This window comes from Nicotiana tabacum, chromosome 3, assembly GCF_000715075.1.
Source record: "Nicotiana tabacum cultivar K326 chromosome 3, ASM71507v2, whole genome shotgun sequence".
In the NCBI taxonomy this organism is placed as follows: Eukaryota; Viridiplantae; Streptophyta; class Magnoliopsida; order Solanales; family Solanaceae; genus Nicotiana; species Nicotiana tabacum.
The window spans coordinates 66,988,144-67,060,232 of NC_134082.1; the positions used below are offsets into that span (position 1 = coordinate 66,988,144).

A 72,089-nucleotide genomic window follows, 5' to 3' on the forward strand; every position below is an offset into this window, starting at 1 on the left:
ATTTCAAAACATGTATGTGGGTGTAAATAATAAATTTGGATGATTAAGTCATCATAAATAATTTAAGATATAATTAATAAATATTCAAGTAATTTAAATGCAAGAAAATTAATTTTAAAGCTCTGAAAATTATGAAAAATTAGAGAAAATTCTCATATGATGCAAAAATGATATATTGAAAGTATATATACTATTTGAAAAAATATGAGAGCAAAATTGGGTATCAACAACTGCCCCTCTTTACCCGTGAATGATGAAAGAGTTGTCGGGTAAAGAAAATGATGACCAATTTTGGCAGAATTGAGTGGGGAATGATGTAATTTTAAAAAAATGGAGGTCAAACCCTGGTTCTTGAGTTTCCTATATATCCCCGGTGTTATGGGAATCAGGCCGTGTGTTGTTCTGGATCCACCGGCGAACAAAACCGACGGAGTTGTTCTAAGACTTGTCGTATGTTCTGAAGAGATTTCTTTTGGTAGGGTAGTGTTGTAAGCAATGGACAATTTATATGGGTTCATAAATGTGACTTTTGGACATTACGGGTGTATGAGGCAAATGTTCGAATAATCGTAGAGAAAGTAATCCATTACGGATCATCATTTACATTTGAAGTGGTCAAAGGATGTGAACGATGTGAATGGAAACCGGAGCGAAGACTGCTCCCGTTTGTCGAACAGTTACTCCCGAGTTACCTACAAAACTTAAAATACGATGCATACGAATATATATAGGTTATTGCAAAATTTTAAACATGATGCAAATTCCCTTTGGATCATGAAGGTTGTCTTTAGATGATGAGGATAATGTCCCTAGACCATGACGTCCTGGGCCATAAAGCATATGATAAGGGATTCGGAGGCCATTAAATGGTGTCCTCGTGCTAGAGGATGGTGTCTCTAGACTTTCATGCATGATGTGCAGTTTCGAGAGATCCTCAAGCCATGGAATGGTGTCTTCTAGCTATGAGGATAATACTTTCGGACTACGACATCTTCAGGAAAAAATGGCGATATTTTAGCCTATGAAATTCAAATATAGGATGCTTAGTCATATGCGAGGATGAGACAAGACAAGGCTTAGTCTTGTATGAGATAAGGGCGGTGCTTAACCCTATGCGAATAAAAGGGGGATAGTGTTTGGCCTTATGTAGTGTAGTGGAGATAGTATTTAGTCTTATGCAAAGAAAAGGCAATGTTTATCCTTATACAATAACGGAGGCAATGCTTAGCCTTACGCAAAGAAATGGAGACAATGCTTAGTCTTATGCAATTACGGAGGCAATGCTTAGTCTCATGCAAAGAAAGGCCATACTTAGCCTTGTGCAATTACGGAGGCAATGCTTAGCCTCATGCAAGGAAAGGCAATGCTTAGCCTTATTAAAGGAAGAGAGACAGTGCTCAGTCTCATGCAAAGAAGGGAGACAGTGCTTAGTCTCATGCAAGGAAAGGTAGTGCTTAGCCTTATGCAATTACAGAGGCAATGCTTAGCCTCATGCAAGAAGAGGAGATAGTGCTTAGTCTCATGCAAAGGAAGGAGACAAAGCTTAGTCTCATGCAAAGGAAAGGCAATACTTGGCCTTATGCAAGGAAGAAAGATAATGCTCAGTCTTATGCAAAGAAGAGAGACAGTGTTTGGTCTTATGCAAGGAAAGGCAATGCTTAGCCTTATGCAAGGGAGAGAGACAGTGCTCAGTCTCATGCAAAGAAGGGAGACAGTGCTTAGTCTTATGCAAGAAAAGGCAATGCTTAGCCTTATGCAAGGAAGAGAGATAGTTCTTAGTCCCATACAAAGGATAGTAGACAAGGCTTGGTCTCATGCAAAGGAAAGGTAGTACTTAGCCTTATGTAAGAAAAGCGATGAGTGTCAGTGAGAGAGTGAAGTATTTCTTAGCTGGTTGTGTTTGCATTTGGTAACCTGTCGCCATGAAGGTAGTGATTTGATATGTTTATGTATTTGCGAATATTGTTATCTTATCGCGCCTGCATTCAAAGAAAAATTGTGAGTTTTGAGGGGGGAAGGTTGGCTTGTGCTATTGATTCCTTGCTTTGCCTTTACTCCTGTCTTGAGGTACTTCTTGAGTCACTCAGGGTAACATCTGGCAGTCATAGAAACAAAGTTTTCGAAAAACATGCATGCATTTGACAAATTATTTGTAGAAATGTAGTTGTTTGAAATATGTGATAATGCATGAGATCAAATGATTTAGATGAACTGGTGACTGTGACACATTTAGAGACATTGCAACCTCCTTGCTTTAGAATTTTGAGGAGGACCCTCAAAATTTTGCCCCATTTAAGTGCGTACTTCTGGCAGCACATCCATTGGTTGTCCCAAATATGATGAAATCGGGCGAACTCGAGATCTTGCCCCAGATTTTAGTCATGGGAAAATGAAGATTTTATTAAGATGTGTCGTGGGAAATGGTTGTCATAGCTCTCATGTAAGTGGCTCCAGCATTCTTTAGGCCAAACGGCATCATTTTAAGTAGTATATCCCCCATGGTATGATAAAGGCTATCTTTTCGGCATCCTCTTCATCCATCCAGATCTAATGATATCATGCGAAGCAATCCACAAAGGACTAAAGTTCATGCTTGGCATAGTTGTCGATAAGTATGTGTATATTAGGTAATGGGAAATCATCTTTGGGACTTGCTCTGTTCAGATCTCTGTAATCAACACATACTCTAACTTTCCCATCTTTCTTCAGAACTGGCACAATGTTGGCCAACCAAGTCGGATATTCGACCATTCGGAAAACCTTGGCTTTGATTTGCTTGGTGACCTCCTCTTTTATCTTCAAACTTATATCCTGCTTGAACTTTCTGAGCTTCTATTATACCAGTGGACACACATGGGATAGGAGGGTAGCTTGTGAGCCACTATAAATGTGCTGAAACCAGTCATATCGTTATACGATCATGCAAAGATATCTTCATACTCTTTTAGGAATCTGATATACTCTTCCTTCTCTGACGGTGATAGGTGAATGTTTATACGTGCTTCCTTGACCGCTTCAGAATCCCCTAAGTTAATTGCCTCAGTTTCGTCCAAATTAGACTTTGGTTTGTTTTCAAAGTTTTCCAGTTCTCTAACAATTTCCTTAGGTATTATATCATCTTCCAGATCCTCTGAATCACTATCCTCATGTTGCGTTGTCTCATTACATGTCACGGTTTTAGGTTAATCGGGATAAGTAATAGTAATGATGTATAAAAAAATGTAAAGAATAATAATAAATATGAAAAGTAGTAATACATTAATAAAATCTTAAAAACGTCAACAAGTGTGGCTCGATGACTCGATCAATTATTTCAAAACAAAATACTGAAAATGTCTCAAATGCTAAAAACCATTTTTAAAATAATTGATGTTAATTTGCCAGGCTACCTATGAACTCGACGGGCCCGGGATGGTGCATCAATCTTTTTCTTGAGAATAGCTCCTTTCTCCACGGTTTGAATGGTAAGGTCTTCCTCCTCCTCCTCCTCAATTATCACACTGCAATCCATATCTTCTTCATCCAGAAATAGTTTCCTCATGCCAGCTAAGACTTCATCTTCCTCATATCCCCACAATATGTCTGCTTGTTGGAATGTCTGATGCAGGGATGGTATCGGTTGTTCCAGTGGATAATAAGGACCACGCTATGGTGGCGACCAATCTTGGTACTCTTTCCAAGTATATCCATACCCAAGCCAAAAGTTGTACCATGATGCTTTGGTTGTACTAGTTTGGTGATCCCTTGGAGGTTTTTGTCGAGACCCTTGCCAGGTCCATACCATGTCCATAGCAGTATGCTTTCTATCTTGTTTCTCCACCATCGGTCCTTTTCAATTTCGTTAATGCACTCAATGCGATGGTATGTTTATCCACCCAGCTTCTTTATGTTCTCGATGACGGGAACGGTCTGATTGATGTAGATGGGATTACTTCCATCTCCATGATTAATTACTTCCTGGTAAATCCATTCAAACTTCACAGCCTGATGCAGATTTGAAGCCACTGCCTCAGCGGCATGTATCCAGGGTCGTCCCAACAATAGGTTATAGGTAGCAGATATGTCCAGCACTTGGAACTCAACATCAAACCAGGTAGGGCCCATCTGAAGGCTGAGGTTGAATTCTCTGATGGTGGCTCTTTGAGATCCATCAAATGCCTTTACATTCATGCTTTCCATCTATATCTCATGCAGGCCTTTACCTAATCTCTTCAGAGTAGTCAGTGGGCATATGTTGAGACTTGAACCCCCATCTATCAGGACCCTGGTGATAAACTTATCCTCAAATTTCACAGTGATGTGTAGTGCCCTGTTGTGACTTAGTCCTTCTGGTGGTAACTCATCCTCATGAAAGGTGATTTTGTGGCTTTCCAATACCTTCCCAACCATATTATCCATCTCCACACTAGTGATATTGGTGGGTACATAAGCTTCGCTCAACACTTTAATCAGGGCATTCCTATGTTTGTCGGAGATTTACAACAGCGACAAGATTGAAATCTGAGCGGGAGTTTTGTTCAAATGGTCGACAACATAGTATTCTCTTGCTTGTACCTTTCTCCAAAGGTTATAAATGCCAGTCTCAACAACAGGCAGCTTAGATGCAGCTTCTTTGCTTGTTCCTCCCAGGTGCTTAGGTTTGTAGACTCTGCTGGTTCTAGTCATGCCTTGTGTTGCACCTGTTTCCTCTATTTTTTCTTTTCCTTTTCTCCTTGCTTCCACAACATAATCCCATGGGATAGAATCAGACTTGTAAGATGGTGTGGGAGCTACCATAATAATGAAGGGTGTAGTTACATCAACTTCAAACGGTGTTGGGTTTGTACCACAACGGGTGTGAGGGTGACCGGAGATGTTTTAGGATCATCTCCCTCTCGAATGATTTTGATTGACCCCTCCGGATCCCATTCCTTATCAGTCTCTATCACGCTCACTCCCTCACCTCTGTGGTCCAGGAGAGGATTGTTATGAATATTTGGTGTAGCTTCTTTTGTCTGTATGACCTTAGTGCGATTAATGTCTGAATTTTGTCTTTCAGTGTGCGACACTCATCAATGGTATGACCCTTCATGCCTGAATGATAGGCACATGTTTTGCTGGGGTTAATCCGCTGAGAAGAATTCCCCATAGCAACGGCAGGAATGGGAGTGACATAACTAGCAGCCTTCAGTCTCTCGTATAGTTGGTCTATGGGTTAAGCAATTAGGGTGTATTGTCTAGGTGGTCTGCGGTCGAAGTTTGGTCATGGTTTTTGGTAATTTTGGCAGGTGGATGGTGGTAAGTGATAATATACGGGTTGGGTGTTATAAGCGTGGTAGGTGGTAGCAGGTTGTTGGTATCTGGGGGTGAAGGCTGTGTCACGACCCAAATCCCGGTCGTGATGGCGCCCAACACACTACCAGGCAAGCCCGACCATTATTCAACACTTAACCCAATTTATCAAAAATAGCGGAAAGAAATATCAATTAAGCAAGATTAAAGTACTGAAGAATTTAACAAAATACACAATATAATCTCACTAGGACCCGGTGTCACGAATTTGAGCCTCTAGAATACAGAATATCATCCTAATACATGGTATATACAAAGTCTGATAATGCGGAAATAAAGAGATAGGATAGGAGGGAGAAGATCAATGGCGGCGAACGCCGTGCAGCTACCTCGATACTCCCAGAAGCTGGATCTACTGATCAACTGGATCTACTGAGCCTGAGACTGCCTTGGATCTGCACACAAGGTGCAGGGAGTAAAGTGAGTACTCCAACTCAGTGAGTAATAAAAGTAACTACAGTCCGAAGATAAGAAAATCCAGTAAATACACAAAGTAAGCTAAAATCCAAATATACAGCAACATATGGAACTGAGCAGCTAAACAACAGTATAAATAGAAATCCATGAATGCAATGCAATGCATATGATGGTACATTCCAGTACCTACTACGGCGTGCAGCCCGAGCCATCCATATTTATTTATGGTCGACAGCGCTCACTGGGGGTGTGTACAGACTCCGGAGGGGCTCCTACAGCCCAAGCGCAATATCTTGGTCAGTCATTGTTACCTGACCGGTCAGCCATTGTTACCTGACCAATTTATATCATACAGTGCCATTGTTGCCACTGTTCAAGTATATCATCCAGTGTCATTGTTACCACTATTTCAAGTATATCACACAGTGTCATTGTTACCACCGTTTCAAGTATATCACACAGTGTCATTGTTACCACTGTTTCAAGTATATCACACAGTGTTATTGTTACCACTATTTCAAGTATATCACACAGTGTCATTGTTACCACTGTTTCAAGTCACTTTATAATCAGTCCAGAAAATAATATAATAAGCCCCATGGGCATTTACAAAACAGAAGTTCCCAGCCCGGAATACATTTAAAAATATCATTTAAGTTTTCAACACTTAGAATTATGGCTGAGTTTGCAAAATAGCATTTAAAACCTTGGACTGAAATTAAATGATATGCAAATCATGCTAAGCAGTAATATCAATCCTCGAAGGATTTTACAAATCAGCACAAGGCCCCAAACATGGCATCAAGCCCCGTAATATCAATGAAGTATGTGTATAAATCACTAGTATAGTATAAACATCACACGGGATGGAGCAAGTCACAATCCCCAATAGTATCCGACCCCGCACTCGCCATGGAGTGCGTGTCACGCCTCAATATAGCGTTATGATGTGAAAGTCCGGGGTTTCAAACCCTCAGAACAGCATTTACATCTATTACTCACTTCTAACCGGCCGTAGACTAGTCCGCAATGCCCTTTCCTCTTGAATCGACCTCTTCGCGCGTCGAATCTACTCAAAACCACAACGAATACGTCACAATAGGCTAAGGGAATATAACCCAATCGAAAAGACTCGAAAAATGTCGAAAATCCCAAAATTAGCAAAACCCGAGCCCCGGGCCCACTTCTCGAAAAATTACGAAAGTCACATCACCGGATGTCTCGTGTCGCCACGAGTCCGTACATATAAAATTTACCAAAATCGGAGTTCATTTGACCCCTCAAATCACCAAATCTTATTTTCAAATCCCTAGGCCTAAATCCTCATTTTTTCTACAATTTTCATGCTCAAATCCATACATAATTGATGTACTTAACTCAAAATAGGTAGGGATAACTTACCTTCACATTGATTATGAAAATCTTCTCTTGAAGCTCCCCAAAAATCGTCCATACTTTGAAGAAATGAAGAAAAGTGAGCTAAATCAGTGTATAAAAGAATCTGCATGTGCTTCGCGAGTTGTACCTTGCACTTGTGCTATACAAGTTGTACATCCTATTAAAATTGTTCCTTGTCGGATACCTTCTGTTTAAACACACATAACGTCTTGTATAAATATCCAAATGACAAACGGTTTGAAGATTTAGAAACTAGACTCAAAGATCTTTAATTCGATAGGTTGTACACCACATAACTCTTTATATATCCCGAGATATGAGCTTCTAAAGTGCATCGTAAATTCTGCCGAAATTGCTCCAGCAGCCCTTTTCGATCCATCGTAACTTTCTGAGATGATATCTAAATCGCGAATGGTTTAAGTTTCCGAAAACTAGAATATATGGGGTACAACTTTTGTGTTTTGCACTTTTTCAGATTTCTTATAAATTACAAGATATGAGCTTCCAAACTGGACTACTCGCAGCAGAATTTCTGCAATTTTCTGCAATTTTTCCCAAGTCCGAAATCACTCCGAGACACCTCCAAAACACTCCCGAGCCCTCGGGGCTCCTAACCAAATATGAACACTGACTCTAAAACATCACACAAACTTTCTCGAGCGATCAAATCGCCAAAATAACATCAAAATCAATGATTTGAGCCTTAAATCCAAGAATTCTTTCAAATTTCATTAACTTTCAAATTTTCTAATTTAAGGCCGAAACCCGTCAAACAACGTCCGTTTGTAACCAAACTTTACAGGAAGCTCTTAACCAACATATATGACCTGTACCGGGCGTCGGAACCAAAATACGAGCCCGATACCATTACTTTCTGATCAAATTTCATTTTCATTTTCCTTAAACATTTTCAGAAAATAATTTCACGAAAAAATTCATTTCTCGGGCCTGGGACCTCGGAATTCGATTCCGGAAACACGTTCAACTCCCATATTTTTCTATGGACCTTTCAAGACAGAAAATTCACAGGTCCGGGTCCGTTTACCATAAATGTTGACCAAAGTCAACTTTAACAATATTAAATATCAAAATTCTTCAAATTTTTCACATAATTCATATATTTCAACACAAAAATATTCCGGACACACTCCTAAGTCCCAAATAACTTAATGAAGCTATCCAAACCATAAAATTCGCATTTCGAATCCGATATCAAAATTTCCACTTCCGGCCAAATTTTCTCAAAACCCTTCAATTTTCCCTCTTTAGCCGAACGGCTCCAAAATGACCTACAGACCTCCGAATTCACTTCTGATCGCGCTCCCAAATCCAGAGTCACCATACGAAGCTACTCCCAGTCTCGGAATCCCAAACGGACATCAATAACACTTAAATGCATTTTAAACCAAACTGATGCAATTTCTTCTAAAATGCTATCTTCCACAATATACGCCAAAATGCTCCCGCGTTATCCAAAACCCGATCCGGGCATACACCCAAGTCCGAAATCATCATACGAACCTGCTGGAACCTTCGGATCCCAATTCCGAGGTCGTTTACTCAAAATTCCAATCCTAGTTCATTTCTTCAATTTTAAGCTTTCAAAATGAGAATTTCCATTTAGATTTGACTCCAAACTTCCTGAATTTTAATTCTGACCATACACACAATTCAATATACCTAAGATGAAGCCGCTCATGACCTCAAACTGCTGAATGACGCGCCGGAGCTCAAAACGACCGGTCAGGTCGTTACAATCTCCCCCACTTAAACATACGTTCGTCCTCGAACGTGCTGAGAACTACACTGAAGTAGTCTGAAATAACTTGTTTAACATATCATGCACCTTCCCATGCTACCATTACTCCGTTGAGCACATTAGCTCGATAATTCTGTAGATATACTTATTTATTCAAGCAAATAAGCCATTAGGCCCAATTCCAACATCCTGAATTTCCCTCCTAAGCCGGTTTCCATCATACGACCACCATATCAATCTCCACACGTTGTACCCAAACATGACTGCATAACTTTGCTGAATTCACACTTTGCATCACTTTACTCATATAACCACAATAACATTCTTTAAACATAATAGTCGGAATTCCATGAATCTGATGCTCCCATTGCATCTCATGATCTACACAGGTCTTGCTCTAGTTTATTTTATTATTATTTTTTTTACACCGATACGACTGAAGAGATGTGTCGAAATTCACAACCAACTACTGAATCAACAATTCATTTGATCTACACTACTGACAAGTTCCATTACCTTGTCCCAAACCAAAGAATGATCTTTGCTCTATAATATACTTCATATAATCAGTTTGCACTGACCCCAAATCTAGTAACCTCGTCTCATCCAGTACGAACTGATCAGGCAATAAGCTACCTCAGACATAATCAAAAATCCCACAAGACGCCACAATGTGCCAGTATGCTATCAATTCGAACGCGATACAAAAGGAAGGCGAACTCTAGAAGGAACTACTCAACTCGCACACTAACATAGACTTCCTCAGAAAATAGGGAAACAGAACACACAAAAGCAAATATGGGCACTGAACTGAACATCGCATTGTTGCGGCGTGCAACCCGATCCAAACAACATACCCATGGCGGTGTGCCACCCGATCCACATATAGAACTCACATAAGGAGATATATGTTGAGCTGAAAAGCTCATCACATCAAAACACCGGATATCGGTCATAAACACACTAAGGTGCATAATACCATTCCCAAGGAAACATATAGCTCTATAGGCTACAAACTCAAGCACAACTGAGGTGTGATACATAATCTAAGTCTCAAGAGCCATCTTGCTCATATAATATCACCGTTGAGCGGAACCTCAACACAAAAGGAATTTATCAAGTCGTCTTACAACTCATACGGCGCAATATATCTTTACATAAATTAGCTGACCACGAAATAAGACTGTGACTATCCTTTCATAAAGAGCGCATTGCTGAAATAAACACAACTGGCCTGACGTAAGGCTCACTTTCACATTTAAATCTATCCACCGACCTCAAGTCGATCCTGATCATGCCAAGCTAAGCCAATAATCTTTCACAGGTCCATAACCCAATAAATAGAGTGCCCTCCAGGCATAAATTCTCAAATGGATGATATTACCAAAATCCTCATACTTGGTTTAAATTTCTAATTAATCAAGTGACTACATGTCACACTTATACAATATTCCTGTGGGACAAGCTCCCGCCATCTTCCGAAATAATTAACGGGTCTGCACATCCAAACCACCAGCTGCACTAACGCTGAAAAGCGATCAAGAATCACTAACCAGGATGCAAAGCCTTTCTCACAGAACACCAACCTCAGGTGATACTGACGTCAATACCCATCTTACTCGAAACACTAAAACTCATATACTGCTCATCCGAGATCGTGACATTACAGTCATTGACCAAACTGCAACCTTGGTCCTTACTTCAAATTCCATACCACTTACTGCACCTCACGTGCAATTATACGATAGACATGATTTCCATCACAACTCTTGAACCGCCGATAGGCTAATACTTTATCACATAAGACCTTCCATTTAACTCACTTCAGGAGAACTATAGCAACATACAGGCGAATTCTCATAACCGTCGAATATGCCAATCTCTAAGTAGTGGTCCAAGCCGCCATAACCCTTTCCGGGATCCGCCTACTCATAACAGGCCCTAACAGAAGAATGATTCAGAATAACATCAATCACTACGGCCGACAAGCCTCACACGCACCGCCACAAATCACATGCACAACTCGATCACACTGAACGAACCGATCACTGACACCAATATGCCAACTCAACTATGGCTAATCAATCTACTTCCTTCCAGTTTATCCTTGATTGCCTTAGAAATAATAATATCTCCCTTCAACACCTAACTTATTCCAACGCACTCACCCCGAGTGACCTTAAATCATGAGACCATGCTGTCTCAAAAACCATGACCATTTCATGTCTCTCAATGCTACACCGCAAGTCAAAACATCATAGAACATTATGTGTCTTTCTTCATAAGCTGCTTCAAAAGCTTGACTCTTAACTGTACTTATAGACTCAGAATCATCAGGCACCACACTTTGCCTCTCGAATTCACTAGGACCGCTATTGAGAGCCACCCAGCTCTGACTTGGCCCCTAATGCAACCAACTCTACTGAATTTTATAACATATGAATACCATCTCGATAAAGCACCCAATGAAATCACTTTCCTCGAAGCCTGCACCTATACGAGGCATAAATCATGAATCTTCCCTCAAGTATAAATATGAGCCAATAAGGCTAACCATAGCATGCATCCAACAATTCATTTACTCAAATTACCACTCATGGTCTTTTTTCGTAGCTGCAATAACCCACCAATACGCCAATAACTAGAATTCACGCAGGTAATAAACCGTGCAATCAGCTAATCAACAGCAAGCTCCCCAACTTGGCTCGAAGCCATAGATCACAACACATATACTCTATTGCTGTCGTAATATCATGGTGAGATTAAACTCACTCCATCATAAGCTCGTGGAAACACGAATCATCTGGAATTTTAACTCTTCTGCAATTCTTGCATTTACTCACACAACAGTTAAGCCCACTCTCTAGGCGACCAATTTTTTTTATTTTTTTTTACTAAGTCCTAAATTTTTCAAAAATTTCGGCAGAGCCTCCTTTGTAATTGGTCCTATCCACCTGCCAGAGAATCACCAAAACCATTCTAACAACACATCCACAACTTGACAAAGCATCACAATGCATATCAATTACATAAATCTAAATTGATACATGGACATGCGTTGCACCTATTTGAATCATAACACATAGAAAATACCCTTTAACCCTCCATTATTAGGCTATTCAACCAAGTATGAACATATTCTTTCTTTAATATTTTCAACCTTCAAGGTGGTCTCCTTGACTCAACGATTTCGTCATAATACATTTACGGAAGCGATCTCAACTCCCAGACTTATCTAACTAGGAGACACGAAAAAAAATTCTTCACGCGCCCATAACTCGGGCTACTCAACAGATCACAATAAGAAACGAATCACTTAACAGTTCATCTACTATCCAGTAGGCTTCTTCGCCACTACCAAGTCATACAAATACACCTCGCAACACTAACATACTCATCACGTGGATATCCAACCGCCATTCCGACTAACAAGGACAATAATGAACATATGACTTTAAAACACTTGCTCACAAAATTAGCACCTCGGTGCTCAAGCCATTGGCAAAGATTTGGCCTCAAGTCCTCTAGACTGGTCTAACTTCAAACTCACAGAGATTACACCTCGCCCCTCGATCGGGGAATCAAAGCTATCGAGACACATCTGATACTGAGCGCCCGTTGGTGCATACGATCACGCGGAAGGAATTTCAAAAGTTTCTTTTCAAGCTGAATCAAGGACGCACGATAAGAATTCAAGAATGTGAAGTTTTCCTAAAGGTTCGGCAGCCTCTCGAGGATAAGTACAGACGTCTCCGTACCGATCCGCGAGACTCTACTAAACCGGCTCATGACTCGCGAGACCAAGTAACCTAGGCTCTGATACCAACTTGTCACGACCCAAATCCCGGTCGTGATGGCGCCCAACACACTACTAGGCAAGCCCGACCATTATTCAACACTTAACCCAATTTATCAAAAATAGCGGAAAGAAATATCAATTAAGCAAGATCAAAGTACTGAAGAATTTAACAAAATACACAATATAATCTCACTAGGACCCGGTGTCACGAATTTGAGCCTCTAGAATACAGAATATCATCCTAATACATGGTATATCCAAAGTCTGATAATGCAGAAATAAAGAGATAGGATAGGAGGGAGAAGATCAATGGTTGCGAACGCCGTGCAGCTACCTCGATACTCCCAGAAGCTGGATCTGCTAATCAACTGGATCTACTGAGCCTGAGACTGCCTTGGATCTGCACACAAGGTGCAGGGAGTAAAGTGAGTACTCCGACCCAGTGAGTAATAAAAGTAACTACAGTCCGAAGATAAGAAAATCTAGTAAATACACAAAGTAATCTAAAATCCAAATATACAGCAACATATGGAACTGAGTAGCTAAACAACAGTATAAATAGAAATCCATGAATGCAATGCAATGCATATGATGGTACATTCAAGTACCCACTGCGGCGTGCAGCCCGAGCCATCCATATTTATTTATCGTCGACGGCGCTCACTGGGGGTGTGTACAGACTCCGGAGGGGCTCCTACAGCCCAAGCGCAATATCTTGGTCAGTCATTGTTACCTGACCGGTCAGCCATTGTTACCTGACCAATTTATATCATACAGTGCCATTGTTGCCACTGTTCAAGTATATCATCCAGTGTCATTGTTACCACTATTTCAAGTATATCACACAGTGTCATTGTTACCACTGTTTCAAGTATATCACACAGTGTCATTGTTACCACTTATTTCAAGTATATCACACAGTGTCATTGTTACCACTATTTCAAGTATATCACACAGTGTCATTGTTACCACTATTTCAAGTATATCACACAGTGTCATTGTTACCACTGTTTCAAGTCACTTTATAATCAGTCCAGAAAATAATATAATAAGCCCCTTGGGCATTTACAAAACAGAAGTTCCCAGCCCGGAATACTTTTAAAAATATCATTTAAGTTTTCAACACTTAGAATTATGGCTGACTTTGCAAAACAGCATTTAAAACCTTGGACTGAAATTAAATGATATGCAAATCATGCTAAGCAGTAATATCAATCCTCGAAGGATTTTACAAATCGGCACAAGGCCCCAAACATGGCATCAAGCCCCGTAATATCAATGAAGTATGTGTATAAATCACCAGTATAGTATAAACATCACACGGGATGGACCAAGTCGCAATCTCCAATAGTATCTGACCCCGCACTCGCCATGAAGTGTGTGTCACGCCTCAATATAGCGTTACGATGTGAAAGTCTGGGGTTTCAAGCCCTCAGAACAGCATTTACATCTATTACTCACCTCTAACCGGCCGTAGACTAGTCCGCAATGCCCTTTCCTCTTAAATCGACCTCTTCGCACGTCGAATCTAGTCAAAACCACAACGAATACGTCACAATAGGCTAAGGGAATATAACCCAATCGAAAAGACTCGAAAAATATCGAAAATCCCGAAATTAGCAAAACCCGAGCCCCGGGCCCACTTCTCAAAAAATTACGAAAGTCACATCACCGGATTCCTCGTCTCGCCACGAGTCCGTACATATAAAATTTACCAAAATCGGAGTTCATTTGACCCCTCAAATCACCAAATCTTATTTTCAAATCCCTAGGCCTAAATCCTCAATTTTTCTACAATTTTCATGCTCAAATCCATACATAATTGATGTATTTAACTCAAAATAGGTGGGGATAACTTACCTTCACATTGATGATGAAAATCCCCTCTTGAAGCTCCCCAAAAATCGTCCATACTTTGAAGAAATGAAGAAAAGTGAGCTAAATCCGTGTATAAAAAAAACTGTCTGTGCTTCGTCGAGTTGTACCTTGCACTTGTGCTCTACAAGTTGTACATCCTATTAAAATTGTTCCTTGTCGGATACCTTCTGTTTAAACACCCATAACGTCTTGTATAAATATCCAAATGACAAACGGTTTGAATATTTAGAAACTAGACTCAAAGATCTTTAATTCGATAGTTTGTACACCACATAACACTTTATATATCCCGAGATATGAGCTTCTAAAGTACATCGTAAATTCTGCCGAAATTGCTCCAGCAGCCCTTTTCGATCCATCGTAACTTTCTGAGATGATATCCAAATCACGAATGGTTTAACTTTCCAAAAACTAGAATATATGAACTATAACTTTTGTGTTTTGCACTTTTTCTGATTTCTTATATATTACACGATATGAGCTTCTAAACTGGACTACTCGCAGGAGAATTTCTGCAATTTTCTGCAATTTTCTGCAATTTTTCCCAAGTCCGAAATCACTCCGAGACACCTCCGAAACACTCCCGATCCCTCGTGGCTCCAAACCAAATATGAACACTGACTCTAAAACATCACACAAACTTGCTCGAGCGATCAAATCGCCAAAATAACATCAAAATCAATGATTTGAGCCTTAAATCCAAGAATTCTTTCAAATTTCATTAACTTTCAAATTTTCCAATTTAAGGCCGAAACCCGTCAAACAACGTCCGTTTGTAACCAAACTTTATAGGAAGCGCTTAACCAACATATATGACCTGTACCGGGCGTCGGAACCATAATACGAGCCCGATACCATTACTTTCTGATCAAATTTCATTTTCATTTTCCTTAAACATTTTCAGAAAACAATTTCACAAAAAAAATCATTTCTCGGGCGTGGGACCTCGGAATTCGATTCCGGAAATACGTTCAACTCCCATATTTTTCTATGGACCTTTCAAGATCGAAAATACACGGGCCCGGGTCCTTTTACCAAAAATGTTGACCAAAGTCAACTTTAACAATATTAAATATCAAAATTCTTCAAATATTTCACATAATTCATATATTTCAACACAAAAATATTCCGGACACACTCCTAAGTCTCAAATAACCTAACGAAGCTATCCAAACCATAAAATTCGCATTTCGAATCCGATATCAAAATTTCCACTTCCGACCAAATTTTCTCAAAAACCTTCAATTTTCCCTCTTTAGCCGAACGGCTCCAAAATGACCTACGGACCTCCGAATTCACTTCCGATCATGCTCCCAAATCCAGAGTCACCATACGGATCTACTCCCAATCTCGGAATCCCAAACGGACATCAATAACACTGAAATGCATTTTAAACCAAACTGATGCAATTTCTTCTAAAATGCTATCTTCCACAATAGGCGCCAAAATGCTCCCGGGTTATCCAAAATCCGATCCGGGCATACGCCCAAGTCCGAAATCATCATACGAACCTGCTGGAACCTTCGGATCCCAATTTCGATGTCGTTTACTCAAAATTCCAATCCTAGTTCATTTCCTTAATTTTAAGCTTTCAAAATGAGAATTTCCATTTAGATTTGACTCCAAACTTCCTGAATTTTAATTCTGACCATACACACAAGTCAACATACCTGAAATGAAGCCGATCATGGCCTCAAACTGCTGAATGACGCACCGGAGCTCAAAACGACCGGTCGGGTCGTTACAGGCTGGTATGTGGGTGAAGGTGTTTGGTATATGAGAGGAGACTCAGGACCCTGGGCTACCATCACAACACCTACTTCTTTCTTCTTCGAGGTACTTCCCAATTGCAAGGCTTTATTTATGTCCTGTAGTGCCTCAAAATTTGTCACCATTCCACTCTTAATCCCTTCTTCTATTCTATCTCACAGCTTGATGATGTCGGAGAATTTGTGGTTTATAATAACCATCAGCCTTTCATAGTACAACGGGTCTTGAGCTCTGATTAAGAACTTATTCATTTGTTCTTCTTCAAGTGTTGGCCTTACTTTCACAGCTTCAGATCTCTACCGAGTAGCATACTCACAGAAGATTTCTATTGGTTTCTTCTTGAAATTTTGAATATAGAAAACATTTGGTGCATTTTCTATGATGAACCTGAATCTGTCCATGAAGTTTGACGCCATGCTTACCCAACTAACCCACTTCTTTGGATCTTGACTGATATACCAAGACAACGCATCTCCTGTGAGGCTTCACATGAATAGTTTCATGCGGATTCGTTCATCTTTGCCCAATCCTACAAGTTTGTCACAATATGTCCTTGGATATACTTTCAGATCACCAGTTCCATCGAACATTTCAAACTTGGGAGGTTTGTAACCATTCGGTAGTTCCATATATGGCTGACTGCACAAGTCCTTACAGTTCAAACCTTCAATGCCTTTACCACCTTCGACACTCTAAACTCTACCAGTGAGCTTCTTGAGTTCTTCCGCCATGTTCTTAATAAGCAGGCATTTCTCGGTTGATTAAGGTATATATAGGTTTTGTTGCAGGGTGTGGGGTAGATTTTCAACATATATGGAATTTCTTTGATAAACTCCGGGAATCTGGGCATAAGGGTGGTCATTCGTTGAGTTTTGGGGATCAGGGGTAGGTGTGCATTCTGGAGAGTATGATAAGTGGTGGTTTGTGAGTATTGAGTTGGATTATGGTGGTGTTATTGAGGAGTAGGTATTGGTGGAGTGTTAAGGTTCTAGGAGGTGCGGGGTACTGGTGTAGTACAGGAGGATTCGGCGGTGGAACTTGGTTTTGTGTGTTTTGGGGTGGTGCTTGGTTTTGGGTAGTTGGATTTTGTTGGTTAATATCAGGGACATTGAGGGTGAGAGAAAGGGTTTTCAAGTTTCGGACATGCTCAAGTTCTCCTTGTAGCTCTAGGATTTTCTATTCCAAACGTAAGACCAGTTCATTCTGTACCGGAGTGCTTCGGCCATCTGAAGTTTTAACGTTCTCCGCCATAGTAGCGTTGTCCTTCCTGATACCACTAAAATCATCATTTTTCCCTTTCCCTTTGATTTTTCCTTTAGGATCGCTTGGTGAAGGAGGAGGAGGAGGACCTCTGGATCTAGTGTGATATGCTGACGATGCCAGTATGCATGAACCAACCTTGGGGAATAGGAATAATCAAAAGAAAGAAAAAGCAAAAAGGTAACCAAGTTAGTAAGAGATATTGAAATAATGCTTGCGGTATTAAACATGTTTCGCAAAGTCATGCAATAAATTCGCATCCTAATTTGGGGGACCTTGTTGTGCCCGAGGTAGGCCTAAGTGATAATAGACTTGGAGAAAATTGATGCCAATAATTGCATTATTTCATTAATGCAAAAATGATTCAAACCCTTACTAAATCGACAATAATGATAAAGTTACTAATGGCATTTGGTCTTATTACAATCAAAATCTAAAACGAAGCTAGAAAACAGTAAAGAACATCATTTCCTAATCTATTTGGTCCCAGAAGGACCTTCTCCGTGCTTGGCTCTCTTGACTCCATCAATCAGGTTCCCTAGATCGCGCATATCTAATAATAAGTAAGCCTTCGCTAGATGCCCTCCTTCATTGCCATCCGTGTTTTGACAATCCGAAAGCCTCTTTCTCATCTTCCCTTCAAACTCCATCAATCCTTGTTCTAGATATTCCAATCTCTTTGTTGACTTAGTGGCAATTTCCTTCAATTCGTCTATTGCATTCATGTCCACTTTGTGTTTTTCCAGATGCCTAGCTTCAGACTCGAAAACCCTTTTGTGTAGCCTCTTATACTTGACCTGTGCCTCAGTAGCATCATCTATGATCTTGTTTTTTAGATTGACTCCCGGCTTGACGTCTCCTGCTATATCATCTACCAACCATGATGAGTAGAAGCACACATTACCGGCATGATACCTGTCTGACTCAATTGTTTATTTTTCCACAATGATCTTCTGGTTCCACGTATGTTGTGCTTCGAACTTGAATGGAATGACGTCCCCTTTAAAATATGCTTTATATTGGACCATATTGGAAAACAGAGGTATGAATTGTTTTCTTCCTTCTTGTCTCATTACACTTATAGGAGCATAAGGATAGATTCCCCCCAACCTGATCAATACCAGATGAGTAGTCTCTCTTGATCTGATGATGAAAACGCTACTAGGGAACCATTCAAACATCCAATGTACCTTCTCATCCGTCAGATTGCTGAAGAAACGCACCCAACTTATTGCATTTCCAGGCTGTGCAAACCTGTCTAGGATAAATGTCATTTTCTTTGGATGATGGCAAGCTATGTAGCTATTCAACGGTTATCGCAGAAGTTCTTGACGATATTCTCCCTTTTGAAAATGTTCTAACAGCCAAACTTGCAGCAACAAATTACAACCTTTGAAGTGTATGTATCCCTACTTGAACCGATCTAAGCAATGTAGCTATTCAACGGTTATCGCAGAAGCTCTTGACGATATTCTCCCTTTTGAAAATGTTCTAACATTTTACTTGAACCGGTACATTTTAGCTAAGGTCATAGGGATGATAGTATAATTTTGTCCTTTGATTCCCTCCATCAAAGTCCTGGCAACCATGGCTAAACGGGTATGAATCTTTCCCCCTTTCATTGGAAATATTAACAACCCCAAGAAGTAGACGATGAACACATAAACCCGGCGGTGCATCCAATCCAAAGAAGTAATGGCGAGTTCCTCATGATGAAGACGATATGACTTACTATGCCCATAACGCTCATAAAGAAATTCAAATGGGACGTATAATTTCTTTAAACAAAGCAACTCATCATTTTTCTTAAAACCTAGCATCTTTAGAAAACCGCGAGGGGTGCGATTCTCTGGCACTAGTAATCCTGGACTATCCCACAACAACTTAGCAAAGCCTCCTATTTCTTCTAGGAGAGGAGTCATTACTATGTCACCAAAGCGGAAGACAGCCCTTTTCTAGTCCCAAAACATGGTAGCAGACTCATTCAATGCCCTATTTGGTCGGATGTTAAGAAAATTTGGCAAGTCACCAAGCACCCTTCTCACATGATTCTTGTCGCAAGGTGCAAGGTCTTTCCACCAATCAAGTAGCAGAGGTAGGATGTTTTGGACCATTCTGAACCTGGGGACTTCGAGCTTTATGTTCTACAAACAAATAAAGTTAGTCATTTCCCCCTCCAGATTAAACCACTTACACAAGAATGATCAACATATTGGCACATTTTCTCCAAGTAATGCACATAACATGGTGGTGTCCATTGGGATTATGGAAATCCTGTCGGACTTTGGACAAGGCTTATCTTAGCGAGCTATTACATTAACGTTCTAATTCGTACTAGGTTTAACATAATGCATTTACATTTGATATTGGAGTAAGGTTTCTATAATGGCCTAGACTAGTACTCCCAAGTGGACAACTTGAGAGGGAAAGGCATGGGACCATCGATTGCACCGCTGATCGACTAGTCTACCGCAAATAAGCCTTTCTGATTTTAAAAGGGTAATTTTGGAAGAGCGTGGATACTCATCAAGCGCTGCTATGTTGATAATTGGTATGAGTGGAGTATCATGTGGAGCGTGCTTTATGTAGATATAATAACACGTTGCCAAGTATTTGCATGATAAATATGTAAAAGCAGTAAATGCAATAGTAAGGTAAAAACATAGATAAGAAAGACAAAAGGAAGAAGTCAGTTTAGTTCATGAAATATATGCAAGAATGTAATAAAGTAGGTAAGGGAGTAGGGATGGGTGAGGCATGATATGGCAGTTTTAGACATGATGAAAAGAAATAAGGAGTGATCATAGCAAATAAAGGTGAACGGGGAAGGGATGTGCATGTCATAACAAATTTTAAATAAATAAAGGTGAAGAGGGGAAGGGATGTGCATGTAATAGCAGATTTAAACAAATAAAGGTGAAGAAAGAAAGTAATCCACAAAAGTCAAGTTCATTATGGTAAGAGCCTAAGAGTAAATCCCCAGCAGAGTTTCCATGTTGCCACGCCTCGTTTTTCTTGTGATAGCGGGCTTCGATGTGTGACAACTCTTTTAAATGGATATTAAAAGAGAAGACTCGCCACCTAACGATTCTTAAGGTGTGTTAGAGCACCTATTTGCGAATAACTCTATTTGACTAGTCAACGCCACCAAAGATCGGGTAAGGGCTCAAATTACCTCAAAGAGAAGGTGTTAGGCACTCTTCGAGGTCCACAATTGTAGGTTCCGGCCGAACTTAAAAACATGTAGATTAAGCTAGGTGATCAAATGAATGCAAAAATATAAAATCGAAGAGTTTTATTATAGCACATTGGTACAAATCTTAATGACTATACGTTAATCTATAATAAGCAACTAAGGGTAGATAACAAGTGCGTAAGGGGTCCTAAGTTTTTTAGCCTAAAAGAACACTCCGTTCAACATAAATAATACTTTGTAACTCCCTTAAGGTATGGGTTACTCATATTATTCAGCGGGCACAGACTATCATCTCCTGCTACCCGATTATTGTGTTAAAGTTGTTTACTTAAAGGCGCTCTAATTCTATTCTAAATCGTACCATATGTGTGTACTACCCGTCCCATGCCTATGGTCCAAGAGGCTTTGAACCTCTATTTGGGATAGTTCTAGATTTTCTTAGGCTGCTCAAAAAATGATAAAACTAGGCGACATTCAAAACAAAAAGGACTTCATATAATGACGGTTAAAGGCCCAAGTTAACCTCCACATATAAGCAACAAATGCATGCGGGCAGATTCTTACATTAGGTAGTAGGTAATTTTAGAATTAAGACGAATTAGAGTCATTAAGCTCTATAGACATGGCTTCTATGTGATTTTGATTCCGAGCGTACAGGAAGTGCTGTTGTTTTAGAACAACGAATTTGCAGCTTATAGGTATTATAAATCCTATTGGCATGATTTCTCAATTATTTGCGCAATGAGGCAATAAAACCGTTTGAAAGCTTAAAAATTATCCGCGTTTGATTTTACACTACAATAAAAATGGGCTTTAGCGGCAATAAAAAATAGCATTGGCGGCAATAACAATTGCCGCTATATCATTTACCGGCGATTGGTCTTTAGCCGCTGAAGCCGGGGTCGGTAAAGCCTTTAGCGGTGTTTCTGACAAAAGCTAGTAAAAGGTATGACTTATTGCCGCTAAAACTCATTTGCTTTAACGGCAATATTTTGCGGCAATTGTTATGGTTGCTAAACCCATTCTAAATTGGCTAATAATGCCCCTTTACCATCCATTTTTATAGCTGCTAAATACAAAACATTTGTCGCTAAAAGTCCATACCTTTAGCAGTAATTGTTTTGTGGCAATTAGAATAGCAATAATATCTCTTCTAAAAATATATTAGTATGCCCATTTAGCGTCCATTTTAATGGCTAGTAAAGTCAACTAAATTGCCGCAAAAGTCATCTTTAATAGCAATATAATGGCTACAATATCCCTATATAAACGTCTTAATTTATCCTTTTAGTATTAAGCCGGTATATCTTGTAAAATTAGCGCTAAAAGTCACAAGTTGTAACGGTAAGTTTAACCACCATTAACAATAGCTACTACATTCGACCAAAAAATAATGCAAATAAATATTAATATTAATTCATAAAATCATTGTATATCTCGTTAAATCTTAACAAACAAAAGGAAGTACTAATCCAAAATATTAATATCACAGTACCTAAAAAATAAACTTATATTGTTTGAAGTAAATAGCTAATGTCATTATATAACTAATCTTGACGAATAACAATCTTCAAATAATTTCTCCAACTCTTCGTCATATTGAAATCTTGCACCCACTAAAGTATCGAACATCAGACTATATGACCTAAAATTATAAAATAATTATGTCAATAGATAAAATATAATAATCTTTAATTCTAGGCTAGTTAAAGCTTGCTTGAAATTATGACCAGATAAGTCAGTTGTTCCATATATTAATAGTGAAGCATGTCACTTTAATATGCTCATAATACTAAAAAATTAGATAAAGAAAGTGTCAGTAAGTTAATATGTGCTTGAAGTAATATGAGCATATGGATCACAGAACACTAGGGAAAGAAAGGAAAAGAGTGTACAAAGACGTTTACAAAATACTATTTTCATCTTTCCAAAGACATTGTCTAACTCGCACATCACATATTGCACTCTTACCGCTAGAACAAAGCCCTAGGGTTGAAAGCTTTGAATTTGAAAGGTTTGACCAAGAGTTGACTTATTTGTATATGAGCTCGGAACGGAATTTTTATGATTTCATTAGCTTCGTTGGGTGATTTATGACTTAGGAGCGAGATCGGAATTGGTTTTGGAGGTCCGGTGTAGAATTTGGCTTGAATTGGCGAAGTTAGTATTTTGGCAATTTCCGGTTGGTAGGTGAGATTTCGATCCGAGGGTTGGAACGGATTTCTGAAAGTTGCAATAGCTTTGTTATGTCATTTGGGATGTGTGTGCAAAATTTCAGGTCATTCGGAGGTGGTTTGGTTGGGTTTTTGATCGAAAGCGTATTTCGGAAGATTTTTCAAAAACATTAGGCTTGAATCAGATGTGTTTTGAGTAATTTGATGTTGTTTGAGGTGTTTTGATGATTGGAACAAGTTTGAATAAGGTATTGGGTTATGTTGTGCTTTTGGTTGAGGTCTTAGGGGCCTCGGGGTGATTCCGGATGGCTAACAGAGAGGTTGGAACCTTGTTGCAGCAGCTAATATTGCTGCTTCTGGTATCTCTGCACCTGCAGATTGGGGACCGTAGGTGCGGTGCCGCACATGCGGAAGGGGAGCCGTAGATGCGAGAGTGGGCGTGGTGAGCAGTTTCCGCAGAAGCGGTCAAGGTGGTCGCAGATGCGAAGCCACAGATGCGAAATTTTCCATCGCAGATGCGATTTAGGCAAGTAAGTGAGTGATCGCAGAACGGTTGTTTGGGCTGTATATGCGGTTCCGTAGAAGCGGGCTTTTGTTCGCAAATGCGAAAAACCCTGGGCAGAATGTTTTAATTAGTTTCATCCGCGATTTGAAGCTCATTTACTCCATAGTTGGCCTTTTTGAAAGCTTTTTGAAGGAAATCGAAGAGGGGTTCAAGGAGAAACGTTTAGAGGTAAGATTTTCGAACCTGAAACTCGATTATATTGTGAAATCCACCTAGAAATTCATGGAAAAAACTAAGCCTAAAACTTAAGAACTAGGGCTTGAGAAATTGGACTTTTGAATTGTGATTTGAAGGACCATTTGAGGTCGGAATTGAGAACTTTTGGTATGTATGAACTCGTGGGGTGATAAGGAATCTAATGATGTGAAAATTTCTGAGTTTCGAGAAGTGGGCCTGGGGCTCGGGTTTTGCCAATTTCGAGATTTTGGATATTTTTCGATTGTTTGCGATTGGGTATTATTCCCTTAGCCTATTTTGACGTATTCATTGTGGTTTTGGTCAGATTCGACGAGCGAGAAGGCTGATTTGAGAGGCAAGGGCATAGCGAGCTAGAGTTTTAGCTGGCTTGAGGTGAGTAATGATTGTAAATGATGTCTTGAGTGTTTGAAACCCCAGATTACACATCGTAGTGCTATATTGAGGTGAGACACGCGCTGGATGATGAGCATGGGGCCTTTTACTACTGGGGATTGTGACTTGGTCCGTCCCGATTGATGATTTTACCGCGTATTTGCCTGAAACTTATTTGTTATCATCCTGATTTAGGTTGATTGCCATATTTGGGTTTCGTGCCAATTATTTGAATCTTTCGTGGATTTTTATCACTATTTCCTCACTGTTTTGACTCATTACTTGAACTCAGTCCTGTTGATATCTACTGTTTTACAAACTCAGCCATTTTTAATCAGTTTTGAGACTTAAATGATATTTTAAATGATGTTTTGGGCTGAGAACTACTGTTTTACTAATGCCCTAGGGGCTTGTGATGATTTTCGGACTGAGTGAGGCCAAGGGCCATATATGAAGATATACTGAGTGATATGAGGCCGAGGGCCTGAGATACTTGATTACGCCACGAGGTGGCTTGAGTGATGTGAGGCCGAGTGCCGAGTGATGTGAGGCCGAGTGCCGAGTGATGATGCCACGAGGTGGCTTGATATAGCGCTTGGGCCGTAAGGGGCCCCTCTAGAGTCTGCACACCCACAGTGAGTGCGGGTACGCATTAATCTGAGAATGAGACTGAGGGGCTGATTCTATTCTAAGAGTGAGCCCGAGAGGCTGATACGAGTAATTGTGAGGTATCCCGAGGGGCTGCTACTATTCTGAGATATTGCCCAAGGGGCGAACTTTTATGTGTTCCTCTTTCATATTTACTTGTCATTTTACCTGTTATACTGTGGTATTTGTGCCCGAGGGGCGAATTTTCTGTGCTTATCGGCACTAACTGTTTTGCAATCATTGCGTAATTATTGAAAAAGTTATTTTCAAAAGAGGTTTAAACTGAGCTAAGATATTTCTAAAGATTTCACAGCTTCACTACTTTTCTCAAAGGGTTTTACACTGCTTCTTTACAGCATGTTGGTTGCTTTACGTGATTACTTACTGCTCAGTTGTTATTTACCTTTATTACTCACTAAGTTGGAGTACTCACTTTACTTCCTGCACCTCGTGTGCAGATGCAGGTATTTATTCCCCCGGCAACGGGTTTTGTGCTGATCGGAGGTTGAGTTATCGGAGTTTAGCAAGGTGGCTGCCAACGTTCGCAGCACCGCTTTTCTCCCTTTTCGTTCATCAGTCCTGTTTTGTACATTTCAGACCTTGTAGTTGTATTTATACTCTAATAGATGCTCGTGACTTGTGACACCCCGGTATCGGACTGTGTTTGGGCTGTATTCCGCACTTTATAAAGAAATATTTTGCTTAGTTTGTGGTTATCTAATCATACTAAAATTGTTTATTAATATTAATTATTCTGAAAAGGCAAAATGGGTTAGTTGGCTTTCCTTGTCTTCACGAGAGGCGCCATCACAACCAGATCAGGGTTTGGGTCGTGACAAGTTGGTATCAGAGCCTAGGATACATAGGTCTCACAAGTCATGAGCAGGTTTAGTAGAGTCTCGCGGATCGGTATGGAGACGTCTGTATTTATCCTCGAGAGGTTGCAGAACCTTTAGGAAAATTTTCACATTCTTGAATTCTTATCGTGCGTCCTTGATCCAGCTTGAAAAGTAACTCCTGAAATTCCTTCCACGTGTTCGCATGCACGTATGAGCGCTCAGTATCAGACGTGCCTTGATGGCTTGTGATTCCCTGATCGAGGGGCGAGATGTGATCTCTGTGAGTTTAATGTTGGGCCAGTCTAGAGAACTTGAGGATGGATCTTTTCCTATGGCTTGAGCACCGAGGTGCTGATTGTGTGAGCAAGCGTGTTGCACTTATATATTCAGTATTGCCCCTATTAGTGGAAATGACAGCTGGATAACAATGTGGTGTGTATGTTAGTACAGCGAGATGTATCTATGCGACTTGGAAGTAACGAGGAAGGCCGGCTGGAGGATAGAAGAACTATTAGGTGCTTGAATTCCATCTTAATTCGAAATATAGCTCTAAGTTATGGGCGCGTGAAGGATCTTTTCATGTTTTCCAATTGAGAGTGAAGTAAATTTTATGTTGCGGTATGAGTTCAGACTCAGGAAGACCAAGTGACTGTGTAAGGTGTATGACGGTGGAAGGTATACAGAAATGTTAGATTGAGGCGAAGCAGGTGGGTTATCTCCTGCGGAGTGTTCTGAAGTGGTGTGATCCTTATGTGTATGTTAGAAGATCTCATGTGTAAGTGAAAAGTGCATGTTGAAATTTGAAATTTCGGGTCGCTTAAGAGAGTGGGCTTAACTGTTGCGGGGATGAATACGAGATTTGCAGAAGATTTAAAATACTAGATGATCTTTGTTTTCACAAGCTTACAATAGGGTTTGAGCTTAATCCCACTAGGGTATTGTGGCATCAATAGAGTATAACTGTTATGAGTTATCGAGTGTATTTTGATCTATGGCTTTGAGCCAAGTGGGGGAGTCTGCTGTTGATTAGTTAATTGCTCGGCTAGGTGCTATGTTGGTTCTAGTTTGAGGCATTCGGGTGAATCAGTTATGGCCTATGGGAATTAAGACCGAGGATGGCTCGAGTAAAGGGGAAAAAAATTCTTAACAAGGTACATAGTATGCTTCATAAGTGTGTAAGAATCACGGAATGTCTTGAGTTGTTAGTGGATGACTTGCGAGAATGGTTCTAATGTGTTCAAGAGTCTGCCTATATCAATTTAGTATTCCAAAATCGCATATGCGGTTAGAAACTAAGTTTCATTGGAAGATGTCAAGACTTGTGGTGTTTTCTATATTAATTGTGGGATTCTATGTATCAGTATCAGGAGGTAACGGATTTAGATTTGCAGGAAGTTCTTCAGAGCAAAGTATTTCGAATGTGGTGCTTTTGGGAATATTTAAGAGAGTATTCAGCGGCTTATAAGTCTTAGACAGTGTGGTTTTATGCTTAGGTCTCGTGTGGTAATCCTAGTATGAGAAATTTTGGTGCTACAGTAAGAGAGAATATCAAGTTGAAGATGAATCAGAAGGAAAGTTAGATAGATGGAGTAGCTTGATAGTATACCGAATCAGTATAGTATGGATATGATTAATTTCTAGTGCGTGTTCGAGGTAATAAGTTCTTTCAGGTATTTTGCGGCGATGCTCTTAGGTTTTGATGGCTTTCTTAGCTTGATCGAGTTAGAAGGATTCAGTCCTGACATGTTTGATTTGTGCAAAGGGAAATCGGAGAGTTCTTGATGGTTTTTACCACGGTTTGGAGATGTATATTTTCTATGGGCATGCGGAGCATGGGATGTATAGTGATTTTCCTTCTAGATTGGGACCAATGGAAAAAACTTGACCAATTGAGTACGTAGTTGTTTGTGGCTAGAAAGGAAGAGGAAGTTCTCATGTTATCCTGAGATGGTATGGTATATGCGGTAGGTTGTGGAGGATTGACAATTGCGTGTGGAAGGTTACGGTTTAGTTCTGAATGGAAAGTCATGAATTCTTAGGCAGCACAAGTAGTTTCAGATGATTAAGGAAGTGGTAGTGCTAATTGGGGTGATTTGACGAAGGTATATGATTCAAAAAAGACAATGTGATTAAGTTAATGGTACTTCGGTAGTATTGCAAAAATTGGGATCGGATATGGTAATTCATGGGCCGTGTGGATTTGGAGATGGAAGTTCTCATATTCAGGTTATGTTGTGGTTGTGGATCATGTGTATCGGCACTGTTTAGCGACTATCGGGATTTGGAGGCTTGAGTGGATCTTTCTTTGTTGGTATGTTAGATGTTGGATGTGATGTTGGAGTTTAGATTGGTTGTATCAGTGTTGGGTTATCCTGGACTATTACGCTATGGTCTATGCCGGAAATGCCATGGGTTGAGTGGCGAGGTGCAGCGAATTATGTTCTAGTAGAGTGGGTTATATTTCAAAGACCCAGCGAACGGCTAGGAAGGATTGCCTTTCTTAATTGAGCCTTCGTGATGGATGTCAGTGTAGAGGATTCTACCACTGATTCAGTTCCGGTGTTGAGGGACTCTCCGGATGTGTTTCTTGTAGCCGAGCATGTCGCCGGGCAGGGTTGTCGATTTCGGTATTGATTTGGTGCCGGGAACCGTATCCTATGGCACTGGCAGAGTTAAGGAGTTGAAAGAAATAGGTTCAGGTTTTCCCTTGATAAAGAGTTCGCTGGTAGGCCAATGTGAATGCGTGTTCTAACTTGAGTCGGCTTGGTTGGCTCTGAATTGCATTGTTGAGGGATGTGTCGATTTGACTATTGTTGAGTCTACTGGTGATCCGGGGAGATCTATGAGTTGCCTTTCTATGTTGCGAGACATTATGATTTATTGGTTATGGGCACATATGGTGCGGTTCTATTGGGGTTCATAGTGGAAGTCGAGCGGGAAAAGTAATTGGGTGTTACCCGGTGGATGGCGTATCGGCCACGTCCTATCGAGTCTGCGTGGTATATGTTCCTTGTTTCGCCGTGGGTGTAGTGAATTGTTTTTGTTCCAGGTGTCATATTATGCGCGGTTGTCAATTTCGAGCATAGTGACTTGAGGTGTTTCATGTGGCACAGTGTTTGGATAGGATCGCGCATTTTGTAGCGAAGCTGTGTGGAGATATGACCTTGCGGGTTAGTTTTGGATGTTCTATTTCTATGATGTGAGACGAGTCCTCAGCCTTGTGTTGTGGTGGTATGGGTGAGCTTAAGGTACAGCTCTTTCATTTGAGTCATTTTCATGATTTGAGTATGTTCGGACCGTTGCTTATTGGTGTGCGTATTATGCTAGTTGTGTCTTAGGACTCTATTGATGTGTCATGTCACCAAAGTGGTGTGTTGGGTTAGAGGAGATCGTTGGGATCATTGATGAATACGAACGGATTCGATTTCAGCATGTTGGAAGGACAAGATCGAGGTTCGGCTTAGAAATTTGCTATGGTATTTGTCAGGGGAGAAGTAGCTTCAGGAATGGTTGACCTGAGAAATGGTCATGGTTTAGTGCGTATTTTATTTATCGTTGGCAGTATATGAAAGTGTTGGAATGAGACTTTAGTTGATAAGAGGTTTTCTACCAATATTCGGTAGTTATGGGCAGCTGTTGTGAATAGAAGTTATCGCTACGAGTGTTTGAGTTATGTGGTATATCATGGGATTTCTCCCGAGGTTGCAGGCATGGGTTATTACAGCTGGTTCGGGTCTATTTAGAGTATAGGTGTGAGGTTGGATCGTATTGATGGTTTCAGAAATGGAAATGCAGTTCCATGGCTTATGGGGCAGACTTAATTGTGTAATTTCAGTTGCAATGTGTTATCGGACCTATATGAGATAGGGTACCATGGGATCACCCCCGGGTATATGCATGGTAAAGTTATTCAGTGATTGGTTGGCTTTTAGAACAACTCTGGGTATGTTCGAGGACGAACGTGTATTTAAGTGGGGGAGGATGTAACGACCCGACTAGTCGTTTTGAGCTTTTGCACTTTGATCGCCCGTTATCGGGCATGACTTGCCTCGTATGATGTATTATGACTGATGTAAATCGTTGGTTTTGGTTTTCGTGGAGATTGGTATGAATTTGAAAGAACCGTCTCAGTTGAAAGCTTTGAATTTGAAAGGTTTGACCAAGAGTTGACTTATTTGTATATGAGCTCGGAATGGAATTTTTATGATTTGGTTAGCTTCGTTGGGTGATTTATGACTTAGGAGCGTGATCAAAATTGGTTTTGGAGGTCCGGTGGAGAATTTAGCTTGAATTGGCGAAGCTAGTATTTTGGTGATTTCCGGTTGGTAGGTGAGATTTTGATCCGAGGGTCGGAACGGAATTTTGAGAGTTGCAATAGCTTTGTTATGTCATTTGGGATGTGTGTGCAAAATTTCAGGTCATTCGGAGCTGGTTTGGTTGGGATGTTGATCGAAAGCGTATTTTGGAAGATTTTTCAAAACAATTAGGCTTAAATCCGATGTGTTTTGAGTAATTTGATGTTGTTTGAGGTGTTTTGATGATTGGAACAAGTTTGAATAAAGTATTGGGTTATGTTGTGCTTTTGGTTGAGGTCCCGGGGGCCTCGGGGTGATTCCAGATGGCTAATGGAGAGGTTGGAACCTTGTTGCAGTAGCTAATATTGCTGCTTCTGGTATCTCCGCACCTGCGGATTGGGGACTGCAGGTGCGGTACCGCACATGCGGAAGGGGAGCCGCAGATGCGAGAGTGGGTATGGTGAGCAGTTTCCGCGGAAGCGGTCAAGGTGGCCGCATCTACGAAGCCGCAGATGCGATATTTTCCATCGCAGATGCGGTTTAGGCTAGTAAGTGAGTGACCGCAGAAGCGGTTGTTTGGGCCGCATATGCGGTTCCACAGAAGCGGGCTTTTGTTCGCATATGCGAAAACCCCTGGGCAGAATGTTTTAATTTGTTTCATCCACAATTTGAAGCTCATTTACTCCATAGTTGGCCTTTTGAGAGCTTTTTGAAGGAAATCGAAGAGGGGTTCAAGGAGAAACGTTTAGAGGTAAGATTTTCGAACCTGAAACTCGATTATATTGTGAAATCCACCTAGAAATTATGGAAAAAAACTAAGCCTAAAACTTAAGAACTAGGGCTTGAGAAATTGGACTTTTGAATTGGGATTTGAAGGACCATTTGAGGTCGGAATTGAGAACTTTTGGTATGTATGAACTCGTGGGGTGATAAGAAATCTAATGATGTGAAAATTTCTAAGTTTCGAGAAGTGGGCCTGGCGCTCGGGTTTTGCCAATTTAGGGATTTTTGATATTTTTCGATTGTCTTCAATTGAGTATTGTTCCCTTAGCCTATTGTGCCGTATTCGTTGTGGTTTTGGTCAGATTCGACGTGCGAGAAGGCCGATTTGAGAGGCAAGGGCATAGCAAGCTAGAGTTTTGGCCAGCTTGAGGTGAGTAATAATTGTAAATGATGTTCTGAGGGTTTGAAACACCGGATTGCACATCGTAGTGCTATATTGAGGTGAGACACGCGCTGGATGATGAGCGTGGGGTCTTTTACTACTGGGGATTGAGATTTGGTCTGTCCTGATTGATGATTTTACTGCGTATTTTCCTAAAACTTATTTGTTATCATCCTGATTTGGGCTGATTGCCATATTTGGGCTTCGTGCCAATTATTTGAACCCTTCGGGGATTTTTATCACTATTTCCTCATTGTTTGACTCATTACTTGAACTCAGTCCTGTTGATATCTACTGTTTTACAAACTCAGCCATTTTTACTCAGTTTTGAGACTTAAATGATATTTTAAATGATGTTTTGGGCTGAGAACTACTGTTTTACTAATGCCCGAGGGGCTTGTGATGATTTTCGGACTGAGTGAGGTCGAGGGCCATATGTGAGGATATACTGAGTGATATGAGGCCGAGGGCCTGAGATACTTGTTTACGCCACGTGGTGGCTTGAGCGATGTGAGGCCGAGTGCAGATTGATGATGCCACGAGGTGGCTTGATATAGATCTTGGGCCGTAAGGGGCCCCTCCGGAGTCTGCACACCCATAATGAGCGCGGGTACCCATTATTCTGAGAGTGAGACCGAGGGGCTGATACTATTCTAAGAGTGAGCCCGAGGGGCTGATACGAGTGATTGTGAGGTAGCCCGAAGGGCTGGTACTGTTCTAAGATATTGCCCGAGGGACGAACTTTTATGTATTCCTCTTTCATATTTACTTGTCATTTTACCTGTTATACTGTGGTATTTGTGCCCGAGGGGCGAATTTTCTATGCTTATCGGCACTAACTATTTTGCAATCATTGCGTAATTGTTGAAAAAGTCATTTTCAAAAGAAGTTTAAACTGAGCTAAGATATTTCTAAAGCTTTCACAGCTTCACTACTTTTCTCAAAGGGTTTTACACTGCTTCTTTACAGCATGTTGGTTGCTTTACGTGATTACTTACTGCTCAGTTGTTATTTACCTTTATTACTCACTAAGTTGGAGTACTCACTTTACTTCCTGCACCTCGTGTGCAGATGCAGGTATTTATTCCCCCGGCAACGGGTTTTGTGCTGATCGAAGGTTGAGTTATCGGAGTTTAGCAAGGTGGCTGCCAACGTTCGCAGCACCGCTTTTCTCCCTTTTCGTTCATCAGTCCTGTTTTGTACATTTTAGACCTTGTAGTTGTATTTATACTCTAATATATGCTCGTGACTTGTGACACCCCGGTATCGGACTGTGTTTGGGCTATATTCCGCACTTTATAAAGAAATCTTTTACTTAGTTTGTGGTTATCTAATCATTCTAAAACTGTTTATTAATATTAACTATTCTGAAAAGGTAAAATGGGTTAGTTGGCTTGCCTTGTCTTCACGAGAGGCGCCATCATGACCGGATCGGGGTTTGGGATCAAGTATACCTTATTCTTATTCTCTAAGTTCTACTTTTCAAATACTCTCTATTTTTACGCCTTTTGACAAAAAAATAGTGTAAACATGCAAAAGATATGCAAAATGATGGTTCACACAAAGAGATAGATCCACATACAAATTTGCTTTGTTCACATCATGTCCAATGAAAAGCTTGGACTAGAAATCCTAAGCTTCATAAAAAGCTTTTAGCTAACAGAGTGGGACAAGGAATATCCATAAAGAAAGATAGAAGGATAGCAAAGTGTACACACATTCGAACTCAAACTTAATCTTTACTTTATTCACGTTTTATTATTAAGTCCAGTATAGTGCATCTACACTATTTATATTTTTGCATTTAAAGCATCAGACAATTTAATAATTTGACCTGAAGGACAAATTAGAGATATGTCATATTTTTTGCTAATTGGTATGCTACATGTACATCTGAGAGACGAGAAGCTCTATCTCCATACAACAGAAGGATGGAAAGTTAGGGCATTTGAGGTTTCATGTATGTCAGGAAATAAAGGGCAACTAAGACATTGTACTAGGCTTTCTTATTAGTCCATCTCACCCAATTAGGATAGCAGTGGCATAAGAATTCATGAAATAAAGAAATTAGGAATAAACTCTGCTAACCAGGCATCCTAGAAATGATTAAGTTGGCTCCAGAACAAAATTTTAGTTGTATAGTTTTAAAAATAACCTAAAACCAATCAAATAACACCAAAATCAGTAGGTCAAGGTTTTGGGGATTCAAGTCAAGCTTCAGTTGGTGATGTTAAAAGCGTTAAAATTCGAAAGCAAAATATGCCTGGAAGTTGCTCCAGAATTTGATTCCCAAGTTGTTCTTTATTCTCTCTAAATCTCATGTTTCAGGTGGAAGGTAGATCTTTTCTTTCCTTTAAGGAGGAAAATTCAAACAATAGAAAACCCAAAATAGTAGCTTGTCAAAGGATAAAGATGAGTAGTACTGTGAGACATTGAAGTATTTTCAGTAACATTAGGTATAATAGTCCATTACTCACATAATATTGCTTAAGAATTCACATAACAGTATAATAGTCCATTACTCACATAATATTGCTTAAATAAGAGATAAATATATGAATTCAACTTAAGAAACCACAAAAAGAGATTAGAACCAAAGCCCTTTTATTTTCTTTTTCTGATGCAATGTGCCTGCTACAATTATCTTGATTGCAAGAACAATTGACCTTTATAGAGGATGAGGAAATCTCTGTAATGTATAACCTTTATAGAACAACATTATGATAGGTGTAAAACAAAGGATACATATTCACCTTGTTACTTTACTGATCTCAGGTTTCCATGATAAGTTACACACTGTTGAAGATGTAACTTTTGAAACAAAACATCCGTAAAATTCATAAAGTGCATTGCAAATGCCTCACTTGCAGAAAATAATTTACTGATCCACTTACCCCATAATACATGTAACACATCAGATACATGATATTATATTCTTATTGGCAGCATTTATATACAAGAAATCAACTTGTATAAATTACAGGAATATTTTTTTCAAGTGTCTTTCAGCAAAAACTCTTTGGAAAGATTCTCAAAGCAAAGAAGTAGCAATGCATTAGTTTGCCCACACGAAAAGAAAGGAAATTAAGTTGCTGAAAAGGCATGATTTGTTATTGCTATCAATTTAATTCCTTCTTTAAACACCGCCAAGCAATTTGCTTTTGTTGTGTGATGACAATAATCATATTATCTCAAAACCAAATAAGAAACTAAGGACCATTTAAAGAAACCATGAGAAAACTAATTTTGCTCCTATGTTTAAGAGGCAACAGTCTCTAAACTAGAACATTTGCAGCACAAGAAGTACTAACTACTAATTAAATATTAAAATCCCATAAGTGCTGCTAGGGGTGTGTATTCGATTTATCGATTCGATTTTGACCCCTATCGATAATTACTTATCGATTATCGATTTGTACATATGCTTATCATTATCGTTTCAATAAGGTTTCAATTTTTTAGATTTCGATTTATCGATTTTTGGGGCTTATCGTTTCGGTTATCGATTACACCAATAAGAAAAAGGTATTATAGAATAAGGGTATAAAAACAATACCACAATTGTGGTATAAATAATTGCATATTTCTTATACCAGAACAAAAAATTCAATCAAAGGCGGATAAAACAATCCTACATTTTATCCCGAGATTATTATCCCTAATCCTTGCAACTAAATGACCCCTTAATGTTCATTAATTATCTTTCAGGTTCACTGATGCAAGTAATGGGTAGCGAAAGCAGATCTACTATAAAGTAGAGTTGATAGAAGCTGCATCAGGAAAACAAACCTCCGAAAATGTTAATGATGATGATCTCAACTTTTTCCGGCTAGCAAAGATAATAGCTGACACTGCCTCACTGAAGTTGGTTGCAAATGGAAGCACAATGAATGAGATGAAGAAAGAAGGAATGCTTGTGGCACTAGAGAAATTATTGACAGCATCCACAAGGGGATCAGCAAACACAGCATCAATGACAGTGTCGAGCAACAGCAATAGAACAACCTTAATTGCAATTGATCTAGGATTCTCAACAGCCTCAACACTTTCGTCATTTTGATTTCCTAAGAAATGGTGTTCTCTCCTTGCTTCCTGAAGAATGGGTAGAGGAAATAATAGGGTTAGGGACTTAGGGTAAAGTAAAGGGTATTATAGAATAAGGGTATATTTGTCTTTTTAGTATATCTTATCGGTTTATTGATAAACCAATAATCGAAGAGGACAAAATCGAAATCGATAACTCGATAGGGAAAATTTCGAAATCGAAATCGATAAATTGATAAACCGATATCGATAAACCAACTACAAATAATCGATTCGATTTATCGATAAACCGACTCGAATGCACACCCCTAAGTGCTGCAAATCAAGAGTATGTACTTCAGTTTTACAAATCCTAATAATTTTAAATAACATTAACTCACAATTAAAGCCCACTGGAAATGATTCTCACTTGTTCATTACTCAGGAGAACACATCCTAAAGCTTCTGGAGAAATTGCCTACACCCCTCACTCCAGGACCACAGATTTAGGCGTATATAATGAAAGTATTCAACCATAGTATTCAAAATTCTCAAATGTCAAGACAATTCAGGTTATTTTCTCACAGTTTTATCTACCTTCCAAACCACTATTCCATAAAGCTCTACAATATTGAGTCGAGACTACACCGGTTGCATAGACATTCAAAAGGGATAGCCAGTATCATATTTACATTACCTTTTAAAACTTATTTTAGACCAAGATTGGCTAACTCTTCTTTAGTCATTCTACATCTATTTTAATCCAATGAGAAACAAAATACCTTTCTCATAAATTTATCGTCTTGATTTTGCTAAGCTCAATAAGAAGATGGAATAGTGGAAATATGTTTGTATTCCACTACCAAATTAAGCCATATTTTCACAAGTGTGGCAACAGATGACAATCCAGTGATCCTATTAATTCCTTCTTACAGAAACAAATTGCTCTTCACTGGTAATTATAAGATCAAAATAAGAACAAAGGAAAGATAATGAAGGGTTCACACAAACTAACAGTTCAATAATCTCCAACCAAATCTCTAAAGAGGATTTAAGTGAACTGACAGTCAATAATAGAACACTCTTGTACTAGAACATTATGTATTCTTTCAATAATTTTTCTTAACTTCACTGTTTTGCCACCCTCATTGCGAAAATCAAAGTGTAGATTGTTAGATGAATTGGAAACCTTTCTGATTAGTAAAACCAACAACCTAGCGCAGAGAAATAGTTAGAGCAAAATAATCAAATCAGTCAAACCAAGCATATGTTTATTTCGTACAGAGGCATCAAATTTATGAAAATCATAAAAGCTCGTATCAATTAACAAAAATAAAAAGCAGTATAAATGTCGACTAGTGAATTCATATCTCGACTACGAGTAGATTCAATGAAAACATCAATATGCATCGACGACACTTAGAAAAATATCTAAATAATCACAAGAATAACAGTAGCCTTCGAAAATGTATAGAGGAACCAATTCATAATACAGTAGAGGAATATAGGAGGAATAAACTCAACCAATCGCACATTAATTTAATAGCAGCCAGTTATCACAAACGACTTAGCATATGCCGAAAAACTATACTTTCACAAATCCCAAAACGCAATAGTTGGATATCAAAAATTACAAATTTGTACCTGGTAAGCAGATAGTTTTGCCGATAAAGACAAGAAACTGAAGGAGAAGAATGATTTCTACAACAATCTTGAACCTACACGAAAAGAGAAGTTGGATACGAACGAAAGGGAGAATACTCATGACGAAGATTGAGCATAAACGAGCAACATCAATCCAAAATAAATTGTAAATCACACTTGCTGGATAAGAAGAGAAGTTATACCTGGGGAAGAAGAGGATTATCTCTGGAAAAAAATGACTAAGACCTGATCGATGTAGGCTTGAAGAGGAGTTGTCCTGCGATGTAGGTTGGGACGCGATTCTGTATCCGTTAAATGAAGGGAATAGGGTATCCTATTATTTTCTAATTGAAGGGAATAATTCATTGTTGTCCAAAAAAAATAGAGGGAAAGATTATAATTTTTCAGGTGCGGAGGGAAAGTTAAAATATTAAAAATTGATTTTAATTAGTAATTTTTTGTGGCAATTTTATTTTTTGTCGGTAAAAAGATATGTTTTACCGGCTAATGGTCATGTACCACCAATATTTCAGCTTAAATAATCTATTAGCGGCAGTTGCCTTATTTTCACAAAATAATTTCCACCAAAGGCCCTTTTATAGTAGTGTTATTGGCATACTTTCTAGGCAATAACAGCATTCTTGTGACGACCCGGCCAGTCGTTTCATGAGTTACCGCTCCATTTTTCTCATTCCTGCTACATTATGCTTCATTATCCGTATTTTATGTGATCAAATTAAGTAGCTTGTGTTCGGAGTGGATTTGGTAAGAAATGAGACACTTAGTCTCTTTTAAGAAAGTTTAAATTGGAAAAGTCAACCGGATGTTCACTTATGTGTTAGAGGTCTCGGATGTGAGTTACGATGGTTCAGTTAGCTTCGGGAGGTGATTTATGACTTAGGAGTGTGATCGGAATTAGTTTTGGAGGTCCTGAGTAGAATTACGCTTGAATTGGCAAAGTTAGTATTTTGGCAAGGCGAGATTTTAATCCGAGGGTCGGAATGGAATTTTGAGAGTTGCTATAGCTTTGTTATGCCATTTGGGATGTGTCTACAAAATTTCAGGGCATTCGGACGTGGTTTGGTTGGGTTTTTGATCGAAAACGTATTTCGAAAGTTTTTAGAAAACTTAGGCTTGAATTCGATGTGAATTGATGGATTTGGCATTGTTTGAGGTATTTTGATGATTGGAACAAGTTTGAATGAGGTATTGGGTTGTGTTGGTGTTTTTGGTTGAGGTCCCGGGGGCCTCGGGGTGATTTCGGATGGCTAACGGGAAGTTTGGAACTTAAGGGATTGCAGATTTTTCTGCTTCTTCTAGTGTTTTCGCACCTGCGGTTTGGGGACCGCGGGTGTGGTATCGCAGATACGTTGATTGGATCACATAAGCGAAAAGGCTGAGGAAGGCCTGGAACCGCAGATGCGGAAGGGGGACCGCACTAGCGGAGCTGTAGAAGCGGTGAATGGACCGTAAATGCGGTGTTGGTCCATTAAGTGAAATTCCGCAGATGCGGAGATATGACCGCAGAAGCGGTACCGCAGAAGTGGCTATTTGACCGCAGATGCGGTTATGTCTGGGCATAAGGTATATATGTTTCTTCTTGGCGATTTTTGAAGGGTTTAACCATTTTAAACTTCGGACTTAGAGTTTTTGGGCGATTTTGAAGAGAGATTTCAAGGGAACTTCTATAAGGTAAGGATTTTGGACTTAAAACACACTTCTATGGTGGTATTTCATGAATTAGGACTGAAATTTAAGGAATTAATGGACTAAAAATGGAGGTTTAGGGCTTGAGTTTAAGAGGGCTTAAATTATGGATTTGAGGGGTAAATTGAACTCCGATTCTAGTGTTTTTCATATGTATGAACTCGTGGGGAGATAAGGAATCTAATGATGTGAAAATTTTTTAGTTTCGAGAAGTGGGCCCGGGGCTCGGGTTTTGCTAATTTCGGGATTTTTGATATTTTTCAATTGTTTTCGCTTGGGATTTATTCCCTTAGCATATTGTGACGTATTCATTCTGGTTTTGGTCAGATTCGACGTGCGAGGAGGCCGATTTGAGAGGCAAAGGCGTTGCGAGCTAGAGATTTAGCCGGTTTGAGGTGAGTAATGATTGTAAATGATACTCTGAGGGTTTGAAACCCTGGATTGCACATCGCAGTGCTATATTGAGGTGAGACACGCGCTTGATGATGAGCGTGGGGTCATTTACTATTAGGGATTGTGACTTGGTCCTTCCCGATTGATGATTTTACCGCGTATTTGACTGAAACTTATTTGTTATCATCATGATTTGGGTTGATCGCCATATTTGGGCTTCGGGCCAACTATCTGAACCTTTCGGGAAATTTTATCACTATTTCCTCACTGTTTTTGAACTATTACTTGAACTCAGTCCTGTTGATATCTACTGTTTTACAAACTCAACCACTTTTACTCAGATTTGAAACTTAAATAATATTTCTAAATGATGTTTTGGGCTGAGAACTATTGTTTTACTAATGCCTGAGGGGCTTGTGATGATTTTCGGACTGAGTGAGACCGAGGGCCATATGTGAGGATATAGGGCCTAAGATACATTTATACGCCACGAGGTGGCTTGAGTGATATGAGGCCGAGGTCTTAGATTTGATGCCACAAGATGGCTTGATATTGTGATTGGGCCGTAAGGGGCCCCTCCCAGAGTCTGCACACCCCCAGTGAGCGCGGGTACTCATTGTGATCACAGAGTGAGCCCGAGGGGCTGGTACTGTTCTATGTGTTTACTTTATTTCCATTTGTCTGCCATTACCTGTTTATTGTGTTATCTTCCTGATTGTCTGGCATTACCTATTAAATTGAGTGTTGAGCCCGAGGGGCGGATTTCTGTGCTTATCTGCACTAATTGTTTTGCATTCATTTGCATAACTGTTGAAAAAGCCATTTTCAAAAGAGGTTTAAACTGAGCTAAGATTTTTCTAAAGGTTTCACAGCTTCACTGTTTTTCTCAAGGGTTTTACACCACTTCTATACAACATGTTGGTTTGCTTTACGTGATTTTTTACTGATCAATTGTTATTTACCTTTATTACTCACTGAGTTGGAGTACTCACTTTATTCCCTGTACCTCGTGTGCAGATGCAGGTATTTATTCACCCGATAATGGGTGTTGAGCTGATCGGAAGCTGAGTCATCGGAGTTTAGCAAGGTGGTTGTCAGCGTTCGCAGCACCGCTTTTTTCCCTTCTCTTTCATCAGTCCTGTTTTGTACATTCAGACCTTGTAGTCATATTTATACTCTAATAGATGCTCGTGACTTGTGACACCCCGATTTGGGCTGTGTTGGGATGGTTTCTACTGTTGTTATCATTATTTCCGCAAATTATTGCTATTATATCATGTTTTAGAACTACTTACAGTATTTAACTATTTAAAAGATGTGGTCTATTTTTGTCTGGTTGTCCTTGTCTTCACGATAGGTGCCATCACGACCGGGTTCGGGGTTAGGGTCGTGACAAGTTGGTATTAGAGCCTAGGTTACATAGGTCTCACGAGTCATGAGCAGGTTTAGTAGAGTCTCGCGGATTGGTACGGAGACGTCTGTATTTATCCTCGAGAGGCTACAGAACCTTTAGGAAACCTTCACATTCTTGAATTCTTATCGTGCGTCTTTGATTCAGCTTGAAAAGTAACATTTGAAATTCCTTCCACGCATTCGCATGAGCGCTCAGTATCAGATATACATCGATGGCATGTAATTCCTCGATCAAGGGGCGAGATACAATTTCTGTGTGTTAATGTTGGGCCAGTCTAGAGGACTTGAGGCCGGATTTTTTGCCTATAGCTTGAGCACCGAGGTGCTGATTGTGTGAGCAAGTGCTTTTGAATTTATATGTTCGGTAATTTTTCCCTATTGTGGAAGTGACGACTGGATGGCTATGTAATGAGAATGTTAGTTCTGCGAGATTTATTCATATGATTTGGAAGTGACGAGAAAGGTCTGCTGGAGGATAGAAGAACTATTAGGTGCTTGATTTTCGTCTTGATTCGAGTTATAGCCCGAGTTATGGGCGTGTGAAGAATCTTTTCATGTCTCATAGTTGTGAGTGGAGTAGATTTCATGTTGCGGTATGAGTTCAGACTCAAGAAGACTAAGTGACTGCGTAATGGTTATGACGGTGGAAGGTATACATAAAAGTTAGTTTAAAGCGAAGCAGGTGGGTTATCTCCTGCGAAGTGTTATGGAATTGTGTGATCTTTATGTTGTCTATTAGAAGATCCCATTTACAAGTGAAACATATGTGTGAATTTAATTTGGGTCGCTTAAGAGAGTGGGATTAATTGTTACGAGAGTAAATGCAAGATTTGTAGAAGATATGAAGTACCATATGGTCTGTGTTCCACGAGCTTATGAAGGATTGAGTTAATCTCACTATGGTATTATGGCAGTAATAGAGTATATGTGTTATGAGTTATTGAGTGTGTTTTGATCTATGGCTTCGGGCCAAGTGGGGGAGTCTGCTATTGATTAGTTGATTGCACGTTTATGTGCTATGTTGGTCCCAGTTCGAGGCGTTCGGGTGAATCAGTTATGCCCTACGGGGATTGAGACCGAGGATGGCTCGAGTAAAGGAAAAATTCTTAACAAGGTATATAGTATGCTTCATAAGTGTGTAAGAATCACGGAATGTCTTGTGTTGTTATTGGTAAAGGATGCTCGGTGCATAGAGCAAGAAGTTGCTTGGTTGTAATGGAATGATGTCACACTCTGTGGTGTCGGAGTGCTAACGAGGCACAGGTTGATCGATTTGTTTGATTAGACTAATTGCAGTTTGAGTAGAGTGAATAACTCGTGGGAGTGGTTCTAATGTGTTCAAGATTTTATATGTACAATAGGGTAAGTTAAAGTTGTATATGTGGTTAGAGACTGAGTTTTCATTGGAATATGTCAAGACTTGTGGCGTTTTCTATATTAATTGTAGGATTCTATGTATCAGTATCAGGAGGTAACGGATTTAGATTCGCAGGAAGTTCTTCAGAGCAAAGTATTACGAATGTGGTGCTTTTGGGAATATTTAAGAGAGTATTCAGCGGCTTATGAGTCTTAGACAATGTGGTTTTATGCTTGGGTCTTGTGTGGTAATCCTGGGTTGAGGAATTTTGGTGCTACAGCAAGAGAAAATATCAAGTTGAAGATGAATCAAAAGGAAATTTAGATAGATGGAGTAGCTTGATAGTAGACCGAATCGGTATGGTAAGGATATGATTAATTCCTTGTGTGTGTTCGAGGTAATAAGTTCTTTCAGGTATTTTGCGGCGATGCTCTTAGGTTTTGATGGCTTGCTTAGCTTGATCGAGTTAGAAGGATTCAGTCCTGATAGGTTTGATTTGTGCAAAGGGAACTCAGAGAGTTCTTGATAGTTTTTACTGAGGTTTCGAGATGTATATCTTCTATGGACATGCAATGTATAGTGATTTTTCTTCTAGACGGAGCCAATGGAAAGTTTTGACTAGTGGAGTGCGTAGTTGTCTGTGGCTCGGAAGGGAGATGAAGTTATCATGTTATCCTAGGATGGTATGGTATATGCGGTGTGTTGTGAGGATCGAGATTTGCATGTGTAAAGTTACAGTCAGTTTTGAAAGGAAGTTCATGAAACCCTTAAGCAGCGGGTAGCCTCAGATGATTAAGGAAATGGTAATGCTAATTGGAAGTGATTTGACGAGATTATATGTTTCAGTAGAAGGGCAATGTGATTAAGGTAATGGCACTTTCTTGTTAGATCGACTGGTGATATTCGGGATTGCTTGGTGGCACAGGAAAATATTAGAGTATCTATCGTGGGATGATTGGGTATTAAAGGTGTGGCATGTATTCGGATGGCGAAATTGGGATTGGATATGGTGATTCATGTGCCGTGTGGATGTGGATACGGAAGTTCTCATATTCAGGCTATGATATGGTTGTAGATCGCGTGTATCAGCACTATTTAGCAACTACCGAAATTTGGAGGCCCGAGTGGATCTTTCTTTGCTTGGTATATTAGATTTTGGATGTGATGTTGGGGTTTAGACTGGTTGTCTCCGTGTTGGATTATTCCGGACTATTGCGCTTTGGGCTATGCCACGGGTTGAGTGGCAAGGTACGTCGAATTATGTTCTAGTAGAGTGGTTTATATTTCAAGGACCCAGCGGACGGCTGGGAAGGATTGCCTTTCTTAATTAGGCCTTCGTGATGAATGTTAGAGCAGAGGTTTCTACCATTGATTCAGCTCCGATGTTGAGGAACTTTTTGGATGTGCTTCTTGTGGCTGGGCATGTCGCCGGGCGAGGTTGCGGATTTCGGTATTGATTTGGTGTCGGGCACCGTATCGTATGGCTTCGGCAGGAGATATAGTAGTGGAAGGAGCAGCTTCAAGCTTCCTTGGTAAGGAGTTCATTGGAAGGCCAATGTGGTGGCTGATGCTTTGATCCGAAAGGCAGTGAGTATGGGGAGTTTGCCATATATTCCAGTTGGGGAGAGATCCCTTGCAGTTGATGTTCAGGCCTTGGCCAATCGGTTTGTGAGATTGGATATTTCGGAGCCCAGTCGGGTGTTGGCTTGTGTGGTTTCTCGGTCTTCCTTATATGATCGCATCAGAGAGCGCCACTATGATGATCTGCATTTGCTTGTCCTTAGGGACAGAGTTCAGCATGATGATGCCAGAGATGTGACCATCGGCGATTATGGAGTGTTGAGGATGCAAGGCCGGATTTGTGCGCCCAATGTGGATGGGCTTAGAGAGTTGATTCTGGAGGAGGCCCATAGCTCGCGGTATTCCATTCATTCGGGTGTCGCGAGCACTATTGGTGGAGAAGAATGAAGAAAGATATCGTGTGATTTGTAGCTCGGTGTCTCAACTGTCAGCAGGTAAAATATGAGCATCAGAGACCGAGTGGCTTGCTTCAGCAGATGGTTATTCCCGAGTGGAAGTGGGAGAGGATTACTATGGACTTTGTTGTTGGACTTCCACGGACTTTGAAGAAGTTCGATGCTATTTGGGTGATTGTGGATCGGCTGACCAAGTCCGCGCACTTCATTCCTATGTGTACTACTTATTCTTTAGAGCGGTTAGCAGAGATATATATCCGGGATATTGTTCGGTTGCATGGTGTTCCGGTTTCCATCATCTCAGATAGAGGTACTCAGTTTACTTCCCATCTTTGGAAGTCTATTCAGCGAGAGTTGGGTACTCAGGTGGAGTTGAGCACAGCTTTTCATCCTCAGACGGACGGGCAGTCTGAGCGTACTATTCGGATATTGGAGGACATGTTGTGTGCTTGTGTGATTGATTTCGGAGGTTCATTGGATAAGTCTCTACCGCCTGCAGAGTTTGCCTACAACAACAGCTACCAATTGAGTATTTGGATGGCTCCGTATGAGGCTTTGTATGAGGGGCGGTGTAGATCTCTAGTTGGTTAGTTCGAGCACGGCGAGTCTAGGGTATTTGGGATAGATTTGGTTCAGGATGCCTTAGAGAAGGTAAAGGTGATTCAGGAGAGGCTTCGTACGGCGCAGTCGCGTTAGAAGAGCTATGCGGACCGAAAGGTTCGGGATGTGTCCTATATGATGGGTGAGAAGGTCTTGTTGAAGGTTTCGCCCATGAAGGGTGTTATGAGATTTGGGAAGAAAGGAAAGTTGAGTCCGCAGTTTATGGGCCTTTTGAGGTACTTCGGAGGATTGGGGAGGTGGCTTATGAGCTTGCTTTGCCACCCAGCTTGTCGAGTATGCATCTGCTATTTCATGTTTCTATGCTCCGGAAGTATATTGGGGATCCATCTCATGTTTTGGACTTCAATACGGTTCAGTTGGATGATGATTTAACCTATCATGTGGAGCCAGTATCTATTTTGGGTCGTCAGGTTTGGCAGTTGAGGTCAAAGGATATAGCTTTAGTGAAAGTGCAGTGGAGAGGTCGGCCCATGGAGGAGGCTACCTGGGAGACCGAGCGGGAGATACGGAGCAGATATCCTCACCTATTTTAGGTTTTAGGTATGTTTCTTGACTCGTTCGAGGACGATCGTTTGTTTAAGTTGGGGAGGATATGACGACCCGGCCAGACGTCTCAAGAGTTATCGCTTCGTTTTCCCCATTTCTGCTTCATTATGCTTCATTATCCGTGTTTTATGTGATCAAATTGAGTAGTTTGCGTTCGGAGTGAATTTGGTAAGAAATGAGACACTTAGTCTCTTTTAAGAAGGTTTAAGTTGGAAAAGTCAACCGGATGTTGACTTATGTGTTAGAGGGATCGGATGTGAGTTCCGATGGTTCGGTTAGCTTCAGGAGGTGATTTATCACTTAGGAGTGTGATCGGAATTGGTTTTGGAGGTCCGGAGTAGAATTAGGCTTGAATTGGCGAAGTTAGTATTTTGGCGATTTTCAGTTGGTTGGCGAGATTTTGATTCGAGGGTTAGAATGGAATTCCGAGAGATGCTATAGCTTCCTTATGTCATTTCGGATGTGTGTGAGAAATTTTAGGTCATTCGGACATGGTTTGGTTGGGTTTTTGATCGAAAACGTATTTCGGAAGTTTTTAGAAAACTTATACTTGAATTCGATGTGAATTGATGGATTTGGCGTTGTTTGAGGTGTTTTGATGATAGGAACAAGTTTGAATGAGGTATTGGGTTGTGTTGGTGCTTTTGGTTGAGGTCCCGGGGACCTCGGGGTGATTTCGGATGGCTAACGGGAAGTTTGGAACTTGAGAGATTGCAGATTTTTCTGCTGCTTCTGGTATTTTCGCACCTGCGGTTTGGGGACTGCAGGTGCGGTATCGCAGATGCGTTGATTGGATCGCATAAGCGGAAAGGCTGAGGAAGGCCTGGAACCGCAGATGCGGAAGGGGGACCGCACCTGCGGAGCCGCAGAAGCGGTGAGTGGACCGCAGATGCGGTGTTGGTCCATTAAGTAAAATTCCTCAGATGCGGAGATATGACCGCAGAAGCGGCTATTTGACCGTAGATGCGGTTATGTCTGGGCAGAAAGGTATATATGTTTCTTCTTCGCGATTTTTGAAGGGTTTAACCATTTTTAACTTCGGACTTAGAGTTTTTGGGCGATTTTGAAGAGAGATTTCAAGGGAACTTCGATAAGGTAAGGATTTTGGACTTAAAACACACTTCTATGGTGGTATTTCATGAATTAGGACTGAAATTTAAGGAATTAATGGACTAAAAATGGAGGTTTAGGGTTTGAGTTTAAGAGAGCTTAAATTAAGAATTTGAAGGGTCAATTGAACTCCGATTCTGGTGTTTTTGATATGTATGAACTCGTGGGGAGATAAGGAATCTAATGATGTGAAAATTTCTGAGTTTTGAGAAGTGGACCCGGGGCTCAGGTTTTGCTAATTTCGGGATTTTTGATATTTTTTGATTGTTTTCGCTTGGGCTTGATTCCTTTAGCATATTGTGACGTATTCATTCTGGTTTTGGTCAGATTCGATGCGCGAGGAGGCCGATTTGAGAGGCAAAGGCATTGCGAGCTAGAGATTTAGCTGGTTTGAGGTGAATAATGATTGTAAATGATGCTCTGAGTGTTTGAAACCCTGGATTGCACATCGTAGTGCTATATTGAGGTGAGAAACGCGCTTTATGATGAGCGTGGGGTCGTTTACTATTGAGAATTGTGACTTGGTCCGTCCCGATTGATTATTTTACTGCATATTTGACTGAAACTTATTTGTTATCATCATGATTTTGGCTGATCGCCATATTTGGGCTTCGTGCCATCTATCTGAACCCCTTCGGGGATTTTTATCACTATTTCCTCACTGTTTTTGAATTATTACTTGAACTCAATCCTGTTGATATCTACTGTTTTACAAACTCAACCATTTTTACTTAGATTTGAAACTTAAATGATATTTCTAAATGATGTTTTGGGCTGAGAACTACTGTTTTACTAATGCCCGAGGGGCTTGTGATGATTTTCGGACTGAATGAGGCCGAGGGCCATATGTGAGGATATACTGAGTGATATGAGGTCGGGGGCCTGAGATACATTTATACGCCACGAGGTGGCTTGAGTGATATGAGGCCGAGGACCTAGATTTGATGCCACGAGATGGCTTAATATTGCGCTTGGGCCGTAAGGGGCCCCTCTCGGAGTCTGCACACCCCCAGTGAGCGCGGGTACCCATTGTGATCACAGAGTGAGCCCGAGGGGCTGAGAGTGTTCTAAGAGTGAGCCCGAGGGGCTGGTACTGTTCTATGTGTTTACTTTATTTCCATTTGTCTGCCATTACCTGTTTATTGTGTTACTTTATGTGTTATCTTCCTGATTGTCTGGCATTACCTGTTAAATTGAGTGTTGAGCCCGAGGGGTGGATTTCTGTGCTTATCTGCACTAATTGTTTTGCATTCATTTGCATAACTGTTTAAAAAGCCATTTTCAAAAGAGGTTTAAACTGAGCTAAGATATTTCTAAAGATTTCACCGCTTCACTGTTTTTCTCAAGGGTTTTACACCGCTTCTATACAGCATGTTGGTTTGCTTTACTTGATTTCTTACTGCTCAATTGTTATTTACCTTTATTACTCACTGAGTTGGAGTACTCACTTTACTCCATGCACCTTGTGTGCAGATGCAGGTACTTATTCACCCGGTAGCGGGTGTTGAGCTGATCGGAGGCTGAGTCATCGGAGTTTAGCAAGGTGGCTACCAGCGTTTGCAACACGCTCTTCTCCCTTCTCTTTCATCAGTCATGTTTTGTACATTCAGACCTTGTAGTCATATTTATACTCTAATAGATGCTCGTGACTTGTGACACCCCGATTTAGGCTGTGTCGGGATGGTTTCTACTGTTGTTATCGTTATTTCCGCAAATTATGGCTATTATATCATGTTTTAGAACTACTTATAGTATTTAACTGTTTAAAAGAGGTGGTCTATTTTGGTTTGTGGCCTTATCTTCACGAGAGGCGCCATCACGATCGGGTTTTGGGTTAGGGTCGTGACAATTCAATAGGCAGGATTTCTAAGAGTTAGAAGTTGAAACTGGTTCTATAACACTTCATCGCCCATAGGCATGTTTTCTAGGCGAGCAATGTGATGGAAATAGTGATAACAGTAGCTAACTAATCAATTAGGATCTTATAGACATGATATCTAGATGAATATTAATGTGATCCTATAGGCATGGTATCTAGTGAATATGTTGCAGTGGCACAATTTAATGAACAATTATTTACACTTGTTTACTATAGGCATGTTGTCTAATAACGCATAGTAGTAGGCATAGTAAAATAGGTTAAGTGATTGTGTGATTCCCTATAGGCATGGTTTCTACTAGTGTGCATGAAAAAACAAATAGCATATATGGCAGGTTGGGTAGAATAACAAGTAGGTCACATAAACCCTATAGGCATGTTTTCTACCCTTTTATATAAACATTAGAATATACCCATTTCTCCAATTTCACTAACATCCCCAATTATTCATTATTATAATTGTTAGAGGCCCAATAAACATAAATATAAATATTACACACGGAAAACTGCAAGCCCAAAAGGCGGGCCCAAAAAATAAAAATAAAAATAAACATGTATTGCCTGGAATCTCAACAAGCTCACTTTTCTACGAATAGCAGGCCCAGATGCGAACTCAACTCAAGCACTGGAGTGTATCAATTGTGCAGCCCAAGTCCAAGTTTTGGAACCATGTTAAAACCCATATAGAGTCTCACTTAACAAGCAATTTAGAGTTAACAATTTGATGAATACACGTAGCAATTACTTAAAGAATTTTGGACCTACTAACAGTGACTAAGTGATAGAATTTGAAGAAATGCATTTGTACTTTTAGAAGCAGACATAGCAGGGTTGATTAAACAAAGAACATGCAAATTAAGAGAATCAATAAGGATTAGATTCTTCATGGCAAGTTGATATAACAATATTGACATTCCAGACTCGATCAATTAGCAGGAGATAGCATATTGAGCAGAAGAACATATTGAGAGAGAGTTAGGGGAATCAGGTTTTCTGAGGTTATAAGATAAATATATCAGAGTGCACAAACAAGTTCAAAATAGGGCACTAACCTAAAGGATTTCAAATGTCAAACTAGTACAATGAAAGTTCTAGAATAACAGTTCTAATAAGGTCACAAAAAGCATATCAACATACTAGTGGTACAGCTTGGCCAATATCATGGAACTTAACATGGTGGGAAATAGATCATAGTACAAAGGCTTTACTGAAACTTAAGGCATGTGAAAGGCAGATTAGCTATACATTAACATGTTAGTTGACCATATATAAGAGAGGAAATGACATTTACCCTAAAGTCTTAAATGATGCTAAAGATCAGGATCACAAATAGCAAGGAAACATGTTTAGGCTAGATCTTAGGGCAGTATGAGATCCATATAGTTGTGACCAGTTTGCAGAGAACACTCGATTAAACACAAGACTCAACAAAAAGTAATTCATTCAAAACATAGGAATGGTTTCATAAGAGTTTTAGTAGTACCCAAAGCAAGGCATGAAGGGGATTCTATAACTAACAACAGGTAGTCATGATAGTCAAATTCATTAAAAACACATATAATAGGCATGCATTGAAACTAAAAGCTAAAACATGTTCAGATGCTAAGAAAAACACGGAGGTACAGAACTAATTCCAGAGGAAAACAAGGAAAACCAACATAGAAGTGCAGGATACAGTGAAGAACACATATTAGCCTAACACAAACTAAGAACAACCTGGAAGCTATCACATGTACTAAAATGCATTCAACTATCAAAGAATATAGAATGATAGGGGAGTATTGAACAATATCATAGCAGTGTAATATCAGGGATTCACAACTAACAAAGGAACTAAACCATGCTCACAGAATTTTAAACGTTTTTAATATCAAGAACACATAGAGATATACAGAAGGAAAAATATTGAACATTGCAAGAGTTAAAGGCACTAACCAGTAGCAGAATTAGACAAGCAAAATAATAAGGATTTTAGAATACTGGTGGCAAAAACCCCAAATCTCTGATGGTTCAGAGTTCACAAGAGCCTCGTAGGGGCCCCGAGCAGTGCTTACATCGGAGGAGGTTGATAATATTATGGCCTTGGCTTTTATTCGACCAAAGAGCAAAGGGTTTCTAAGAAGATGAACGAGTGAGGAAATTATATTGAGTGCAATAGCAGTGAAAACTTAGATATGTCTAGAGGGGAATTGGGGAGGGGTTTATATAGTGGTAGGAATTGAACAAGCAAACAAGTAAAATAATCAATCAAACATAAATAAGGGAAGAAAATGCCACATGCAATTAGTAATGGAATGGGTAAAAGGAAAAAGTATAAAATTTCAAACCCTAGTTCGACAGAAATTGGAGAATCCACCAAAGATCTTGGCGAATCGGCCTCATATAACCTTGCCATGAATGTAAACAAACGGAATACGTCTAGATCTTGAAGATTGAAGACAGTTTTCACATGATTCCAGGTCTGGTACTTGCCAAAAATAGGCAAGTACTAAGTGATACCATAATCGTGTAAGTAACAATAAGGTAATGCGTAAAAGGTAAGAAAATCACAGAAGGAATCCATGGTTTGATCAGATTTGGAGAGGATTAAGGAAGGCAGCTAGGGTTTCTTAAGGAAAGGGGAGAGTGTTTAGAGGCAGATGCTGAAGAGAAATGGGGATTACGGTTTGGGGTTGGATAACTAAAAGAGGTAGATGGTTTATGGGTCGTTGATATCTGAGATCAACGGCCAGGATTAAAAAAAGCAGTGGGGGGTTGTATAAATGGGTCGCGATCGGGTTTCTCACAAAGGAAAGCGGGAAAGTCATCTTTGCAAACAAAGGCCTTTAAAAGGGGTCGTCTGATTGGGCTGCTGAAGAGGAGAGTGAACGGGCTAAGTGTTTGGCCTGTAATTTTGGTCCAAAAATTAGCTTTTGAAACCTTCTAGAATTAATTTTAAAAAATTATTAAAACGTTTAATAAATGATAACAACAATATTTATACTGTAAAAAATATTTGACAATAATAATCAGTATTATATAAATATAAAATTCCACATTGGTATAAATAATATAATAAATATAATTATTTGTAGAATATAGACTATTATTGCAAAAATTATATGAATAGCAAAAAGATACAAATGTAATTATATGAAATGAAGTAAGAATATTTCAAAATATGTATATGCTTATAAATAATAAATTTGGATGAGTAAGTCATCACAAAATAACTTAAGGGATAATTAGTAAATATGCAAGTAACTTAAATGCAAGAAAATTAATTTTAAAGCTCTAAAAATTATGAAAAATTATAGAAAATGCTCATATGATGCAAAAAGATATTTTGAAACTATATATACTATTTGAAAAAATATGAGGGCAAAATTGGTTATCAACGTTGGGCTTATAGGAAGCCAGTGATCAACTCATGGTCATCCATGGGTGGCTTAACAATAGTCGTTTGCTCTCTATATTTAATGGCATACTCGCTGAAACTTTTTATCGATTTGTTCTTCATATTTGAAGGGAATTGCAATCGGGGCAATGTCTATATTTTACTAGAACTGTCAGACAAAGGCCTGGGCCATGTCATCCAAATCATGCCAATGAGAGGTATCTTTATCAGTAAATCATTCGAAGGTTGCTCCCACAAGGCTTTCCCAAAAATAAATCACCAGTAATTCTTACTTTCCTCTCTCGCATCTTAGTTGATTGCAATATTTCTTCAAGTGATCTATGGGGTTGCTATGTCCGTCACACTTTTCAAACTTGGGGGTCTTGAAACCAAGTGGCAAACGGACATCGAAAAACATATATAGATCCTTGAAGGCTATACTTTTAGACCTGTCAACCCTTACATGTTTTTCATTTGTTATTCTAAGCTTTTTATTTTTTTGGGCTATCTCTTCTTGTGCCATCTTTTGGGCAGGCTTCTCAATCTCTGCAGGAAGATCAAATAGGTATGAGTGGTACTCAAGCAAGTGGTATTGCTCTTTCTTAGCAAAATGTGACTCATGATTCTTCCTTTGTATCGCTGCTAGCGGTTATTTTGATTTGTTCTTAATGACACACTTTGAGTGCACATCAGAAGTCCCAGCCATATTCATGTAGTTGGGATTAGAACTAACTCCATATGGGCGGGATAGATCAGATAACGAAACTTGAGTGGCGGCTGTCAAGATGGGTGTAATCTCTTGGAAACCAGGAATAAACACGGGCAGTTCTTAGTCATCGGCCTATGTTGGACACATTTCATCCATTCGCTCTTTCAGCATCCTATTTTCCTCAATCAAAACAGACTCTTGCTGAACCATCTGAACCTTAGTCTCGTGAGCACTTGTCGCGGCTTTAATGCTCCTTGGCATTTTCCCTTCGATCTAGTATTTTCAGCGTACCACAAATCGACCACTTCAAACGTTTTTCATAATTCAAAACAAATGACACGTTAGAATGGACTCAGTCAATCCTTATTATTATTCATTTTTTTCTTTTCAAAAATAGCTCGATCGAACCTAATGTGGGTTTAAGGCTATATTGTGGGCCGGGCCGTGCCCGGGACCGGGCCAAATGGGCTAAATGGGTCAGTCCCTGACGGTCCTAAAAGCCCACAGTGGGCTGGTCCTCCCAAAATAGACCGCGAGCCCGGAACCGTTTAGCCCGAGACCGACAGGTGAGCCTGGGCCGGTTCAACCGGGCCAAACGGGCCCAACGGATATTTTTCAAAAAAAAAAAAAAGGCCAACGGTTAGAAGTTTAAAAACTAGCCATTTTAGCCGTTTGGCTTTTTAAAAAATAGCCATTTGGCCCCCAAACTTTGTTTTAACCCTAAACTTTTTATAATTATACTTTTTTCCTATTCTCAACTATAAATACTCCCTCATTCTTTCACTTTTACTCACAAATTCATCAATCTCTATCTAATTTTTTTCTATAATTGCTTACTTTATTATTGCAATTTTGTGAAAAATTGTGAAGTTGGTGAATTGAAGTATTCAAGTCTTCAACGATATTCAATTTTCAAGAAGTTGTTCGTCAATTTGGTAAACTCGTTTCAACTCTTAAGTTTTAAGATTAGAGTTTTGTTTGTTTTAGTTTGTATAATTATAATTAATATGGACTTGTCTTTGAAAAAAATATTTGGTGGTAAGGGTAAGGGAAAATCTAAAATTGGTGAATCTAGTCGCCAAACTACTACTCCTCCCCCAGCTCCCCGACCCAGACCTGTTACCCTTCCTCCTCCACCTGTTATTCTTGATAGTGATAACCTTAATTTCAATTTTTCGATAGTCAATTTTGTCATGATGTTGCACCAGGTCAACAATTAAATGATGAAGTTATGAATGTTCTTTATCCTAATCAAACTTTCTTTGAAAATGATGAGGAAAATGATGATTTAGATGAAACGCAACCGGATTTAGATGATACACCTACTAGTCCTATTAATAACCGAACTGATAATAATCCAAATGATGCCCCGCCTGACCCTCCTGTAGTAACCCCTACTTTTAATAGACAACCTTCTAAACGGACTGAAACATCTCTTTTGGCACTTTTTTCCTCAACTAAGAGAAAAAAATAAGGCTAAGTGTAAAACTTGTGGGTCTTTGATGGCTCGTAAATATACTGGAGACCATAGCGGTACAGGTACTTTGACTAGACACATAAAGAAATACCCTAGAGACAAAGCTAGATATTTACAAATGAAAGCTACGCAAGAGGGGAGAAGTGTAGATACTGAGGTTAACCGTAGTACAGGGTCAAATATAGTTCAATCGGGAATTACCACTTTTACCGGTGGCATTTTATATTATGATCCAAATAAAGATCATGAAGAATTGGCAAAAATGGTTACTGTTATGTGCTTACTCTATAGTTTTCCTTTCTAACCCTCACTTTGTGCATTATATTAGAAGAGTTTTTAATCCTACTTATAAAGGATGGCCTCGCGCAATCGTAAAGAGCGATATTTATAAATACATACATGAATATGAACAATATTTGCGCTATTTATTTACTCATATAGATCGCCGCATTGCTATTACTACTGATATTGTTAGAAGTGGTAATGACTGTGATTATCTAACTGTTACAAGTTATTGGATTGATGAGGACTGGATAATGCAAAAGCGCATTATTGCTTATAGAATAATTAATTCACGCCACACAGGTAAGTTTATTTCTAACATAGTTTCAGATATTTGTAGATATTTTTGCATTAGAGATAAAATAATGTCAGCTTCAATGGATAATGTTTCTAGTAACACTAATGCTATATGCTTGCTTACTACTACACTAAATCCTGCATTTAATAATATTTTCCATGTTAGATGTATTTATTATATTTACCATTTAATCGTTGGTGATGGTATGAAAATTTTAAATGTGGAAATTAAAAGGTTAAAATGGCACTTAATTGGTTTTTTTATTCAAACCATAAAAGTAGACTTAGAGAATATTTTAAAAAATGTGATGAATTTGGCCTTAGAGAAAGAAAGGTTCCTAAACCTTGTCCGACTAGATGGAATTACATGTATAAAAGTTTAGTTGTTGCATATGAATATAGAAATCCAATAAACACAACGTTTAATGCTCGTGTTGGTGGTGATGATGATGATGATGATGAGCACCTTATAAATCAGGACTGGACTAATGTTAAAATGCTTGTAGACTTTTTAGAACAATTTTATGTTGCTACAAATGAATTATCTGGGCAATATTATCCTACTATTTCTAACTGTTTAGTTTATATTGCAGCACTTGCAGATTTATTTACTCAATTTCAGAGGGTGGGGTAATTTATCAACTTGCTATTAATTCTATGAGAGAGAAGTTTAAAAAATATTTTTTCCCTATCCCCCCTATTTTTGGTGTTGCTGTCATGTTAAATCCTACCATGAAATTAGGAGGTCCTCACTTTTGGTACACAAAAATTTATAAGGCTTTATCACTTTCAGATGAGGAATTTGCTACACTTGGAGATGAAAAAGCCTCAATTAAAATAAATGCTCAAACAATTTATAATTCTTATCAACTTGCCTCAGATCATGCTAGACCAAATGTTCCAACTCCTACTTCGTCTAGTTCGCAATCATCTAAAAGAACTGTGGACCTAAAAGTACTTAGTTCTTGGACGGAGTTCAGGGGCTCTCAAGGTGATAATATTGGTGATAGTTCATAACTAAATGAGCTTAAAGTTTATTTGTCGCAAGGACTTGAATCAGAGAATCCCGATGGCTCCTTTGATGTTTTGGAATGGTGGAAGGACAAACAAAAATACTATCCGATTCTTTCAAGGATGGCTCGAGATATTTTAAGTGTTCAAGCTTCAACAGTGGCATCGGAGAGCGCTTTCAGTCAAGCGAGACTTCAAATCGGTGATCATAGAGCGTCTATGAGGGAGAGCTTGGAAAAATCAGTACTCTTCAGAGATTGGATCCGTTCGGAATGAAGAAAATTTGGACTTGCAGAATCACAACCGGAGATAAATGAAGCTTATGAAGAAATGCTAGCGGAACTTGCGCAGGATGATGCTTCACCTGGAAGCGGTGATGAACAATCTTCTTTTCCGCCACCACCAACAAAACTTCCTCCGGACCTTAAAGGATTTATGAAATTTGTTAGAGATAATACATAGACTAATATGTAACTTGTATTTTGGCACATCTTCTTTAGTTTTTTTCCTTTTAATGGTGGTATTAGAACCTTGTTGTGCTCATTCCATTGGGGGGGAGGAAGACTAAGAAAGATATTGCCATTTTTTGTTAATATCATAATAATAAAAATTATAAGACATTCCCTTGAATATTTCTTTGCAATTTATTTTGTGTTTAAATTTGATATAGTAAATATATTATATATCTAATACATATAAACTCTATATATATCTAATACATACTATATATTATAGATATAGATATAGTATATAAAATATATATAAGCTATATATTATATAAGGCAATATATATACATATTATACATACTATATATACTATATATATTTATATAGCTATATATAAGCAATTTATACTCAATTTATAAGAAGTATATATATATATATATATATATATATATATATATATATATATATATATATATATATATATATATATAGTTTACAAGAAATTGCCTTAGATAAAAAAAATAGCCCGGAACATTTAGGCACGTGGGCCTGGTCCATTAGCCCTGGACCATGCGGGCTTAGGCCCACAGTGGGCCGGTTCCACCCATCAGGACCGCCAAAGACCGACCCGCCAAATCTAGGGACCGTTAGGCCCGGCTCGTTTAGCCCATTTAGGCTCGGGCCCAGCCTAGAATACAGCCTTATGTGGGTTGCCTATGTATCATGTGAGCACATGAATCAGATCTTTGCATAATTCGAAAAGATCTAAAATAAAGTAAACAAATTAACTCTTATTTTTGCTCTTATAAAAACTAGATCAAGAAAGCTCCTAAAAAGGAAAATATTTTTGTATTTTTATAGAAACACTTCCAAAGAGGATAGATGCTTTTTAATTTTTTAAAGAAAAGACTTCTAAATAAGAAAGAAAAAAAAATTGGATTTTAATTTTTTTTTAGTTTTCGAAGGAAACAGTTCTTACAAAGAATTTGAATTTTAAATTTTCTATTTTTTTTTGAAATTTTTGAAAGAAATACTTCTAAAGAAGAAAGAAAATATTTTGAATTTTTGTATTTGACATCTCAAAGAAAGACTTTTAAAAAAGAAATAAAAGATTTTTTTGGGGATTTTTTGAAAATTGGGGGGCCAGACCCGATGAAGGATGCCTACGTATTCCACCGGATAGTGATAATCAGATCCGCATAGTTCGGCAATTTTTGCAACCATTTTTTATTTTTATGAAAATTAATCTTGAATACCTTATGCATCAAACCACTTCCGATTATTTTAAAAAAAATAGACATTTATACAAAAATTGGGAGAATATTCTTTATTTCTCTCTTTTCGTTCAACTTATCTGAATCGGTCAATGTAATGATCCGACCGGTCGCTTTGAGAATTAGCGTCCCATTTAGTGGCTTAAGGTCTCGAGTAGTTTTGTATCCTATATTATTACTTGCGTGTATGGTGGTTTTGTGCTTAGGCGTATGACCAAATTTGGATTTAGAGGTCCGTAGGTTGATTTGATGCATTTTGGCTAAAGTTGAAAAGATGAAGGTTTAGAAGATTGAGAGGTTTAACCGGGAGTTGACTTAATTGATATCGGTTCGAATTGTGATTCCAGGAGTTGGCATAGCTCCGTTATATCATTTGGGACTTGCATGCAAAATTTAAGGTCAATCCAAGGTTGATTTAATATGATTCGGCACGAGTTGTAGAAGTTGAAAGTTCATTAGTTCACTAAGCTTTAATTAAGGTGTGATTCGTAGTTCTGATATTTTTTATTATGATTTGAGGCCTCGAGAAGGTCCGTGTTATATTTTTTAAACTTGTTGGTATGTTCGGGCGAGGTCCCGGAGGCCTTGAGTGTGTTTCGAATAGGCTACGAGCCATTTCTCCATATTTTGGACTATTGATTGTTGGTGTTTGATGTACTTCATCGCGATCACGTAAGGTGTTTGGTGGACTAGCAGATTTTCCTTCTTCGCATTCGCAATGTGTGTCTCGCGATCGCGGTGTTTTGAAGTTTTGGCTCACCGCATTCATGATAGGTGGTCCGCGATCGCATAGTGGGTGACCATGATGGGGAGGCTGGCATTTTGTTCTTCACATTAGCAGAAATTCGTTTGCGATCGCGAAAGATGAGTCAGTGGTGATTCGTGTTCGCGTCCCTAATGTCGCGTTTGCGTAGTGCTTTTGTGGGGCAGTGTTATTTCTTCTTCGCGATCGCGAGTGTTGTTCTGCGATCGCAATGTATAAATGCCTAGGAAAACTTATATTTACTCTATTTCGAGCGCTTTTGTTATTTTATCACTTTTTGAGTTAGAGAGCTCGGAATTGGGCAATTTGGAGGGGTGTTTTACGCTTTGGATTGGGGTAAATGTTCTTGACCCATATTAGGTTGTATTTTATGATTCCATCTTTGTTTTTATTAATAAATTAGTGATTTGAATTGGGTAAATTGGGGGGTTTTGAAAAGCATTCTAAAACACAAAAATGATGGTTTGAAGGTCGATTTGAGGTTGGAATTGGATAATTTTGGTATGGTTGGACTCGTATCGGAATGAGTATTCGAATTTTCTTATTTTTGTTGGGTTCCGAGGTGCGGGACTGGGTTGCCTTTTTAGTTTTCACTAAAGATCGAAGCTTTATTATTCGAAATTATTTTCTATGGCTTTTATTTATGAAATTAAGTTATTTTGGCTAGATTCGAGCCATCCGGAGGTTGTTTCATACGAGAACGTTATTTTAGAGTATTGATTTAGCTTCTTTGAGGTAAGTATCTTGCCTAAATTTGTGAGGGGTACCTACCCTTTAGGATTCGAATCAATTGTATTATTTAAATTATGTGAAACCCGTGTACGCGAGGTGACGAGTGCGTACTTGGACTTATATGTAAAAATTGACTGGTTTAAACTCTTAGGCTTCTTTCATGTATTTATTTGAAGTTGTTAGCACATGTCATATCTTTTATATGTCAAATTTACTCTTATATTCTTTATTTGAAGTTGCTACCTCTTTTATTATAATGTGGGCTCTTTTATTGTTAAGTTATTCTTAATTGAAATTATTGTTACATGATATTCTTTTGCTTTTGGGTTATTCTCATATATTTAGACGTAGTTCCTAGTTTATTCCATCTCTTTCATTGTTAGCTTATGTCATATGTTATAATTCTAAGTTTGCCATTTCTTGGAAATACCTTCTTTATTGAGTTTATTCTTAAGCAATTAATTGAAGTTGAAGTTATTGAAAGTCATTAATCTGTTTTAGTTGAACTTGTTGTATAATGAGGTATTATTCATTATTAAGTTACCTTCCCCGTTCATTTTGTTGCTATTGAGATTTTCTATACATCGTGTTTGAGTCGTGGTTTATGTGTTCTGATTATATTGGTATTGTTGTTGTTAAGAAGTTGTAGCATGTGGCACTTGTGGTACGAGTTGATATGTCATGTTGTTGTGATGTTAGAATATGTGGATTTGATGTGTGGATTAATTGTCGTTATGCGAAGCATAAGGGTGGCATCTCACAGTTAATGATTGTGCAAAGTGATATGGATGGCTATCGGAGTAATACAGGTGGATATAGGATTGATAAGGTTGGCTATTCTGTTAAATGTTTGGGCGGAGCGATAAGGGTGGCTATTATAATGTTATCATATGAAGAGATAAGGGTGGCTATGTCAGAGATGATATGTGATGGCCTAGGGGTATTATGTTGATGATATTCGTGTGATGGTGTGATTTTCCTTGTGTATGTCATGCACCTTACATGACTTGTTGTGTTTCTTTCAATGTGCTAATCGATGTCATTGATATTACTTGTTGACTTGAACTGTGATAGTACACTCGCACAAGCATACACCGTAGCATGCCACTTATACCAGTTCAAGAGTATGAAACTTGACATTCATTGATCATGCCTATGTATTCTTGTATTATCTTCTTCTATTGTGATGTTGAGCATGTGATCATGTCAGGTGGATTGTGATAGTGGGCTTGTGACCATGTCGGACGTATTGTGATTGTGAGCCTGTGATCATGCTGGGTGGATTGAGATATTGGAACGTGAGTTGTCCATGTGGTTGTGATTAATAATGTGGGCACAAGGTGCCATGAGCATATGATTTGTGGTTAGAGACTCGTGACTTGTGTTTATGAGATGAGGTATCTCGGAGTAATTCTATTGTGAAACTTGTGTTAGAATAGTTTGAGTATTCAATTGTCATTGTTTTTCCTTAATTGGTTTCACTGGTACTTAACGGAGTTTGGATTACTTTACGGTTATATCACATGTTTATTCTTTGTTATTTATTGCTTATTGCTTCCATTATTAGTTTATACTATTTATTGCACAAGTTATTATGACTAGTAGGTGTCTTGACTTGTACCTCGTCACTACTTCATCGAGGTTAGTTTTGATACTTACTGGGTACCGACCGTGGTGTACTCATACTACAATGCTACACAATGTTGTGCATATCCAAGTATTGAATATAACGGACTTGGGCAGAATTAGATTCTTGATCGCAAGGAGTCAATATAGAGTTGCTCAATCATCCCTTGGAGTCCTTTTTCCTTTTGATTGTACTGCTAATGCGATATCCAAACAGCATTGTATTTTATTTGAAGATATTTCTATGAATTCAGCTAGAGTTCGTGACTTAGTATTACCTAGTCTTGGGGGGTTATTGTGATTATTGTTGCGTAAACTTGTTTCACCTTTATTACGGTATTTATATTAAACTCTGTTTTAAAATATTGTTATTAAACTAGCTTAATTATTGTAAGTAATCGGCTTATCTAGTATTAGAGACTAGGTGTCATCACGACGCCTAAGGCGAGATTTTAGGTCGTGATAGTCAATGTAACCACCCGGACGGTCGTTTTGAGTATTGTATCCATGTTCCCCTATTTATTGCTTATTATATGTTTATTTGTGGTTATGTGACTTGCCGGGGTGGTTGGCTTGGTTCCGGAGATGATGGAATGAATTGGGACACTAAGTCCCAAGATTGGAAACTTAAGTTGAAAGAGTTGATCGTATATTGATTTATGTGTTAACGACTCCGGAATAGAGTTGATCGTCGTCATAGCTTTGTATGGTGATTTTAGACTTGAAAGTATGTCCAGATGTTTATTTGAAGGTTCGCATGTCATTTTAGCTTGAATTGGCAAAAGTTGGAAAGTTGAAGGTTTGAAAGGTTGAGAAGTAAGACTGAGAGTTGACTTTGTTGCTATCGGGTTCGAAATTTAGTTTTGGAAGTCGAAATAGGTCCGTTGTGTCATTTATAACTTGCGTGCAAAAAATTGAGGTCAATCGGAGTTGGTTTGATAGATTTTAGCATCGCTTTTTGAAGTTGAAAATCCATTAGTTTCAATAGGCTTGAATTGGGGTGTGATTCGTAATTTCGATGTTATATGAAGTGATTTGAAGCTTTGACTAAGTTCGTATATTGTTTTAGGACGTGTTGGTATGTTTGGATGAGGTCTTGGGGGCCTCGGGTTTGATTCGAAGTGAGAATTGGACTTACGCAATTTCTGATGGTAGCAGTTCTGGTGTAATAGCTCCTGTGAGGATTTGACCGCAGGTGCGGAGCCGGAGAAACGGTGAAGGGGTCGCAAAAGCGGTTCTAAGTGAGGTAGGCAGTGGCAGCAGGTGCGAGGTTATTTCTACATCTACGAGCTCGCAGATCGAGGGTCGATTGGAAACAGCCTCTCTACCTTCATTAGGTAGGGGTAAGGTCTACGTACAGACTACTCTCCCCAGACCCCACATGATAGGAATATACTAGGTATGTTATTGTTGTTGTTGTTGTTGCTGTTTGCGAGCCCACAGATTCACATTTGTTCCCGCAAAGGCGGATTTTTGGACTTGGAGGTTGTCATCGTAGAAGCAGAGAAAACTCCGCAGGTGCGGTCCCGCATGAGCGGACCTTGGACCTCAAAGGCGGACTCGCACAAGAAGAATTTGTCCGCAGAAGCGGCAGGTTGGGCGTTTAATGAATTTTTGCAGAAGTGGAATCGCATGTGCGGTGTCGGTGTTGCAGAATCGAGAATCACTGGACAGACTAATATAGTCGAGGGTTTGAGTGTTTTTCTTCATTTATGGACTTGTGGAGCTCGACTAGGGGCGATTTTGTCAGGGATTTCGCTATAATTCAAAAGGTAAGTAACTTTTGATCACTTTTGTCCTTTAATATTGAATACCCATTGAATTTTTACACCTAGATTATGAGTGTTTGAGGTAAAATTTGGGAGATTTGTGGTCTATGTATTGGACAGTAAGATTTGAGAATTTGAGGTTCGATTTGTGATCGGAATTGGATGATTTTAGTATGGTTGGACTCGTTATTGAATGGTTATTCGGAATTTGTTAATTTTGCTGGATTTTGAGGCGTGGGCCCGGGGTTGAATTTTTGAATTTGGTGTAAGATCTTAGCTTTATGGTATGGAATTGATTCATATAGCTTGTATTGATTAAATTAAGTTGTTTGTGACTAGATTTGAGTCCTTCGGAGGACGATTCGCGAGGCAAGAGTTGGTTGGAGCATTGAGTTGTGCACTTTGAAGTAAGTAACACTTCTAAACTTAGATTGGAAGGTTATTAACCCTAAGGACTACGTTACATAAAAGAGTTTGGGGTGACGCACGCACTTGATGACGGGCGTGTGTGCGTGCACCGATTTATTCATGGTTTGGGGAGGTCTTTAGGCTAATACCGGGATGTTTTGCTATCATATCATTGTTATACCCAGTGTTCCTTCTACTTGATTGATTATTTAAGTTATGAGTTATGTTAGACATCATGTCTAGGCTATGTGCTAGTTGTTTGACTTGAAAGGATCACTTTTGTTGTTTCTGACTTATATACCTTAGTTGTACACATGTTCCCAATCATGATAATATATCAGTGTATGATATTTCTGTCTCAGTATTTCTTATTTGATTCCTCACATGGTGCTGATATCGCTTAAGAGTAAGAATTGTTTACTTGAGTATTTGATATGCATTCATCTGAGACCTGAACGGTAAATGATTGAGTTTGGGCCTTAGAGCCGTTTTAGTACTGATTTTGAGGTGACGCGTACGTCAGGCCTATATTGGGCTATGCATTATTATTTTGAGGCGACGCATGCACTAGGCCTCATTATTGGGCTAAGTGATTATAATTAGTGCTTGGGCATGATATGCCCCTCTGGAGTATGACATTGCCAGCAGTGGGTGTAGGCATAATATTTTATATATGTACTTGATGATGGGCAGTTGTGCCAGGAACCCGTATAGTGCTAAATGTAAAAACTATTGATGGATTCATGGTGATACTGTTGATTTACGTGCATACTTAACATGTAAGCATAGAGATGTTTCCTCATGCTAACTGGTAATTGACCTGTTTTATCTGTGCTGTTTTAAACTATTATACTTGAAAGCATGCCTAATTTATGAAATGAGAACGAGATGCACTTTATATCATTGATCTTATGTTTCTATGGTTATCCTTTATTTTCTGAATTGTCATCAGTTATTGATACTGGAACTTGACTATTGTTCTGAGCTCATCAGTGCTTTCAACCCAAGGTTAGTATTATTACTTATTGAGTATATTGGGTCAGTTGTACTCATACTATACTTTGCACTTCGTGTGCAGATTCAGGTACATCCGGCCGAGGTGATTTTCAGGCTTGAGTTGTTACATCTATTTGGGAGACTATGAGGTAGCTGTCATACCGTCCACAGTCCTTGAAGTTCTCTTCCTGCTATCTTTATCTTTTCAGTTTTTCTCATGTTCAGATAGTTGTACTAGAGAATTTATTTCGTTTCTTGTTACTCAGTAATGCTCGTATACTTGTTGACACTATATTTTGGGGCTGGTTGTAGTGGTATTTGACTTTATTCTCGGATATTTTTAGGTATTCTTCCGTTGTTGAGTTATTAGACCATGTTATTTCATTTTCATTGTTAATCATGTAACTATTGGCTTACATGGCGGGTTGGTTTAGGTGTCATCACGACTTATATATTTTGGGTCGTGACAGTCAACATGCACGCCTCCCAAATAATGCAATAGGTAGCACATAACATGAACATAATGGTCTCAACAAGGTACCTATCACATACAAAACTCGGTCCGTGTGTCGAACCCCATTAAGTCAAATGTACGTGATACAAATAAAGCGTACCTATAGGGATATCCATCTTGATATTTTGTTCTGCTAGGTTTAAATCGTGGTGGATAAGGTATCTAGACTGGCTAACTCGAACGGACAACTCGAGCAGAGGGAGGTCAGCATACCGGTAGTAGAACAATTTTGGCTTTACTGGTGGTTCTCCCCACCTAAAATTATGTGATTAAATCCTTCATCATGAGAATCTCTATACATTGGCTTTATCTCAGACAGAAAATTATGTGGTGCTGGTCAGCACACACAACACTATTACTTAGTAGGAGACTCGCATGGGGTACGAGAGAAGACAATTTACATGTACAATTCAAACAATATCAAAGCAGTAAATAAGCGATATTTAGTACATTAGGCTCATAAACAAAGTAATATCCAAAAATTATAGAAGCCAAATATTAATCAATATACAAGCTTGAATTCTTATAGTCCTCAGCAGAATCGCCAGAGCTGTCACACCCCTTTTTTACCCAGCAAAATATATGTTGTCGATTAAAGAATTTATCCAAATGAAGTGACGATTTTGGATAAAGACTATTTATTTACATAGTCGCCACTTAAAATTGATTTTTGATATTGCAAGTCGCCTTATTGAATCCCCAATCAAAGGAAATTGACTATTTATTATTGGTCTACGAAAACAGGAGACTAGATAAGGAATTCAGTTAACTGGAAAGAAGGTATGAGGCACTCCCAAATCCCGAGGTTCTAGTGCGTTCGCTTTATTAACTACATTTGGCTTTAAATCAATTTTAAATATTCCTATGGTTGTTGGGGTTGTGATTTGCCTCCTATCGACTTTTATTGCTTGATAATTAGATTTATGGAAATTATCTTGAAATAAGTCATGCGTGTGTGTACTCATGTTATTTGGTGCGTCAAGAATCGTGTCACGCGTACATTTATACAATTGATAACTCTTTATTAATGTTAAAATTGTTTTGCCAAAATTGCGAGAACGCATAACTTGCCTTTAATATGAAAATTGTAATTGTGCCATGCGAATGTATACATAGTTACAATGATTTGATTAATTAAGAACGTGCTTAAAATATTCTAATGTGTTCATGATTTGTTTCTTCTCTACATTTGAGATTATTTTGAGGTCTATGAATTATGGACACAAAATTGTGGAAGAGATGAAAGGTTCAGATTTTTTGAATTAAAAACAAAATTCATTGTATTACTAAATTACTAGATATGTTTACAACTTAACAAACTACTAACATTCTATATCTCGAAACTATTTCAATATCTATTAATTTATAAGAGATGGGCTAGCTTTATTAAAAAGAAAAATGGTCCGACTATATTATTTATTACTGGGAAAATTTCAAATTGAAACAAGTGGGCTGCATCCTTTTCAACTTTATAGCCCATATTTAACTTTACAATTCAGTAGCCCACAAATTAGGGGCCCAAATCTGAAAAGGAGGCGTTATTTCCGGTATTTTGAGACTACCAAGCGCGATTTTATCTCATTCAGTTGGATTTTCTCAGATTCTTTCCAATCTTCTTCCAAAAATACTTCAAAAACGAAATCCTGCGATAAATCCAGGTACGAAAACCCTAGCATTTCTTCTTCATCTAGAATTTATTCAATTTTTTTCCTACGAAGCAGCGCAATTCTCCTTTTTGCTGCAATTTTGATTTTAATTTTTTGTTAGATGGAGATTTTTCCTATTTACCTTCTTCATAGTGGTGAATGGGAAGAAAACAAGTTTGTGAATTTCATCAGTGATTGTGTAATAATTGAGTCCACATTCAACTACAACAATTTAGTTGCAGCTATTTCGGAACAGATTAGGATCGATAGTGATTTAAACACAATAGAGATTAACTTTGTGCCAAATGTTGGTTTGCCGCCGATCACGATTTACAACGATACAGGAGTTAAGGTGTATATAGAATTAAAGAAAAAAAACTTGAATTTCACTGAATATCCCCTGTTTGTGATAGTGAAAGAGATTTATGAAAATCATTTGGTTGTTACAAGTTCTGTGGTTGCTTCAAGTTCCAGTTGTTTGGTTGCTACAAATTCAAATTCTAGAGATGTATCAACAACTGATAGCACTGAGATTACTGATATTGAATTGATTGAAAACACGAATTTTAGTGAAAACACGGGTATAATAGATAATATGTTGAACGAATTTGTTGAGGAGGATCAAGTTTATCAGGATAAAGAGACACTTATGAATGTGATGAAGAACTTGGCTGTACGCGAGAGGTTCCAATTCAAGGTGAAGAGATCAAGCGCAACAAGATATGTCATTAATTGTATATTCTGTTGTATAAATATGTATAAAGTAGTATATATTTGTATATAGGTATTAAAATTAGTATATATGCAGTTTGTATACAAGTGTATTTAGAAGTTGAATGATGTATAATACTAGGTATCACCTTACATGTCTGGATGACAATTGTGCTTGGAATTTCAAATCTTCTATCATTTTCAAGGCAAACATATTCAAAGTGAGAAGTTACAATAATAATCACACATCCGGCTATGGTGAAAGATACTTAACACAACGTCAAGCTACTTCGGGTATAATTGCTAGTATAGTCAAGGACAAGTATGTTAATCCAAAAAAAGTTTACACCGCAAATGATATAATAGAAGACATACAAAAGCAACACGGGATTGAAGTGAGCTACATGAAAGCATGGAGAGCTAAAGAAATAGCAATGGCAATGATAAGAGGGAGTCCGAGTGATTCATATAAGGAGCTGCCAAAGTATTTTTATATGTTGGAGCAAACAAATCCAGGATCGGTTACAAAGTTGCATAAATCAGAGGATGGGTGCTTTCTTTATGCATATGTTTCGCTATATGCATCTATCAAGGGCTGGGAGCATTGCATACCGATAATGGTTGTTGACGGAAGCTTCCTTAAAGCAACATATAAGGGTACCATATTGACTGCTTGCACACAAGATGGAGCTGGTGAGTTGACTGCATCTATGTTGTTTCTGCAGTTTGTATAATGTTTAAGTTTCATGTATAAAAGTATATAGGATTTCACAGCTGCTGTTTTTATAAAATTTGCAGTTGGTATAAATCTGTATAATTGTGTATAACTGTGTATAAGATTTTTATAAATTTTGCAGTTGGTATCTCCAGACTAAATTACAGTCTGAATCCTAATATCTATTTTTGTATAAACAGGAAAAATCTTTCCACTTGCGTATGCAATTGTGGATTCAGAGAATAATAAATCTTGGGAGTGGTTCTTTATCCAGATAAAGGGTACTTTTGGAGTTAGGGAAGGGATGTGTATAGTTTCAGATAGAAATGAAAGCATCTTCAATGCCACAAAAGCTGTGTACCCAGAAGTACCACATTGTATTTGCATGTTTCACTTGTGGCAGAATGTAAAGCGCACATTCAAGAAACATCACAAACAATTGAAGGATATCTTCTTTGCTTTTGCAAGAGCTTACACGATAGAGAAGTTTGAGTACCATATGACAGAGTTGTGCAACATTGATCCGAGGGTGCAGCCTTACTTGTTTGAAATTGGGTACGAAAGGTGGTCTAGAGCATATTCCAAGGTGAAAAGGTCGATGGTAATGACTTCCAATATTGCAGAGTCAATTAATGCAGCTAACAAGGATTCTAGAGAGTTACCAGTAATGCGATTGCTGGAGTACATGACAAATTTGCTACAACAGTGGAACAACAAAAACAGAAAAAGTGCAATGGAGACATCTACAGAGCTTGGCGAAAAGTACGACAAACTCCCTCAGGAAAATCTGATTGCATCGGAGCAAATGACGGTAAAATGAATCAAATATAATGAATCTTGGAACTTCTTACTTGCATTTTACTGTTCTTTAATTTTATTTTATTTTTTAAAAAAAAAAACTTTTGCAGGTGAGACCTGCTACGGATCAGTTATATACTGTGCTTGAAGGGGTAAGGAGAAACATAGTGTGCCTTGAAGAGGGAACATGCAGTTGCGGAAAATTTCAAATGGATGAACTTTCATGTCCGCATGCTTGGGCGGTTTTGAAGAACCAGCAGCTGAAACCTGGCCAGTATTGCTCTTTTTACTACAAGAAGGATAAACTCCTTAGCACTTATGAATTTTCAGTGAATCCGATGCCAGATGAGAGTTTATGGGTAATCCCAACAGAGGTGATGGAAGATGTAGTCCTACCACCTAAAGGGAGAAGGAATGCAGGAAGGCCAAGAAAGGAAAGACTCAAGCCTGCTTCAGAGAAAGAGTCTAAGAGAGCATTTTCATGTTCTGTGTGTGGACAAGGTGGTCACAATAGGAAAACATGTACGAATCGACCAAAATAAATAGTTGGAAACAAAACGCCTCCTATTACATTTGTTGTCATGTTGAGTAATTAAGTTTCAGAAACAATATAGTTACAAATGTTGATTAGTTAAGTTTCACAATCAATTGACATGTTTCATTATGCATGTTTTGCTTATCCAATAATAGTGTCTTCCTGTTTTTAATGGTACGAAATATATTGATAGATTGTAGAAATACAAAACAGGACTGCAAACAATCACTGGTATTACATGTATAAAGATGTATAAATGAGAGTATAAGTTTGTATAAATTTGTATAACTATGTATATAATTGTATACATATGTATAAAACCTGCTACATTAACAAAACTGCAACCATAATGAAAATACATACTTTGTTAAAGGACAAAAACAACTGAAAATATTCATTCCATAAAGATTGGATTCTCAGTCTATATCCATGTCTTGTTTCCCTTTCAGAATTCCAAAAGTACCTGAAGAAGGTGTCTCAGGAAATAAAGGAAGAGGAACTGGGACTGGACCCATTTCATCCTTAGGAAATAATGGAAATATAGGTAACATAGGAGGATTCATAACATACGGAATATTCTCTTGAACAGAGACGGATTCAAGATTTGAAATTATGGTAACAGGCAAAGAAGCGGCTGAAACCGAGACTTGACTTTCACCAACAGTAGCCAGAAAAGGATGAAAAATAGGCTGCATTCCATTTGGAATAACACAATGGTGAAAGAAGCAAAGTCGAATAGCTTGTAAAGGACAAAAGCAACTGAAAATATTCATTAAGATGTAATTCATTCACAGCAACAATGTGTAATGACTGCCTCAAATTACATTCACATCTATAATATCCTTTAAGGTTATCTCACAAGTAGCAGAATAGTTACAAAACTAGGCAACAACTCCTTATACATAGAACAACTACAGTAAAATGAAAATAACAGAACTACTTTCTTGGTCACCACCTCTTCCTCTTCTTCAAAAGTCTCCCTGTGATTTCATCATCACTAATTGCACCAGACTGTTGTTTTTTCCTTCCATAATCCCATAACAGAGATCCTCACCTGGTGCGAAGTGTCTCAATGTCAAAATTATCATTTCGAATTTCTTTACCAAGGATGAAATACTCAGCAAAGCCAGCAACAAAAGCACCACAATCACTGTAATTAAAAAGAAACAAATCAGATTCAAATACGTACACTAATAGTAAAATAGTAAAACAATTGAGATTAACCTACCATTTGATCTGTTGGGGAACATTATTAATCAGATTAATCTGCAAAGCATCAGAATGGGATTTATCGGTATATGCACCATTGTTCCAATCAATACCCTTTTTCTCGACATAAAAATCAGAACTCTTCAAGAAGTAAGGTATCAGAATTGCATAAGGTAATGCAGCATCCAAAACATGTCTATCATTAAGAGCCCCACGGTTAGAGTCATAGATGTGGATGCATCTATCTACGAACGTAAACACCCCCAAAACCCAATGTCCCAATTTTGCTCTTCCGCGCTTCACAAAGATAGGGAATAAGGCGTGGTCAATAGTGTGCCACGGGACATTTGCATCACAATAATAACCTCTGATGTACTCTTCTATCTCATGCCCGTCAGGAATCACTGAAGGATCTTGATTCACTTTGAAATCTTTGTATAGGGAGTTGATTTTGTTACCAAAGGCAAAGTTGGTTGTAGTAAACCGCATGGCAACACTTGGCCCATATTTTCCCCTCTTTCTCAAATAATAAAAGAGGACATCCAGGTGTTGAGACAAGAAATAAAACACAAGAAATAAAACAGAACAACCATCACTACCAGATTTTTAAAATATAGAACTTTATACACTATTATACATAGGTATACATATTTATACAAGGTTATACAATGTTATACAATCTTATACTGTGATTATACAAAGCTATGTATACACTATGCAAGTCTCAAAACAACAAAGATATGCAACAAAAATAAAAAGGGAATTAGAACAGAAATTTATTAAAATACCGTGTCAATCAAAGGGCGGCCACAATATGCAAGTGAGTGGAACCAATCCTTCTTGGTCACATAACACGAGCCAAAAGTAAAACCTTCCAAAAGATTATTTACTTCATCGGGATATATATGTTTGGCACTTCAAATCACAAAAAATAAAAAGTAATCAGAACTACATTCATTGACAAGTATAAAATCAGAAAATCAAAGATTGAAGAAAGTGAAGATACCTTCGCCTCGTATCCATCCCATTATCAACAAACACGCAAAACTCTTTAGTCAATGGCGACAATGTATCAAAATCATCAATTTCAATCGTCAAAGGATGCTTCATATCAAAAATGAGCTTCGGCGCCGATTTTGATGCTCCAGAATCAAAAACTGGCAAATATGGAGATTTGGCATATTTTCCTGGTATTCTCTGTCGAACTGAATGGTCAGAAGAAATGTAATCATCTTCTACTTCTATGATCGATTGTTTGTGAACCACAAGTTGGGACATTTGAGCTAAATCTTCATCACCAATCTCATCCCAAAATGTGTCACCCCTGACATCACCTGCTGCCCCTTAGAAATAGAAACACAAATAATACAAAACTTCAAAAAGAAGAAAAGAAAAATCAGACCAAAAAAAAAGAAACCAGAACAAATACCATTATCAACACCATCAGTAACTCTCTCGTTAGCTACCACATTATCTTGATTCATTTGATTGACAAAGTTAGGAACAACATCATATTGATAGCCATCAAATTCGCCAAGACCAGATGTATTGTCATCAAACACGGGCTGGCGAATCTAATAAAAAACAATAGAAAGAGAAGGCATGTTGAGTTCAGAGAAGGCATAACTGTTGACTGATTTGGTTTTATCAGTAAACAATTACCTTAGAATCAGTAAAATCCTCCCTCGTTTGCTTGGGTTCCTTATTATTCGAAAAACTGAACACTTTTTCAAAGGAAGAAATGACATAGTTGTTGAGCGTCGTCACTGTATCAGTCAACTACAACAAAAGCAAATAAACAACCATGTTTATAACCAAAAAGTAATTATAAACTACAGAAAAGCTAAAGGTCCAGTACCTTTCCAACATCACTCCTCAGCTTCTCAACTTCATCATTCAAAAGATCAAGGCGCACAAAAGGATCATAACTTGGATTAGGCTGTGGATTCATAGTCTGAGGACAAGGTCGTTTAGACTGTTGCTTTGCATTTTGAGGATAAGGTCTTGTAGACTGTTGCTCCATATGCTGAGGACAAGGTGAAGGTGCAGCAACAAAATCATCAGTGTGAGAGGCAGGAACAACAGGCACCTCCCCTGATACAACATCATCCGCATTGACTTCAAAAAGTGTGTCGATGTTCAGACTTGACATCTCTTCAGAAGTAGGGGAAATGTTACTATAGTTCAACTACAAGAAGAAAAAAACAGAATTACAATAGTAGAATAATACAGAAAAACTGAAATCATATATGAAGAAGTATTATGGTACAAAATGTTTACCTTGTCGACACTACACATGATCACGCCGCCTGTCAAATCCGCATATGATGGAGTGTTAGTCACTTTCCAATTAAGAATGCGTGGCACATTTGTGCCAACACGAACAACTAGATTCTTATCAACCATTGAGCAACACTCAAAAAACCAAACCTGTAAAGCAAGCGGCAAACCTCCAAGTCTATACATTGTCAAATAATCGCATTGCCTGTCCCTCATTGTCCTTAAAACATCTTCAAATGGCTTTTTTCCCCAAGGAAACATCTTATATTGGCCACTTTCGATGATATCAAAATCATCTTTGGTGATACCATGATTATTGGCATCAGAGAAGATGAAATGATGGACAAAAACCATCAAGGCCATCTTGAACGCATCTTCATCCGACTTCCACTCCTTTTGCTTGAAGCGATCAAGAAGCTCCCCCCTTGTTATGGACTTTTTTCCATCTCCTGGAAAATACTCTTTCAACAACCTATTAACATCTGGTTTGTCATAGAAGGAGGCGTCGTCGTCTACGCACTTCAAACCAGTGATAAGAGTAAACTCTCCAATGCCAAAACGCAGCAAACAACCATTAATCTTCACCCACAACTCCCTTTCACGTCCCGGGACGACTTCCCTCAATAATATACAATGAATAAGTTAATTTTGAATTTTAAATTGAGGGAGGTCCAAGAAGTACCCAAAACAACTAGAACGGAACATCTGAAGCTGCGTGTCAGTCAAACATTGCTTCAAAATGTTCACAATATCAGGCTCGGTATGGAAACTAATCATGTTG

The 72,089-nt window shown here is 38.8% G+C and overlaps 1 protein-coding gene and 1 long non-coding RNA gene across 5 annotated transcripts; one reads left to right on the forward strand and one right to left on the reverse strand.

Moving 5' to 3' along the window:
- Positions 1–5,475: 5,475 nt before the first annotated feature.
- On the reverse strand, positions 5,476–37,071 carry LOC107812419 (uncharacterized). Of its 4 annotated transcripts, none has more exons than XR_012707603.1 (4): positions 36,935–37,071; positions 36,732–36,805; positions 34,854–35,156; positions 5,476–5,726 (listed from the first exon to the last, which is right to left on the reverse strand). It is a non-coding gene; the product is annotated as an uncharacterized LOC107812419 (long non-coding RNA). The 4 variants fall into 4 exon arrangements; XR_012707602.1 differs by lacking the exon at positions 5,476–5,726 and adding an exon at positions 12,835–13,104; XR_001654113.2 differs by lacking the exon at positions 5,476–5,726 and adding an exon at positions 22,228–22,453.
- Positions 37,072–65,181: 28,110 nt separating this feature from the next.
- Positions 65,182–67,826, forward strand: LOC107811784 (uncharacterized). The gene is made up of 5 exons (XM_075244044.1): positions 65,182–65,744; positions 65,914–66,464; positions 66,570–66,572; positions 66,687–67,297; positions 67,395–67,826. The coding sequence occupies exons 1-5, from the start codon at positions 65,182–65,184 to the stop codon at positions 67,824–67,826; spliced, it is 2,160 nt and encodes a 719-aa protein (XP_075100145.1).
- The last annotated feature ends 4,263 nt before the right edge of the window (positions 67,827–72,089 follow it).

Excerpts from the sequence above, each read along its gene's own strand:
- LOC107811784 (XM_075244044.1), top strand. The coding sequence starts at position 65,182 with ATGGAGATTTTTCCTATTTACCTTCTTCATAGTGGTGAATGGGAAGAA. Across the intron at positions 65,745-65,913 it reads AACTTGGCTGTACGCGAGAG|GTATCACCTTACATGTCTGG; the intron begins GTTCCAATTCAA and ends GTATAATACTAG. Across the intron at positions 67,298-67,394 it reads TTGCATCGGAGCAAATGACG|GTGAGACCTGCTACGGATCA; the intron begins GTAAAATGAATC and ends AAACTTTTGCAG.